Source organism: Apium graveolens, chromosome 4, assembly GCF_009905375.1.
Source record: "Apium graveolens cultivar Ventura chromosome 4, ASM990537v1, whole genome shotgun sequence".
Taxonomy (NCBI): Eukaryota; Viridiplantae; Streptophyta; class Magnoliopsida; order Apiales; family Apiaceae; genus Apium; species Apium graveolens.
Window position 1 is genome coordinate 311,045,742 of NC_133650.1, and position 68,331 is coordinate 311,114,072.

General features: G+C 35.2%; 1 long non-coding RNA gene across 7 annotated transcripts; it reads right to left on the reverse strand.

Moving 5' to 3' along the window:
* Window positions 1-33,681: 33,681 nt before the first annotated feature.
* LOC141721755 (uncharacterized) lies at window positions 33,682-36,178 on the reverse strand. 7 transcript variants are annotated; one of them, XR_012574840.1, is made up of 4 exons: window positions 35,664-36,178; window positions 35,306-35,395; window positions 34,812-35,202; window positions 33,682-33,967 (listed from the first exon to the last, which is right to left on the reverse strand). It is a non-coding gene; the product is annotated as an uncharacterized LOC141721755 (long non-coding RNA). The 7 variants fall into 7 exon arrangements; XR_012574845.1 differs by lacking the exon at window positions 34,812-35,202 and having other exon boundaries at window positions 35,668-36,178; XR_012574844.1 differs by lacking the exon at window positions 34,812-35,202.
* Between the last annotated feature and the right edge of the window lie 32,153 nt (window positions 36,179-68,331).

Below are 68,331 nucleotides of genomic sequence, written 5' to 3' on the forward strand. Positions count from 1 at the left end.
GACTGCAGCCTGAATTGATGCCCGCATTTTGAATTTAACGATACACTTTACGGATAAAAACAAATCAAAATAATTCCAAAATAATTTCAAAATTCTTGAAATATTTAAATACTAATAATGTATAAATTTCATAATTTTTTTAAAACATTTTAGAATTGCACACCATACCCACATTTTGTGATTTAACGAGCAAACGTGCAGGTGAATCTAATCTGAAAAAAATAGAAAAAATAATTTTAAAATTCTCTAAATTTTAAAAACTTAAGAAAATATGAGTTTCGTAATTTTTGAAGCATTCTGTAATTGATATTGAATTTATACTTTAATATCATCATAAAATCATTTAGGGATAAATAATTGATGAAATATAGTTTTCTGAATTTTATAAATCCCTAAAAATAATAAGTAAAATTACAAAACAACAAAAATAATTTTAGTATCAATTTTAGCATTTATGAGCATCAATATTAAATTAAAATCATTTTAGACAAATTAAATTCATACAACTCAATAATTAATTATAAAATTAATCCTTGCTTTGAACAAATTACACACAATTAATAATAAAGCAACACACGGCTGACATAACTATCACATATTTTATTTACTTAATAATTCGATGATTGTCTTTACATATTGGATCCGAGAATAGATTACTTAGCCGCTAAGTAACTGAAAAGACGATATGATTTTAATATCAAATTTGGATAATTCACAAAACAGAGCTTCCTATAACATACTTCATATCAAAATAAGGTAATAATGTCTCGCCTTTTGAGAATTTGGATTTTTATCGGACTATAAAATGATTTCCGTATCGAAAATTTCACACCGGGACTTATACAGGTCAAACCGTACCCCGGATCGAGAAAGTCAAAACATGAAAAGTGTTCAGAATTATCATATTAGGTTAGGAAGGAGTTTTTGGAAGAGTTTCGGGTTGTAAAAACGCAAAAACAATTGAAGTGGAACGATTTCTGATTTTAAAAATTAATTTTATAATTATGTAAAAATAATCATTGTTAATTCTATAAATCCTTATAAAATCATATGATCATTCAAAAATTACCAGAAAAATACCAAAATTATTCAGATTTAATTCTGGATAATTGGAAATTAGAATATCTAAATTTTATCAGAAATAAACATTCAAATATTATTATCCATCATCAAATATTTCACCAAAATTCACACAGAACTCACATAATAATTATTTGTTAATAAAAATAATTTCATAATATTTCTCAGGCGTTACATTCTTCCCCCCTTAAAAGGATTATGTCCTCAGAATCTTGCTAAAGAACAGACACTGATACATTTCGAGTATCTACTTAAAACTTCTCAGGACTCACTATTTTAATCACGTTTCAACGGTCTCCTATCGTCATCAGATTTATCAGTTGCTCATGCAACCCCTAACTCAATTTTTTATTTCACATATTTGAAGCTAAATTACTTTTCATAGTCATACACACATAAATGCCTTATGGACTCGTTCCACCTGTGACAACAAGCCCAACTCATTCAGAATCGTTCTATCTATCTCACTATTTCAAAGGACCAACTTAATTTCCACTAACCTTCTTTTCTTTACGATTCTAGTAGTTTCCTGTTCATGAAATTTCTATTTTCACTAACTGTTCTACTTTACGTTTCATATCTCCCTCTGTTCGGGTAGTCTGGCATATGATCAATTTTAATCGTATTCGAGAATCCTTAATCGGTCTCTTACATTTTCTATTCGTCTGCACCCAATATCCCGAGCTCATGACTTTTGATTCTTCGAAATGTTCTACATCTATTCAAAGGATAAAAAGAAAAATTTCGACAATTGCATCTACTCACCACTTGGTAGCATACTTCTATTTCTTTTCAATCACTATCAAGTAGATTTATCGAGCTAAAATCTTCTACTATCTACAAGGAAATATTAATTTTGGAATGGAATGAATCATAACTTTATTCAAAACCCGGTCTCTTGGTACTAATACTCATTTTATTGTCATATCAAATTAGATATCAATACGAACTTTGATGCTCACAACGTCCCAAACTGAAGTCAATATCAATCATCTGCATTAATACCGCCTTTGATATCCAACAACAAAGTAAGCATCAGCATAACCCAAAACACGGATCAATACCTATTCGTCAATTTCTAACTTTTCGAATCCTTTTAACCGCTTCTCAACATTCTTAATGGTATTCACTCTTTTCTTTTTATTTGAACATCTGTTCCTAAATGGACTTTTCCTTGTTTGGTATTTACCCACGTACTGGAGCTCATAATCAATTATAACCAGAATTCATTTCTTTGAAGCTGAGAATGCAGCTGTTATTTTCCCATTCTTCACAAGCATATCTTCAGGCGTTCAACTTGGTCTTCCTTAGTCCTTGAACTAGCGAGGATGTTATCAATAAATACACTCACACTATCTCAATACTCCTGGTAAATTGTGTTCATTTAACCTTCAACTTACAATTCCCGATAATCGTCGCGTAACCTCATATCTCTATTTTTTTTTCTTTTTTTTCCATGACCACTTTTGTGCACAGCCCAAAATACTCTTTATTTCATTATTCTTTCATCCCACATTTCTGAAGTTTTTCCTTTATTTATTATTTCATCCCTATTGAGTTAAACGATACAGGGCTTTTGACACCAGCTTGACTCTGTGCAGTAACCGACGAGAAATTCTTACCTCATTCCCTGAGGTACCCTTAGTAAATCATTCGTTCGAACTTCCGGGACTTCACTTTAATTTTAAGGAACTCCGACATGAGATTCATTGCAACGTTCTTCTCTAGCAGTTTGCCATTAATACCTTTATTTAATCATTCCTGTTTACACACATTCCTTGAATGATATTCCTATCTTCAAATATCGGCATTTCCCTTCATTCTCCAATCAGTTCTGGCATAACCGACGTTCACAACTTGCATATATTCTAGATTATTTTATAAAATTTCTTTATCATCCTTTTGATTCCACTTCTTGTCTTGATTAGTTCTTCATTTTCATTATTTATTATCTCTCTTAAACATAACAAAATTCTTTTTCTTAGTAATATTACTCTGTTTATTATTGGATAAGCCATTCCTAAAGTTCACGCTGGAATGAAGGCTTTTATTTGTACTATTTAAATTCTTACTAACAAAATTATTGAATTTTCTCGGTAGCTATTTCCTTAGCTTTGCTTGACATACCACAGATCGCGTGTTTGACTTCTCTTCATTGACCATCATCTTTTTTTTCTTGAATTCACATGCGGACTTCATCAATCTTCGTCTTTCATTGGGTGCTTGAATTTGCGAGCTTTTCGTTATTCTATCGCAACTTCCTTTCAATCATCGTTCAAAAGAAGTGTACATTCAAACCTTCCATTAATTCGTCATTCGATATGGGTATACATCCAAGTTCTTCCTGGAATGCTATTATAGATAATATAATCCCTTTGCTTTATCCTGAAACTTCAGGTCTTAAAATATTCCTCTTACTAGCATGTACCAATAACTTCCTGTTCCTCTTATTCATCAAAAAGAGCATATTCTTCTGGATCAAACCTTGCACCTGATTACATTAACATCACACTAATTGAGCTAAGCCTTCAATTTTCGTTAACGCCATTACTTTTTCCAAATTTCTTATCATTTTAATTTCAAATCTGGAAATCATGTTAGAGTTTGACTCAATCTAATTGGAATCGATTTCCATTTAACTAACCATTAGTTGGCAAAGTGGATCAATCAACTCCTTTAAATGATCACTTAAACCAAGTGCTGACTAGCTAACTGGAATCAAAGACCAATTACATAAGTCGGTTTTGTCATAACAACTCTCTCAAGAACCGAGATTGTAATTATTTGGAGTACTGACGAGAACGACAATATATTTCTTTGTTCTTAACTAGAGGGTAATTTCTGAAAATTTGGGCAGCACTTCCCCCTACACCATTGACTACCAGTCGGACTCAAGCCGACACCATCAATCAACCAATTCATGAACAATCATATCCGTCCACTTCCATCAACCAAATCATCAATTCCCACAATTCACCTTTGATCAGCATCTGACTAGCATAACATATCTCTTTTTAATTGGGATTGGGTCTGAAACCCACAATGATTAATATAACCATACATTTCTCAATTCTTTTTAGAATATTACGAATTGTCCTTAATGAATTTAAGGTTTGATTTTATGATTCTGTTAATTTATTTCTGACCATTATTAATCGGTTTATCTTTTAATAACTGCGCATGGCCTTTATTATTACCGTCACAATCTGGTAGAAACTCAATCGTTAGATCATTATTTCTTGAAAAATTTCACAATCGAGTCACCATTGCTTCATCTCCACGTATGGCTTCGTATCGAACTTTCGTCACTGACTCGGGTATGAGCATTGAATTCACAATCACTTATTTACGCAAGTTAGAGAACTTCATAATTTCTTGAAGAGCACATTCGAAGTTCGATTATATTTAAGATTTCTTTTATCTTGAATCTTTACGACAAATATCTTCCCGCGACGAAGGAATATTTCACGTAGTAATTGCATGTCTGAGTCATTATTCAGAATTTCCTTGATCTTTGATCGTCGTCCCGATACTCGTTGGCTCCGTCTGACGCACACAACGTTACTTCCTTATTCTATAATTGATCTAATTATTACGGTTCACTAATGATTCATTCCTCATCGAAATCTTCTGATTTGAAGTGTATCGCGTTAACGTACTCTACTGTACTTATGAGATCCTCATAACACGAATAACTGTCAGATTTGATGTCCTTGCCTCGACCGCATTGTCGGTGTATCCATTCTTCTTTGCTTGCAAATGTCCCCCATTTATCGGCTTGCAATCATATTCTTCTTTGACACGTAATTCTATCTATCGCATGGGACTATTCTATTTCTTTCGTAATTATTAGAGAATAGACCTGATGCAAGAAGAGAGTTATGAATATGATTTTGAATAAAAAGAAGGATAGGTAATAACAATACAACAAACATTTGGAAGAATCTGTATGTTAATAAATTGAAGGAATAAAATGAGTGAAGAATGAGACAACCATATTCGTACTCAAGATGGCCAGTCTGTCATACTATATGGCATACAGCACGTGATTAGGTGGCGTCCCACCCGACTCTTCGTCATTTCGACAAAGCGTCATACCACAACACTATTATCTCAATTAGGAATCAAGAAATTGGAGAAGAGAAACAATTCAGAAGGAATATAAGAAATTTTCTTTCATTTTTGCCTCATATAATTTATCAACAGAAGAAGCTCCTACGTATTCAAAAATCAAGAAAAACATATAATGTCATATTAGAAGAAAGAATGTTAATGCCGGTCACCTCCACGCTTCACTTACGTATGCCTTTAGGATCGTGCGGATACAGGTTCACGATTCAAGTCACATCATTGCTTTGAAATGTTTCTTGGAAATGCCTTCACATCAACTACTTCAATAATTTGATCTTAATCGCGTCCTTCCGAAATTTATAACCATCGATCACGCAATGCCTCAGTTTTGTCGATAAAATATGATTCTTCTGCCTACTGTCTAGAAGATTCTGCCATTCCCTTCAATCATCCTTCGTCCATTCGAATCACGAATTTCGTTAAATTTGTATAATTTTATAAATTGGGTAAATAATATGTCGATTCAATTATTGATTTTATTAACAACGCTTACCTTTATTTTTTCACGAAAAACTTTAAACTTTTCTTCCTGCCAATAGGTCTACTTGGCCCTTTGAATTAACAATACTGAATCTAATTATATTCTTCTTTTTAGGTCATTTTCTGTTTCTAATAACAAGAACTTAAGTAGTACCTCGACAACCAAATTGTAAAACTTATTTCATGTAAAATATTTTGAAAGTTGATTAAGGAAATCTTTTCTAAAATCTCATTTTTAAAGTTTTGAAAAATCAAATATTTGGTCGTCATTACTATATAAGTTACTTGCTATTTTCCTGATTTACCAATGAAATGTCTAATTAAAAGAATGTCCATATAAAGGTCTCTTCACTTTGGTACCTCTTCCACATTTCCTTGGATTCAGCTCGCACTGATTAGTCGCCGAAACTTCATTCACCGTCGTAAATCATTTTATTCACAACTCTATCACAACGCTGACATTTAGTACTATCTTTAACATTCTTGTCATCATCCTTGACGTTATGCTCACACCCACGCATGTGATCGGTGTTCCGTCTATAGATAAAGGCACACGTTCTTGCTAGTCTTACCTATACGTAGTGAGTTAGATATCATTCCTCGCGCAGCTCTCGATAAGTGATAAGAATCCTCTCGCAACGGTGGTGCCTTCGAATCGCGCAACATTAGCTCTTCCTCAGCTTCCTTCAACCGGTTGCCTTCGGCGGGAAGCTCATCCTACTACCTAATTCTAGGTTAAATCGTAGCTTCTCTTACACAAATTCTCACAAGAATCGATCTCATTTTTTTTTTCAAAACCACATGAAAAGTAGGGTAACATACCTCATCTCCGTCGATCTGTCGATTCCTCATTATTGTATGAGCCGATAACTCAATAAACCAATAATGTTGTGATATTCGCCTTACACTTTCTCAACGATCCTATCTTAGCAATTCCAGATCGGATCAGCTAACCCTAATTCGCACTCAACTCAACTTAACATGACTATGCCTAGGGTCTTTCCTATCCTGTATGACCTATCATTCCTATCTTGCTCTCACCTATTCTTATTTCAGTGACCAATAACCTACAGCTCTGATACCAACTGTAACACCCCAAATCCGGGGTCAGGATTTGGTGTCACTAAACAATCTTTACATAAAATAAAAAAATAAATAAAGAACCCCTTGAATCCGGATCGTTCACAGATTATGGTATGAAACAAGAATCTAACCTTCTACAACTTACAATAACTAAATTACAAATGAGAATACCTTTGAACTAATGCTCTTGTCACAATCTTCTAACACCTTCAATCTCTCGCATCGGAAATTTTTCTAACTCCTGCCGTCTATCGAAGCTATTCATTTTTATCCTTATTTGTTTATGGCATAAATAAGAATTTACAAAGCAAGAGTGAGCCAAAAATGCCCAGCAAGTATATATATTTTGAGTTTCAAACATTAATATCAAAGAAAAATTCCGGACAAAATCTTAAAACAATTTTAAACCATTCTATTTATTTTGAGTGAGTGAGCAAATAAATATTGGCTGTCACCAGCCTTTAACAAAAATCCAAAAATGACAAACAATTCCCCGATTCATCTCCTGAACCAGGGTTTTGTCCGGTTTTGAAATCATAAAACCATTCGAGAGAGAATGCCGTTAATGGCGATCAACAACAAATTAGACTAGACACTAGTTCGCATCTATATCCTGCTGATCAGTGAGAATATAATACAGATCTATATCTCAATATATAGATCTAGTCGGGTCCCCAGGCACTACGGCCCATCTCGAGGCACCAGTCATCCCGGTCCTCAGGATTACGTAAAACTCAATCCCCAAAATATCATTATCCAGCCCGTAAAGTGTTTTGATTTCAAATCATTTTGAATTCAAAACATCCCAATTCAAGGTTCGCAAATAACCCAAAAGAATGGGTATTTGCTCACGAGAGCAATCGAATTATAGGAACGATAATGAAAGGAACGTGCATAATCAGGGTAATTGCAGCGAAATGTAAAACAGTTAACTATTCTGAACTTAGAATAGGAGCGAATAAATATTTGCAGTATTGAAAAGAAACTCAAGAATTGCAGTATTTAAAAGAAAAATCCAGAATACTTGCCTCAATAAGCTTTAACCACTATTATCGGTTGACCTTGGTTTGACTTTAATCGTTCGGCTTTATTGTCAAACTTCTATCCTATTCTGGATGTGATCCCAACATTCAACTCCTTCAATTGGAACTTCGTTGATCTCGACGTCTAATCACTAGATCGTTCCTAGCCCGATGTCACGTCTCGGTTCTTCCGTCTAAACCTACAGGGTTGAAGTACCCTAATTCAGATAACCGCTTGAGCTTAACATTAAACCGCCACCCTATTCTACCCATACGATTTCATAACCGAATTCATATTTATACGTATTATCGAAGTACACATAACAATTAGGGTTCACATCTTCGAAAATCGGTTTGGTATTTAATTTCAGAAAATACATATATTTATCATTTTGAAAAATAGGGTAATCGATTATTCACAAAATATCTTGTCATGTCACGTAAATAGGTTCATAAAGTTCAATTATATCCTCGTTCGACGTTACCGACAATTACAGATTACATTCTCGTATTTTCAGAATTTATTTTTTCGAAAATCGGGCAGCGTTTCCTCTATTTATCGGCCTACCCATCGAATCATTTCGACGTCAAATCGCAACCATAACACAATCCACAATCCAATCACAATCAATTCCACAAATCCCAAACTCCGATTTGGTTAATTATCATCATTACTTGTATTTTACATTTGTATTCGTATTTTTATTTCGCAATTTATTTTATCAACTAATTTTTATTTATTTATAATTTATAATTCATAATTTATAATTTAGGACTCAGATAAAAATCATCATTGCCCACCGTCGGCTCGCCGAGGCTCATCGCCGACGACGATAAAATTTGCGGGTTTCGATTATATCGGACATCCTTCGCAATTTCATCAATTAACACAACTTATTCTCGCATAAAATATTTTATTTCCACGAATCGATTCAATTTAATATCTGCAGGAATAACAAAAATAAAACAATTAATATTAAAATCGAGTTGAGGCAACAGGTAACAGACAACAGGACATACGCGCACAACACAATCACACGCGCCACCACACCTCTCGGAAATTTCCGAGAGGCGGCAACGCCAGGAGCAGCAAAATAAGGCTGACACAATACATACACGCATGTATACATATATATCAACAATAAGCAGTCACCATAGAATCGAAGAAATCAATCGGAAAACAGGGACATGGCCGGAGGAGAAAGAATCCGGCGAACTTACCAATTCCGGCGGAACAGAGGGGAGAAGAGGGAGGAAAGGAGAGGGAGAGAAGGAGATACTGTGAGAGAGATATAGAGAGAGAGACACCGAGAGAGAGAATCGAGAGATTAGAGAGATAGAGACGAGAGAGATTGATGTTATGAACAGGAGAGAGAGAAACAAAATAAGGAAGAAAAATTATACACAGGCACATATGAATTAATCTGCCACACTTGTTTTTGATTGCCACGCGTCCTTTTTCTAACTGCAGCCTGAATTGATGCCCGCATTTTGAATTTAACGATACACTTTACGGATAAAAACAAATCAAAATAATTCCAAAATAATTTCAAAATTCTTGAAATATTTAAATACTAATAATGTATAAATTTCATAATTTTTTTGAAATATTTTCGAATTGCACACCATACCCACATTTTGTGATTTAACGAGCAAACGTGCAGGTGAATCTAATCTGAAAAAAAATATAAAAAAAATAATTTTAAAATTCTCTAAATTTTAAAAACTTAAGAAAATATGAGTTTCGTAATTTTTGAAGCATTCTGGAATTTATATTGAATTTATACTTTAATATCATCATAAAATCATTTAGGGATAAATAATTGATGAAATATAGTTTTCTGAATTTTATAAATCCCTAAAAATAATAAGTAAAATTACAAAACAACAAAAATAATTTTAGTATCAATTTTAGCATTTATGAGCATCAATATTTAATTAAAATCATTTTAAACAAATTAAATTCATACAACTCAATAATTAATTATAAAATTAATCCTTGCTTTGAACAAATTACACACAATTAATAATAAAGCAACACACGGCTGACAGAACTATCATATATTTTATTTACTTAATAATTCGATGATTGCCTTTACATATTGGATCCGAGAATAGATTACTTAGCTGCTAAGTAACTGAAAAGACGATACGATTTTAATATCAAATTTGGATAATTCTCAAAACAGAGCTTCCTATAACATACTTCATACCAAAATAAGGTAATAATGTATCGCCTTTTGAGAATTTGGATTTTTAGCGGACTATAAAATGATTTGCATATCGAAAATTTCACACCGAGACTTATACATGTCAAACCGTACCCCGGATCGAGAAAGTCAAAACATGAAAAGTGATCAGAATTATCAGATTAGGTTAGGAAGGAGTTTTCGGAAGAGTTTCGGGTTGTAAAAACGCAAAAACAATTGAAGTGGAACAATTTCTGATTCTAAAAATTAATTATATAATTATGTAAAAATAATCATTGTTAATTCTATAAATCCTTATAAAATCATATGATCATTCAAAAATTACCAGAAAAATACCAAAATTATCCAGATTTAATTCTGGATAATTGGAAATTAGAATATCTAAATTTTATCAGAAATAAACATTCAAATATTATTATCCATCATCAAATATTTCACCAAAATTCACACAAAACTCACATAATAATTATTTGTTAATAAAAATAATTACATAATATTTCTCAGGCTTTACATGATATGTCCATAGTTTTTAATATTTTTAATAATTTATTTCATGTATGTTTTCATAATCTTATTATTAAATTATTTTATTTTATTTTGTAGAAAAATAAATAAAATCATATTTCAAGCAGAAAAAAAAAGTTGAAATAGGCAAGGAGATAGAGAATACTTGAAGCAAAAGAAGATGGAGGAAAAGTTGAATACTTTTTAAGAAAGAAAAAGAAAAGAAAGAAATATATCTTGGACAAGCTTCGTAATCCAAGACCCAAATCCATCTTATTTTTCCTATATATATATGGGCTACTCTCTTGTATCTGTGACACCTTGAAAAATACCTGAAACATATAAGTTTTTGTTATTTGTTTTGTTTATCTTACAAAAATTTTGGTTAAATCTCTTTTTCAAGAATGAAGATGAAGTTAATTTGATTACTCTTGATATCGTCTCGTTCCTATTAATTGATTCTTAAGATTTTTATTGGTGCTTAATTGTTCGATTGAAAAAGTGATTTTGATATATTAATGTTCCGAATTTATTTTTCAGAACTTATATTTGCTCCATGAATTTTTGATAGGTTATTGTAAGGTAACAAGTGGCATAGTATATGTTTGTCTCATTAACCGATATATGTTATTTGTGAATAAAGGGAATTGATTTTAGAGAGAGTTGATATTAATTGTGATTGAATGATGAATTCAGATTCCTAAGTTTGTCATATTATTTATTATTTTCTAATTAGGTTAAACAAATCTAATCTCAATTTTTTTTGTCTAGTTCGCCTTATTTAAATTGTTAATATTTTGAAAATTTATAGTCTCTGTGGATCGCCATGTGATTGCTAAAACTAAAAATTTTGCACTTGCGATTATTTTACACATTAAATACATGATGATTCACATATAAGGGACACTTCGCAACATTAAAATTTAAACAAGGGAGACGTGAGCTAGTTAAATGGTCGGAGGGCGAAGATAAGACAAGCGACCTTACTATGGCTTGGGATTACATTACTTATATGAATGTAGACTAGCGACTGTACTCCACATAGGGGTCGCTTATCACTACCAAGCGAGCCTACCTCACTTCGGGATCGCGTCGTATTTATCTATAATATTTTTAAATTATAAAATAATTATTGAAGACATGCTAGCATAGTCCTAGAAGGGATCGTCTCGCCATCAACTTATATCATATCTTCTATCAACGTGAAGACCCATGGTCTGGCCTCAAGGGGTGGCATTGGAGGATCTCTATAAGTGTCTAAATTTTCACTAAATCGCACGTGCACTTTACAAGGCCACATCGCATGGCCAGACACCAAGGTTCACATGTGAGGCCCGTAGACGATCTCATTTTTTTGACATGAGATATCTTTTCCTCCTTTCATAACAACCTAGTACAGCCTTATTGGGCTTGGGTCATGGTCAACTACGAGATTTCTGACGAAGAGCCTCCGCGATCATTGAACATTGGCCTTGATGAACCGGAGGAAACCCTAAACTATATAGGTAACTTGTCCTCAATGAACTACGTGTGACTTTAACCCCAATAAAAGATTATGTACGCCTCTTATTTTTGGTTGAGAAATAGTTTGCAGTAAGAGAGAATTGCTATAATTTCTCTAGAAATCATATATTTAACAAACAAGATCAACGTAAATTTCCATCACTTTCCATCTCGTGGTTTTCATGTTTTTAGCGAAATCATTTATTTTTCTCCATGATTCCAGCAACCTTCCAAAAAAAATTTATACCAAATTCTACTCATAATATTTGGTAAATACCCAATCAAGCATTATCAAATGTTAGACTCGAATCTTTCTACCTAATTTTCTTAAATCGGTATAAATAGTTAAAAAATTATGGTACATCAAATTTTAAAATTAATTTTTGAAAACAGGAGGTGTAATACCATAATTACACATCGATAATTGTGGGCAATTTTTTCAGTATATAAGATGAAGTACTACTACTAATTACACCAACAAATCATAATATTTTTGTTAATTGTGTCAGATTTATAAACGAACCAAATGTCAAGTTATTACATTTGGACTATTAAATTTTGACTTTTTGGGATTCAAAATCAGGATGTGAACTGAATTTATAGAAAAAAACTTGGAATATAATGAAGATTATCACACATTGTATCAGGGTTAGGCTCTCGAAAGTTTCATTTGTCAAGTTGCCGGAGGTGAGAATGTCAATCCAAAAGTTCGAAGACAAGAACTGAAATCGACGAAATGATATCGACCTATATTATATCACAATGGTTAAAGAGGAACGATTAGGTGAATTGGGGTAACTCATTTATTCATAACAAGAAAATTAAACTGGACTGATTGTAACACATAAATTCCAAACCTGAGTAAAGTGCAAATATTTCTTTGGTATATAAAGTGAAGAAATACTACTTGATAGGGAGAAAAATAAACCGTGGTTGCGTAATTAATATCGCACTAATCATGGGAATTTATGATTAGTATAGTGAATTGATACTGACCAAGGTACAAATACTACTCAAGACGTTCACATCTAGCTAAATATAGTGAATTGTGAAATTATGATAAATATACTACAGGATGAGGAAAAAATAACATTCTCACACCAGCTCAAGAAGATTGCAAAGCAAAATTATACAGTGATGCTGCTAATTAGGGATATCAACACCAAAAATAAGATAGATCTTTACTCCGCAACTAACATTTGTTATGGTTTCAAAGTGGAAGCAGAAGAAGAAGAAGATGAAGCTGTTGAAAAGATGGAAATCACAGACGATGAAGCGACAGAGGTAATGTTTACATTATAGTACACTTACATTAAGAGGAGACTTTAACTTTGTACTAATACAGGTTTAATACATGCAACAACCTCATCTTGCCATCTCGACAAGATGTCAACACAGACAACAGCAATCTAAAGGAGATGACCTCATGCACTGAAGGAATTCTAAGACATTTTTAAAATACATTTTCACCATATGAATGTATTTTCAGTTAAAAATTTATGTAATTCGTGTAATGTTCGAAACTCAACTGTGGCCGTTATTTAATGACTAATTCTGCATTATTCAATGATATGTAATTTATTTTCATTTGTTAGGTCACACACACACTGTAGAGGGGGTGAATACAGTGTATAATACAATCAAATCGAACTTTAATATAATAAGTAACAGAAAACAAACTTTATTGAAACAATAAACTCTGTTACAGTATGGAACTGTTACCTCTCAGTGATAAACAAATATCACGAGAGATGCTAGGGTTACAATGAATAATCTTCTCGAATATATGATAACACTTATAGTGTAAACCCTATGTCTGTGTTTATATACTACACAGTTACAAGATAATCGCTAATTGATATGGAATATAATTCTGCTTCCTAAAATATATCAATCAGATATCTTTTCTTCCAAGTATTCCATTCTTTAGGGAATTCCTTCTTCATGCATATCTCTTCTTATGTTTATCTTGATCTTCTTTCCTTTAATCAGCTACTGTCCTTATCTGATCGTCCTTCAGCACTTAAGTTCTGATATCTATCTTCTGATGATTATCTCCTGATAACATAAGTACTGATATCCTTAAGTTCTGACTTCCAGTATAAGTACTGATCAACAGTTAAGTACTGATTTATCCTGTTCAAGTAAGATCTGAAAGCTAAACATAAAACATATTAGCCATGACATTATCAAATATATCTAACAATCTCCCCCAACTTGTAAATTAGCATAATATACAAGTTTAACAGATATTTGATGATGTCAAAAACATTAAGTACAAATGCATGAGAATTAGACTAGATAACTACAACTTACAGTCCTTAAAGCTTTACCAATATTCAACTTCTGAAAACAACTTCAGTCTGTATAAATATCAGAATTTAAGTAGGTGTAGATCTTCGACTTGGCTTCATTATTTTCTGATCTCTCTGATGTCAGGAGTTGTTCTGAGATAGTTCTTCAACAAACATTTCTCAGCATATCTGAGTTCATCAATCATTCTACTTTGACATCTTTAAGCTCTGCAGTATCTTCACCAGTTTGAAAGATTGCAGCTCTGAGATCATTGATCTTTGCTTTTCTCAACTCCTGATCTAGTCTTATGACATAAGCTTTGTCAGACTCCAGATTGAATTCAAGTCCCTTAATACCAAGATATATTCTGATCTGTGCAGTATTAGGCTTCATATCAACAATATCACCATTGTGATCTCTGTACTTTGGAACATATGTGCTGTCATACTTAATAGAATAAAGCCTTTTCTGTCTCTGAATCTGTTCTTTTAAGTAGTTTGCAGCAGTCCCTGTTATTCTGTCATCCACTTGAAGTAAGAAAAGTACATGCTCCAATTCTTCAAAATACTTCAATGGAATGGCATTTTGTCTTATATGATAAACCCTACCATCTGTCATGAAATACAACATGATGTATTCTTTCAAGTAGGTATGATAAACCATCTGTACAGATTCCAGTTGATTCAATCTCTCAGGAGTTGCTCCAATACCTGGTTCACTCAAGGAAGTTGGATCATTGGTAGTGTTGTGTACTCTTCTTTCATCAGCACTTCCCAATCCAGTTTTATCTCTTGCTTCCTTTCCAGTAACTACTCTTGCTTCAAAACCACTTGCAGTAGTCTTCAAAGATTGAGTCTGTTTTGCTTTAGTGAATCCTGGTAGGAGTGTCTTTGATCTATTTTCTGATATCAAGTTAACTTGAGCTATGTCAGAGGTTACTTGCTTCTTCTGAATATCAGAACTTACAATTTCTTGACTTTGAACAACTTGAGCCATGTTAGAGGTTGTTTTAAGAACTTTTCTTGAAGTCAGAGCAAGATTATCCTTTTCATCAGTAATTTCTTCTTCCTCAGGAGGTACATAAACCTTGATAGGTTCACCAACCTTTTCTTTACCCTTGGATCTTGGATCTATCTGTGGTTGTGATCTAGCCAATGTTGCTTCAGTATGTGTCCTTTCTTTGATCACAATGCCTTTGAGTTTTGGAAGTGACTTTTTACCAGAAGCTTCAGATTTGGATATTACTTTCTCTGATTTAAGCCTGGCTTCTTCTTCCTTTAAACTTTCCAAGTCCATTCCTGGATTTTCTTGAAGAAATAACCGTCTTGACATTTCCTCATCAAGATCTAAAAGTTCATCAGAACTTAACTTTTTACCAGCAGCAGAACTTATTCTTTTCCCAGTATCAGAACTAGTCCTGTGACTAGCTTGTCTTGATATAAACCTTCTACCTTGACTATGACCGCTACCCATTCCAGAGTATCCTTGGTCATTATTTCCATCATCCTTTCCTTGCAGTGTCTTGTTAGTTTTGTATTTGGACTTAATTACCTTCTCCCCCTTTTTGGCATCAGCAGGTAGTAAAAGAGAGATAAGTAATTCCACTGAGGACTGGATTTCAGTAAGTTGCGATTGCTGAGAAGCTTGATTTGTCAGAATTTCATCAATCTGAGCTTGTTGTTTCTCTTGAGTTTTCTCAATATAAGCAATCCTGTCAATGGTAGGTTGAAAGAATTTTTTCTTATCAATTTTCCAAACTTGTTCCTGTTTGATAAAGTTCTCCTGAATCTTGTGTAGCTCTGCATGAGTAGTTGAATGAAGACCTTGTAAATGTTTATTACTCAATGCAGTGACTCTAAGCTGGGTTTTAAAATCATCAGAATTTAACATTTCATCGGCTTTAGTCAAGTGCTCAGCAAGATGCTTTTCAGTTGGAACACATGAAACTGAGTTCTATTCCTTAGTCCACTCCTGACCTGCAGGAGTTTCACTCCAAGGTACTGGTGCTTCCCCGGTAATAAACTGCTTAACCAATTCAGACTTAGGAAGAGTCTATTGAGGAGTATGTCCAGAAAGACCTGCTGCATCAGTATCTACAACATGAGCAGTTGGAGCAGCATCACCAGTATCTCCAGCATGTACAGCATCAGAACTTACAGAATCAGTATCCTCTGATAAAACATCAGTGTGAGTAGCAATGGAGGCTTCAGCATCCTCTAATTGCTGATCTGATACTAAATTCTGATCAACAGCCATATCCTGATGCTCATCTAAAGTCTGATCATCAGTATCTAGATGCAGAGAAGGTGTTGTTGATAACTCTGGAGTTTGAACAGCATCAGTAACAGGTGTTGTGGAAGGATTATTTGTTGTTGGAGCTTCTAAGAGAATTACTGCAGGCACAACCAAGTTTTGAACATCAATATCAGCACTTGTGCTTGGATCAATAGAAGACACAGAGGGTGTGTTAGCCTTTTCAGAAACAGCTTCCTGAGATGGAGTTGATGGAGAAGAAGTGACTGGAGCAAATTCCTTGTTTTGTGAGATCAGAGATTCCTGATCCCCTTCCTTAGCTGCTTCCTCTTCATCATCTGAAACTGGCCTTTTTGCCCTCTGTTTCTTGTATCTCGTTGTTGATTTGGATTCCTTGGGAGTTTCAGGAACTGTCATTCTTCTAAGCCATTTGAGAAGCCTAGATCCCCCAATTCCAGAATCCTTCTGAGAAGTCACTTTCTCAGCTTCACCTACAACAGGTTCTGAAGAAGGAACTTGTTCCTCAGTATCAGATTCATCTCTCAGTACAGTGCTCCTCCTCTTTTGAGGTGTGTGAGGAATATTTTTTATTCTCTTTAGCTTGGAGGATGAGGGTTGAACAGTCTGTGAAGTAGAGAGATAGGATTTGAGATATGTCCTGAGGGTAGGTTGAGTAGAATGAGTGGTAGGTGCTGAGGATGATGGTTGTTGGGTGTTTGTGGTTGGTTGGACATCAGAGTAAACAGATCTATAAGTATCAGGATCAGCATTTACTAGGATCTGTTTTACAGACTGAGGAATCTGTAATGGTCTAACCACTGTTTTCTTAGTATCAGCATTTACCAGATCATTAAAGTATCATTTTGCAACTCTAAAAGGTGGGGTTGAGGAATTGACTAATTGAGGTTCATCAATACAAAAAGTATATAGAAGTTGACAGAATCTAGCAAAATAGACAATATTTCTATCTTCTGTCATCCTATCCCCAATAAAACCAATTATTCCAGTTGCAAAATCAAAATGAGTTTGATGAATAATAGCATACCCTATGTGCTGACTCAGAATTGGGATAGCATCAAAATGCGAACATTTATTCCCAAAAGCTTTGGTGATGCAGTCAAAGAAGAAACTCCATTATCTTCTGATATTAGCCCTTTTTAACTGCCCAAGCTTTGCCAAACTCTTTTCATATCCCAAATCAGCCATTAACTCCTGAAGTGCTGATTCCTCTGGAGTTGAAAAAGTACAATTTTCTGGGAGATGTAGAGCTTTGCGTATTGTACCAGGAGTGACTACATAAGATGAATCACCCACTTCAAAAATAATACTGGGAGTGCCATGTTTACCACCATCATCAAAGTGCCCAGTCCGCCAAAACGTCAGAACTTGTTGACTCGAAAAGACTTTAGGCTGTGTTAATGCGTACCCAATCTCACTGTGTGCAAGAAGATCTTGCACAAAATGCAATTCAGATGGAGCTTTAGCATGATCAAGAATTGCAGCATAGTTGTTTGGAACAAACTTAGCTCCATCAATGATTAAATCCTTAGGTGCCATGTGAAAAATTGAGATTCAAAAGTGCATGTTAGGTGTTTGATAAATGTCTGTATGAAAAACCAACGTGAGAAGAAAGAGAGTAAAAGTAAGTAGAGAGAAAAAAATATGAAGGAAATAAAAGATTAAAGAAATCCTCTCTCTGTTGTACTTATACTCTGAACAAAAATGTTACCGTGGGACACCTGTCAGACATGCAGTAATAACGGACAGTTACTAGGCTCGAGAAAACATGAATCATTACTTACCCATTTGCCTAGTTTCAAGGAAAAACCGTTCCATTTATCAGGAGAAACAGTTTTAATTCAAAATTTAAACCGTTATCACTAATTGAATTATTTTTCACTGCATCATTAATATTCTGAAAATAAATCACATGAAAATGACCAAGATAAATTAGATAAGTAAGTGCTGAAAACGAATCAGAACTTAATATAAAACAAAATTTATATGGTCATCAGAATATCAATCAGGATTTATCAACACAAGATAAAATAACTCAGAGACAAAATCTTGAAGTAAAAACAACTTTCATTAATATATCAAGACAATACATTCATGAAATGGAAATTACATCAATACTTATACAAGATTTTCCCTAAGCTTCTAAACCTAACATCAACAGCTTTAGTCCTAACTAAGAAGCCTGACAAAGCTGATGATGAAGAAAAATAGGAAGAAGACAAGATTAAATCATTTCTTCTTCTTCCTACTCTCGACAAACAGAATGGCGAGTCGGATGATTCGCTCTTGCTGGCGGAGACGATGAAGATGAAGTTCTCTTCTAACGGCCACCAGATCACGTTTGATAACCTCTGGAAATTGAATCCAGAGATTGTGAGGGATGTTGGTGATAGGGTATGGAGTTGGAATTCCATTCAAAAAGACATGCACAGTCTCATCACCATAATTGTAGAACCAGCCAAATGCAGCCATTTGTGATGCTAAATGAAAAACGAGAGTGAGTTTGTGATAAAAGTGTGATGGGAAGGCTGATGTGAAGTGGTTGCTTATATAGGGAAGAGAATGCCAGAAGACAAAAAGAAATTGAATGCTGACAGGTAGAATTAATTCTACCTCGTCTCCCTAGACTTTGAAAAAGAATAGCATTCATTGGAAAGAGGAAACATGGTTAAAACGCACACGAAACAAGTAACAGTGGACTGTTCAAGTACGAATACCATTAATCCTAATCATAGTGACTATTAATCTTCCACTTCAACATATTCTAGTTCGAACTGAGACTGTTACCAAATTTTATTCACAGATAAGCCAAGTAAAGGATTAGACTGAGAAATCAGAACTTAGACCTATACCAGAACTTAACAGTCATCAGAACACAATTTCTTAACTCGAAGAAGGAATGCCCATCTTAGTAAGTCCTCATACAAGTTCTGAGTTATACTCTTCAGAACTTAATCATCAGAATATGAAACCAGAGCTTGTCCTCAGAATTTATGCAAAGTGACACAATGACTGTTTATCTAGAATAACAGAGACCTCCACAGTAATTTTCATCATTCAGATGGAGTGATTAGTGTGTGCATTAAGCTAAATAACAGACAAAGAGTAAAGTCTGATTCACTTCAGTACATCTTAGAAATAAGGCATAATTAAAATTTTGCTAAAGAGCTGTCATTATCCTGAAACCTACTGATGAATGAGGTCATGCATGAGTCCACCTCAACTGTTTTGTACTAATTTTATGCATCTTTTGAAATTCTATTTTACAGTGGATTCTCAGTGTAAGTGAGTCACGACTGCTTATCAGAATTTATGCTATTATCAGAGTATTTCTCCAGTAATCATAGAGTGTGAAAAGTCACCAAGAAAATATTTTGCTTTTCTAATGCATATATACTTAATACCAGCAATGCATTTGGGTCGTCCCTTCCATATTTTTACTCTAGATCTCAAAGAAGTACCTGATTTTATTCTTTGATCTTTTTGCTTTTTCTTTTGATAAGTGAGGTTTATCAGCACTTAGTACATTCGGCAGTTTTACTAGTATCAGAACTTAACAGATGAGTAGCATTATTCTAATTTGTGACTTAGTAATAAGATAAACAAAGTAAACTCAACTAAGCTCAATTATTAGAATTTGCTTGTGTCATAAGATTTCCACAGAAATAATTACTTCTTACATGGAATCATTTGTTTATTGAAGACTACTAGGTCAGTATCTAGCACAGTTATCCTCATAGGATTGAATAGTTACTTGAACAGACATATCACTTATCAGAGTTTAGAAACATATATCAGACAACAATCAGTACTTAAAAACATTTATCAATTAAGCACAGAATACACAATGAGATTAATTCTGTAAATACTGATCATAAAGTCTGATGCATCAGAACAAAACTAGACAGATTTAGAAAAAGAACCTGAGACCATTCCAAGTTCATTTACCAATCTTGTAAAAGTGGCTTCACATAGTGGTTTTGTGAAGATATCTGCTAGTTGTTGATCTGTTGAAACAAAGTGCAATTCCACTGTACCTTCATCCACATGTTCCCTTATGAAGTGGTACCTGATGCTGATGTGTTTTGTCATAGAGTGTTGAACTGGATTACTAGTCATAGCAATAGCACTTTGATTATCACAGTAAATAGGGATTTTGAAATATGTTAACCCATAATCCAGTAACTGATTCTTCATCCAAAGAATCTGTGCACAACAGCTTCCTGCAGCAATATACTCTGCTTCTGCAGTTGATGTGGAAATTGACTTTTGTTTCTTGCTGTACCAAGAAACCAATCTGCCTCCAAGAAATTGGCAGCTTCCACTTGTGCTTTTCCTGTCAATTTTGCAACCTGCAAAATCTGCATCTGAGTAACCTATTAGTTTAAAATCTGATTCTCTAGGATACCATAATCCCAGAGCAGCTATTCCTTTAAGATACTTAAAGATTCTTTTTACAGCTGTTAAGTGAGGTTCTCTTGGATCTGCTTGAAATCTTGCACAAAGACAGGTAGCATACATGATATCAGGTCTACTAGCAGTTAGATAGAGTAGAGAGCCAATCATACCTCTGTAGTCAGTAATATCTACTGATTTACCGGTATCCTTATCCAGTTTTATTGCAGTGGCCATAGGAGTGGATGCACTTGAACAATCTTGCATTCCAAATTTCTTCAGCAAGTTTCTGGTGTACTTGGTTTGACAAATAAAAGTGCCTTCTTCATTCTGCTTGACTTGAAGGCCCAGAAAATAGCTAAGTTCCCCCATCATACTCATCTGATATCTTGACTGCATTAGTTTGGCAAACTTCTTGCAAAGTTTGTCATTTGTAGACCCAAAAATGATATCATCAATATAAATCTGAACCAAAAGTAAGTCATTTCCATGGTTGAGGTAGAATAGTGTTTTGTCTATTGTTCCTCTGTTGAATCCACTTTCCAGAAGAAACTGAGCTAAAGTCTCATACCATGCTCTAGGAGCTTGCTAAAGTCCATAAAGTGTTTTATCAAGCCTGTAGACATAATCTGGATGTTTGGTATCTACAAAGCCTGGAGGTTGTTCAACATATACCTCCTCCTCCAATTCTCCATTGAGAAAAGCACTTTTCACATCCATTTGAAAGACAGTAAACTTTTTGTGAGCAGCATAAGCCAAAAATATCCTTATGGCTTCTAACCTAGCAACTGGTGCAAATGTTTCATCATAATCAATTCCTTCATGTTGAGAATATCCTTTTGCAACCAGTCTTGCCTTATTCCTTGTAATTATGCCATCACTGTCAGTTTTGTTTCTGAATACCCATTTTGTACCAACAACAGATCTATTCTTTGGTCTTGGCACTAGGGTCCAGACTTTGTTTCTTTCAAATTCATTTAACTCTTCCTGCATTGCTTGCACCTAATCAGCATCTTGAAGAGCTTCTTCAACTTTCTTTGGCTCAATCTGAGAGAGAAAAGAATTGTAGAGACATTCATTTGAAGTACCCGTTCTAGTTCTGACACCTACATCAGGATTTCCAATTATCAAATCAGGTGTATGTGATTTTGTCCACTTCCTTGCAGATGGAAGGTTTTCTCTAGAACTGGATGCTCCCCCATGATCCATGCTATCTTCATTTTCTGATGCTCCCCCTGAAAATGTGCTCTCTGAGTTGGATTCTTCAGTATTTAGATTTTCAGCACTATCAGAACTTGGCTTATCAGAACTTGATGAATCAGAACTTGAAGAGCCAGATATATGTTCTGATGTTTCTTGAGTTGTGGTAGGATCTTGAGTATGATCCCCCTGCATAGGTGCATCTTCCCTTGGCGTAGCCACCACAGTTTCAATAACATCAGAGTTTATTCCATCAGAGTTTACAGTATCAGGACTTAGACTGTCAGGAGTTTCAGTATCAAAATTTGAGTCTTCATTTTCAAATCTCAGCTGATCATGGTCAATGAAATCTTCAAGACCAGTAATCTTCTTGTCATCAAAAGAGACATTGATAGATTCCATGACCACTTTTGTTCTCAAATTATAGACTCTGAAGGCTTTTGTGGAAAGTGAATATCCAACAAAGATTCCTTCATCAGCTTTTAGATCAAACTTTGATAGCTGTTCAGGATGAGTCTTGAGAACAAAACACTTGCATCCAAATACATGAAAGTATTTCAGATTTGGCTTCTTTTTCTTCACCGTCTCATATGGTGTTTTTCCATGCTTGTTAATGAGTGTTGCATTTTGAGTAAAACAAGCAGTCTGCACAGCTTCAGCCCAGAAATAGGTTGGAAGCTTTGCTTCTTCAAGCATTGTATGTGCAGCTTCAATGAGAGTTCTATTCTTCCTTTCAACAACTCCATTTTGCTGTGGAGTTCCAGGAGCAGAAAATTCCTGCTTTATTCCATGGTTTTTGCAGAACTCTTCCATTATCAAATTCTTGAACTCAGTGCCATTATCACTCCTTAAAACTTTCACAGAATCTTTGACCATTTTATCCAGATGTTTGACATGATCAATCAAGATAGATGCAGTTTCACTTTTTGTGTGCAAGAAATACACCCATGTGTATCTGGTGAACTCATCCACTATGACCAACACATACTTCTTCTTTGCAATAGACATGACATTTACTAGACCAAATAGATCAACATGTAGTAGATGATAAGGCTCAAGAATTGATGATTCAGTCTTGCTCTTGAATGAAGATTTTCTTTGTTTGGCCTTCTGACAGGAATCACAAAGACCATCAGGAGCAAATACTTACTTTGGCAGTCCTCTCACAAGATTTTTCTTGACCAGTTCATTTATATTGTTGAAATTTAAATGAGAGAGTTTCTTATGCCAATTCCAGCTTTCTTCAATTGATGCTCTACTCATCAGACAGATTGCAGAACCATCAGTACTTGTTGAAAGCTTAGCTTCATAAATGTTACCACGCCTGTATCCTTTCAGAACAACTTTGCCTTTAGATTTACTCACAATTTTACAGTGTTCTTCAAAGAAATTAACATGATAACCTCTGTCACAGATTTGACTTATACTCAGTAGGTTGTGTTTAAGTCCTGAGACTAGAGCTACTTCTTTAATTATGACATTTCCAAGATTAATATTGCCATATCCCAATGTTTTTCCAATGTTGCCATCTCCATAAGAAACACTTGGGCCAGCTTTCTCCACAAAGTCTGATAGCAGGGCCTTATTTCCAGTCATATGTCCTGAACATCCACTGTCCAGAACTAGAATATTTTTCCTGTTGCCCTGCAATCACAAAGACCACTAATTATTAGTTTTAAGGACCCAGACTTGCTTGGATCCTTTGGCCTTATTAAGTTTGTTAACATTTGCAGCGGATTTAGCATCAGAGTTTATGTTAACATTTTTCTTATCAGAACTTACACTATCAGACTTTGAATCAGAATTTACACTAGAAGGAACAATGGAAACTTTCTTCAAAGAAGGTTTTATTTGATAATAATCATAGTACAAGCTATGATATTCCTTACAAGTATAAATGGAATGCCATAAACTACCACAATGAAAACAAGGATTTTGTGGTTTGTATCTAACAGACTGACTCTTAACTCCTGATTTTGAAGGTAAGGAGTTAATATTCTTATTCTTCCTGCAAAAAGAAGCCAGATGGTTAGAACTTCCACAGTTATGACATGTTTTCCTAGAAGCATCAGGAACAGGTTTATAATTATTGCTTTTATTCACACCTTCCTTTCCATTCCTATTTTTCCTAGGTGATTTTACCTTGTTTACATTCTTAACATCTTTCAGCTTATGCTTAAGCTGCTTCTTTGTCATTAAGCCTATGTTCACTTCAGCTATCTTTTCCTGTTTTAGTTTGTCAGAAGTTAATTCCTTTGTAACTTCTGATTTCTCATTTTCAGACTTTACAGTTACAAACTTAACAGGTTTTAACTTTGGCTTTTGCTTATCAACAGGCTTAATTTCTTCAGTTCCTTTATCATTCTTATCTTCTCCATAACCTAAGCCCTCTTTCCAGTTTCCACTACTTAGCAAATTTTGAGTTGTTTTGCCAGAGTTAGTCCAAGTCCTGATAATCTCTCTTTCCTTTTCTAACTCAGTTTTTAGAGATTCATTCATTTTTAGCACTTCATCCCTAACATAAAAAGCATCATCTCTATCCTTCTGAGTTTGATGGAACATGACTAACTCTTTTTCTAAGAAATCATTTCTTTTCTTAAATGCAAGATTTTCAGAAGTTAATCTTTCACATGTTAAAGTTTGATCTCTATAACTAACAAACATGGTTTTAAGATATCTTCTCAACTCATTAATATCATCAGTGTGAAAAGCATAAGTAGTCTGAGGTACCTTTGTTTCAGCAGCTTCAGAACTGCTCTCAGCACTTTCTTTATCAGCATTTGCCATCAATGCATAGTTTTCCTCACTTTCAGAGTCTGAGGTGTCTGTCCAGCTTTTCTGCCTTGTGACAAGAGCCTTGCCTTTGTCACCCTTTACCTTCTTGCAATCAGGAGATATGTGGCCTTTCTCACCACAGTTATAGCATTTAACATTGGTGTAATCTCCTCTGTCAGACTTTCCTCCTCTGCCTTCAGATCTTCTGAAATTCTTCTTATCAGAACTTATGCCTTTCCTGGAAAACTTCTTTCCCTTCCTGAACTTCCTGTATGCAATCTTTGTGATTCCTTTCACCATAAGAGCACACAGCTTCATCATCTCCTCATCAGCATCAGTCTCAGGCAAGCTTTCAGAATCTGAGTCATCATCACTTTCAGAACTTGATGACTCAGTTTCAGACTTTATTACAAGAGCTTTACCCTTGTCTTTCCTTGAGGAAGCTGCTTTGGGGAATTCTTCTTCAGCCTTAAGAGCAACTGTCCTTGACTTTCCTCCTTTCCTCTTACTTCTTTGTTCCATCTCAAGCCCATGAGTCTTGAGCATACCATAGATTTCGTCAAGAGTTGTTTCATCAAGATTATAGTTGTCTCTTATTGTAGTTGCCTTCAAATCCTAGCATTCAGGAAGAGCTAACAGGAACTTAAGGTTTGAATCTTCAAGATCATACTCTTTATTAATCAATGACAAATCATTCAAAAGTTTAACAAATCTATCATATAAATCATTCAATGACTCATTAGTCTTTGAGTCAAAGTGTTCATACTCTTGAGTGAGTATTGTCTTCCTGTTCTTCTTAATTATCTCCGTTCCCTAACACCTTGTTTCCAGAGCATCCCATATCTCCTTAGCAGTCTTGCAGTTGATTACCCTGTTTGACATTACATTATCAATGGCACTATGCAGTAAGTGTCGTACCTTGGCATCCTTAGCAATTGATGTTATATCTTCAGCAGTATAATTACTCTTCTCCTTTGGTACGGTCTTTGCTGCTTCACCTGCAACTGCAACAGCGAGCTTGGTTGGTTTGTGAGGGCCTTACTTGATTCTATCAAGGTATTCTGGATCTATTGCTTCCAGGAACATGGTCATCCTTACTTTCCATATGGGATATTCAGATGGTCTCAGTATGGGAACTCTGATGGTCTCATACCGACTCTGAATTTGTGTCTTTGGTGGTTCCTCAGTTTTGGTAGGCTTAGTTGGAGTTTCTGTGTCCGACATGATTGTGTTTGGATCTTTAACTGTATGTGTGTTAACAGATAGGCTCTGATACCACTTGTTAGGTCACACACACACTGTAGAGGGGGTGAATATAGTGTATAATACAATCAAATCGAACTTTAATATAATAAGTAACAGAAAACAAACTTTATTGAAACAATAAACTCTGTTACAGTATGGAACTGTTACCTCTCAGTGATGAACAAATATCACGAGAGCTGCTAGGGTTACAATGAATAATCTTCTCGAATATATGATAACACTTATAGTGTAAACCCTATGTCTGTGTTTATATACTACACAGTTACAAGATAATCGCTATTTGATATGGAATATAATTCTGCTTCCTAAAATATATCAATCAGATATCTTTTCTTCCAAGTATTCCATTCTTTACGGAATTCCTTCTTCATGCATATCTCTTCTTATGTTTATCTTGATCTTCTTTCTTTTAATCAGCTACTGTCCTTATCTGATCGTCCTTCAGCACTTAAGTTCTGATATCTATCTTCTGATGATTATCTCCTGATAACATAAGTACTGATATCCTTAAGTCCTGACTTCCAGTATAAGTACTGATCAACAGTTAAGTACTGATTTATCCTGTTCAAGTAAGATCTGAAAGCTAAACATAAAACATATTAGCCATGACATTATCAAATATATCTAACATCATTTTATAACTATAAGTACCCTGCACCGCGGGCATAAATACTAGTTTGTATATAATTATATTTTCAATAATGGATAACCACAAGAATTGAACATATAATTTGAATTCTTCCATCAATTCATTTAAGTATAAGTATTCATAATCAGAGGAATGTTTATGATACATCATCATATCGAAAAATGTAATCAGTATATGATGATGTACCATAAACATCCTTAAATTATAAAAACTTGAGATATGAAATAATTTTTCATCTATGTTTACAGACCGTAAACTTGAGATATCAGCAAAAAATGAAATGTTGGATAACATTATCTCTATTTAATCTCAAAAGCATGATTTGAATGTAACGTTTGTTAATAAATATTCAGAAAATTTAATCTTACTTCGAAAATAAGAGTAAAAGTTATTTAAGAATAAATTATTAATTAAATTTATAAGAATCTATTAATATATAATAAAGTTTGACAAAGAGATTGAAATCCGATATCATCTGACGTGAGTATTCAAATTTTGCAAGAAATTGATATGCATCTACGATACAAAATATTGAGAGATCAATGATATTATGGAATTACTAATAAATTTTCAAAATTTGGAGTTATGCCTACTTTTGGCATGGATCCTAAACAGGCCTAATGGACTTACATACCAAGCCCATCAAGAATCATCTTAAGACAGGCTGGCTCTCGAACGATGCCCAAGAGGCACACAAGTTATCAATGAGAGCGTTGAGGTACTCTCTAATCGAAGGCCTTTTAAACAAAAGGTCTTTTGTGATCCCATATTTGAAGTGCTTAAGACCTCACGAGGCAGATGAGGCACTGAAGGAAGCCCATGAAGGGATTTATGGATAACACTTGGGGGGAAGGGCCCTCGCTCATAAAATAACTCGGTTAGGATTCTATTGCTCAAAAATGTTAGCCGATGCAAAGGCTTATGTGAAGAAGTATGATAGATTTCAGAGGCACGCTCTTGTAGTTCGACAGTCCCCGGAGAGGCTTACGCCATTAGCTCCCCCATCCCCTTCGCGATGTGGGGAATAGACATACTAGGTCCCTTTCTTGTAGCATCAGGACAAAGGAAGTTCATCGTTGTCGCCATTGACTACTTCACTAAGTAGATTGAGGACAAGGCACTGGCCAAGATAACCACCAAGAAAATTTCTCAATTTTTCTAGGAGAATGTGATATGTCAATTTAAAATCCCACGCATCCTCGTTACGGATAATGGGCGACAGTTTGACAATGAAGAATTCAAGGGGTACTGGAATGACAACAGCATAGAAGTCTGATTCACCTCAGTTGCCCGTCCCCAAAAAAATGGGCAAGCAGAGGTCGTTAATTGAATCATCCTTGATGGACTCAAGAAGAGGGTTGAACGCTCAAAAAACACTTGGATGGACGAATTGCTACCTATACCCTGGGAATATCGTAATACCTGCAAAGTTACAACTGAAGCTATCCCATTCATGTTAGCCTACGGAGCCATGGCAGTAGTGCCCCTTGAGATCACCCACGGATCACCGAGAGTTAAAGCATATGAACCTGAAACTAATGAAGAAGGCATGAGGCTTTCTCTCGACCTCATTAATGAGGTCTGAGATGAAGCCAAATCCTGTAATATAGAGCATCAGTGCAGAGCCTCCCTCTATTACAAAAAGAGGGTTAAAGAGAGGTTCTTCCAACAAATATACTTGGGTTTGGAGAAGATTGAGGCATTAGGAGTTGGCGAGAAATGTAAGCTAGCCCCAAATTGGGAAGGACCTTAAAAGGTCAAAAAGACACTAGGACGAGGATCCTATAAGTTGGAAACTTTAGGCGGAGATGAGGTCCCCCGAACCTAGAACGCATCAAACCTAATGGTTTATCATGTCTAGTATAAGTAACTTATAATTCTAGTACTTAGTAATACGCGTAGTAATAAGGTCGATAGAACCATTCTTATTCTATATAAGGGTTGAACCCATTTTTTAGGATGTTATCTATCTATGCAAGTTTGTTTTATCATCTTGTATATCAATTATTTATGTATGAGCATTGGATAAGTGCAAGTCATGAAATGCAAAATACCGAAACTAAAAGACTAGTAAATAAACAAGCTAGTACTGCATAAAAGATAAAGATCCTGAAGTATCAAAAGTCAGTCCCGAAGGACAATTAAGAAACAAATCTAAAATATCTTAAAGTCACACAGGGCCACGAGTAAATAAGTCCTAAATCAAAGCCACAAGAGGTGATCTAGGCCATGCAAGGCCGGAATATTATTCCTCAGAGGAGCCTTCTTCTTCATCACCCCCATTATGCGCCGTCTCGGTGACCTTTATGTCATCTTCATCTTCACTGGTCTCGCTATTAGAGCCCCTCGAGAAGGACGAGAAGGATTTTGAATCCTCTTTCCTTGAACGGGCTCACAAACCTTCCCATACAAGGGAACTTTGGACGGTGCCTTCCCATTTGGGCTTCCTAGAGTAGGGGCTTTCCCTTTAGCTTTGTCATGATAAGCAATTTTCCTCTGAATCCAGAAAGGCTTGAGCTAGAGCCAGAGTGTTGAGGAGCCACGATTGGCCCTAATTCAAGTACTTGGGCGACTATGATAGTGTCAGATGAAGCCCAAGGACTAGGGAAGTCTTCTGGCTGAAAAACGTCAGGATAAACACCATAGACCTTAGTAACGGCCGAACTCCAACCAAGTGAAATGTTCACCGGATGCATATCATCAGCATGCTGATCCATCAGCTGAAGGAAATCATTTGTCTGATGGTAGAGATTAACCATCATTACCCACTCCATCTACTTCCTCCTCGCAAGGCTGTCATACTGCTTTTGGAGCGCACATTTGTTGTCCTCAGCCACCACAGCCCTTGACTCCCACTCATTGGAATCTTTATCTCACTTATTCTTTTCTTACTCTAAGGCAATGTTTTGTGTTATCAGATTGCGCCCTTGAAGAGCTAAGGCATTGAAATGAGCATTGGCCTAAAAGAGAGTGGGCAAGCATCAAAGAGTTAGTGAAGCCGATTAAGCCAATCAGAGTAAGCTCAAGAAGAGTCCAAAAACAAAATTGAAAAGTTCAAACACGCTAAAAAATTTTAGTATACCCGATATAAGACCCCAACATATCTGCCTCCAGAAGCTTGTCAGGGGTGGTAACCTCGATCAGGTCAGGAGCTGTGATAGCACACCTAGACCAATCTAGAGCGAGTTTCAGACTCCCACATAGAGTCTTGGACACATATCCCCCAATCGGGATTAAATATATAATTTCTCTAGAAATCATATATTTAACAAACAAGATCAACTTAAATTTCCATCACTTTCCATCTCGTGGTCTTCGTGTTTTTAGCGAAATCATTTTATTTTTCTCCATGATTCCAGCAACCTTCCAAAAAAAATTTATACCAAATTCTACTCATAACATTTGGTAAATACCCAATTAAGCAGTATCAAATGTTAGACTCGAATCTTTCTACCTAATTTTCTTAAATCGGTATAAATAGTTAAAAAAATTATGGTACATCAAATTTTAAAATTAATTTTTGAAAACAGGAGGTGTAATACCATAATTACACATCGACAATTGTGGGCAATTTGTTCAGTATATAAGATGAAGTATTACTACTAATTATACCAATAAATCATAATATTTTTGTTAATTGTGTCAGATTTATAAACGAACCAAGTGTCAAGTTATTACATTTGGACTATTAAATTTTAACTTTTTGGGATTCAAAATCATAATATGTTTGTTTGATGTGCCTCAGCTCCTTCTTCTTGAGTTCACTAACGTGGCTAAAAGCATCAAGATGAACACTGGATGGGAATTCTTCGTCCAATTCTTGGAACTTATTCGACGAACTAAAAGCTGCTAAACAAGGTTTCAAAGATATAGAACAGTTAAGGAGCATATCTCATTGTGAACTCGCCTTTGCTCGATGAGCAAGCATCTCACAAATGGAACGAGAAGGGTCATTGTTCCTACCATCATTCCCGCCATTGCCATCATGAGAAGGGCCATGTATCCCTCAGATATCTTCGAGAAGAGCTTGAGTAAAGATTGAAAAACTTGAAGAATATAAAACTAGAGAGGATTTGAGAAGTTGGGAATGAGAAGTGAATGGAAATGAATTATTCCCCCTCATTTTATAAGAAAAAGGGGTACCTACTAAAGCAGGTCACCACTCAGGCTGGTTCACGTTTGTAGGTTGTTTACATGTTAAATGCCTATAGATAACTAAAACTACCTAAAGAAAATAGGAGAAATGTCTAAGCAACAAATAAATGCTCCGTCGGGGCAGAATTTAGAGGAGCAATAACTGAATTCACGGAGAAAGTCTTAAGTATGCTTAATTAAAACTAAGATCAATGATTAGACTTTAATTACGATTAACGACATTAATCTCCCTAATTAGGCAAATAAATTAGGAAACTTGGAAATGAATTTCCAAAAAAAATAATTTCAAACATTTGAAGGCTATTCAGCTGTGGTAGTCACCCTGAGCGCTATCGGAAGAGTAAGATTATAATTGAAGGATTTTCAGTCGTGGTAGTCACCTTGAACGCTCTCGGAAGAGTGGACTCGGATGTGCAATATAATATTTAAAGGCTTTTTAGCCGTGGTAGTCACCCCGAGCGCTCTCGGAAGAGTAGACTCGAAAAAGTAAAATTACATTTGAAGGCTTTTCAGCCGTGGTTATCACCCTGAGCACTCTCGGAAGAGTGGACTCGGAAGAGTAAGATTACATTTGAAGGCTTTTCAGCCGTGGTAGTCACCCCGAGCACTCTCGAAATAGTGGACTAGAAAGACTAAGATTACATTTGATGGCTTTTCAACCATGGTAGTCACCTCGAGCGCTCTCGGAAGAGTGGACTCGAAAGAGTAGGATTATGTTTGAAGGCTTTTCAGCCATGTAAGAGCATCGCAACTAAGACATAGCTTTGAGGTCGGGTACCCTTGGCCGAGGAGGCTCCAGAAAAGCCCTCCGGCCGAGTAGGAGATGACCACCCAACAAAAAGTATAAGGATTTTTTTAAAATAATCATCCAAGGAGGCCACGATCAAACCCCCCAGCCGAGCGAGGGGAAGGACATGAAGCACCTCCTAGACCGAGTAAGCTCCAAAGGGACCCCTCGGCCACCGTCTCTTAGACGGCGAATAATAAAAAAGAGGGAAAAAATTTTAGCCGAGGAGGCCATGACCACTCCCCTCCAGCCGAGTAGAGGGGGCATTGTGGCCACCCCAGGCCGACGATGATGGAAAAAAAGGGGGGGACGAGTAGGCCTCCACCATAGAGCCTCTTAGCCAACTGGAGCAGGCCGAGTAGGCTCCAAAGGAGCCCTCGGTCCTCCGTCACTGAGAAGGAGGAAAATCAGCTCCCCCGTCGCGACCAAGAATGGAAATTTTGGTCCACCAAGGCAAACACGGATGAAATTCTTTTGATAATTTTCCGCCGAAAAATTAAAATTTTCAGATTTACTAATTAACATTAATTATGGCCGATTATTGAAAATTAGATAAAAAATAGCCCCGATTAGGGCCAAATAGCCTCAATTAAGGCGAATTAATGTAATCTAGCTTATATTTAGCCTATATTAAGGATAATTAGCAACTTACGCTCAATAATTAGCCTCAATTTGGGCCGATTAGCCATATTTAAGGCCAACTAGCATACTTTAGCTCAAAATTAGGTTATGATAAGCCTAGTTAGTAGTTGTTATCTTGGAATTAGCCCCGATTAAGGTCGATTAGGGCATGTTAGTGGTTTTTATAATTAACCTTTTCGAATGTTAAAAGGTGAATAACACCCGACATATAGCCCCAATTAGAGCATTTTAACATTTAACGCTATTCAATTAGCCTCGTAAAGGGCTAAAAAGTAAAATATTACATAAGAATGAATAAGTCACTATGAATGTGTAGGTTGCTCCATACTTCATAATATGACCGAACCCAAGAAGGGACGAAACCACCCCCGAGTCATGATTAGACCATTATAACTTCCACGAAAAATCAAGAAGTTTTCCAGGAAGTTGGGGGGCAAATGATATGGATGAAAAGTAATTCTTAAAGACATAATTAATACTGAATTAGTTGTGTCCTAAAGTTGACTGGTCAAACCCGTGATGCCACGGCCCAAAGTAGGTCGTCACGGTCACGGCCCAATATGAGTTTTGATAGTTCGAGCAGACTGTGTCGGCCACGACCTAAAGTGGGTCGTGTAGCACACGACCCAAAATCAGTTACGTGATAGGCCCTCCTAGCAGGCCTGCACTACAAGAAAAACGGCTAAATTTGACCGAAATTTTTCGGTCATATTTAACTAAAATTGACTGCTGGCGGTCATATTTAGTTAAATATGACCGAAATGTGTCGGTCTTTTTTAGGCTGGTCAAATTTAGCGAAATCGGTCAAATTTAATTAAATTTGACCGACTAAATATGACCGCTCAAATTTGACTAACTAAATTTGACCGCCTAAAATTGACCGACGGTAGTCATTTATATTTTTTCACTCCTGACTTCAAAATTTTAAAAAAAATGAATTTCCCGCTCTTTATACATAAACATGACCAACTACGGTCAAATATGTCAAAATTATACATTTGACCGAGTGGCTCGCAGTCAATTTTATAAATTTGACCAATTCATTTTTGAATCACATTTATAAATATTACCCTGATTTTTGTAGGTCAAATTTATAAATACGACATTCATTGGTCAAAATTAGTAGTTAAATTATTATATTTTCAATTTCTGGTCAAATTATAAAATCGAGTGATTTAAGTCAAATTTAACAAGCAAAATGCCAAATGTAACTAGTTTTAGTCAAATATAAGATGATATAAAATATACATACATAGATTAAGAGGATACAAAATTCCATTATATTTACATGTCTCTGGTTATAGTTGGATGTCAAGGGAACCACAATCATTCTACATACGTGTCATACCAGATAATTTACAAAAATAACAACACAAATTATCTTTAAACAAGAATGTACCAACACTTAAAACATAAAAGCAGCACTGAAGCACAACTTCCAACACCTTCCAATAGCCATCAAGTTGCAAAATGTTAACAGCAAAGCAAATTTGATCGGATTGGAAAACACAATGAATGACTGCAAAAAAGACATCAAATGTTAAAAATTAGATTAGGGTGAATAGTCCAAAGAAGGCATATATAGCACATTGATGTAAACAATATGAACCAAGCATAATCTAAATAAAGCTCCAATTTTACATCATAAAGCTATCAACTCTACCGTACCCAAAGTAATAGTAGATAGGCTCAATTGGATCATACATATCTCTAATACGCCCTTTATTTGAAAACACATTTTAAGGTTTGAGAATTTATTATCGTAAATCAGAATACTATTTTACAATAACATTAGGTTTAAACTCGAGACCTCCGATATTAGGCTCTGTACTCGATTATATTATAACCAAATTTCCTTACACAAACATTGAATTAACATAATCGGCAATAAAAACTCTATATTTTATACAACAATACAACTTGTCATCACAATGCAAGTAAAATATATAAACATAAACATGAGGGTCAAATAGAGTTAATTTAAAAGGTCACACCAAAAGCATGAGGAATAAAGTAGTGAGCAAACAGGCAGTGAAAGCATAAATTCTCTGGTAGATTAAATTAATATCAGGTATAGTAAATTAATGAATTAAATATTGATTTTAATTAAGATCATGAGTGTGGATTAATTAAACTGGTGATGAGAGAGTGAACAGAGGTCTTGTGTATCGTATAATATTTCATCTTCTCCTTCTTTACCAACCCATGGTCAATATCATTTGGGATTTCCTATAATATTTACAAGGCTTATTGTGAAAATACTTAACCTGCTTCTATAAAATTTCTTCTCCTACATATCAGTTAGCAATCGAAGTATACGATTAATCATAAAAAATATAGCAAATAAACAAACCAATACTAACCTGTTAAGGTGCCTATGAACATCAAAAATAACTATTAGAATATCATAAAGACCATTTTCACTCCACGCACATTCTACCCAAACTTTTATGTCTTTGGATCGGTATCCTCCTCTTTTTAATATAAGCCCTGGGGTTTCAAAGAAACACTGTACATAAAATCAAGAAAAATTATAATAATCATACTGAGCAGTCCTATAAGAGCCTAATAAAAGTATACAATCCCTTTAATACATTCACAACTCGTTCTAAAACAAAAATCCAAATTGAACCATTACTTCCCACTAGAAACAAAAATTTCAATTGCCTGACACACTTCTTACGCATGAAACACAGCTCCAGAGACATCAAGTAAGTCGAAGAGGGATACCAGAGATAAGTACCTAACAAAATTCTAATTTGGCCAACATAACTATAATCATTAGATGTACATGTAGGTTTGGCAGTGATAATTGAAATAAAAAATTTAAGACGACACTTCAACAATAGGTACATACAATTTGAGTGTCTCATTTGGTCATCACTCCTAAAACTTCATGTGTGGTTGTATTTGTCTTTCTGGAAACACCAACAACCTTTGTCCCAGCCTATGACAAAAGGAAAATACAAGGCTTATTATAAAAATACTTAACCTGATTATCAATATCCCATATGATATTGACCATCGGTTGGTAAAGCACAATAACCTAATGATGTATCATGAAAATTACAGCATGGTGGACCACCTCCAAATTGAACAATTAAGACATATGCGGGTACATACCCCTGCAACTTCAACAGGTTATCCTAATGAAGTACCTTTGATTTCCAATAGTATCTACCAAATACGAACAAGAAACAAATTAACAGATTCACCTGCCTAGTCAACGTTTCTTGAACAAAAGATTGTTCCCAAGTAGCAAGTCTGCTCCGTACTAACGACACGACATTACAGAGACGTCACCAGTGTTATGGGATTTAGGACGCCAAAAACTATGATTCTTCTCAGTCAAATCCTTCAACAAAGGATCGATTTCTCTACTACTAGCCATTAACACACAAAGTTTCAATCGGCACAAACATAAGGGCCGTATCTGCAATTACAAAATCAAAAATATAAGCAGTAATTGCAAACCCAAACGAAAAAGGTAAAATCAGAGAGAGAGATAGAGAGAGACATAAGTGAAGGTTAATCCCTAATTGAAAAACCAAGCCCTAATTGAAAAACCAAGGCCTAATTGAAGAAACCCCAATTCAATTGAACCCTAATTATGAAAGTAAATCCCTAATTGTATAGCAGAGATTGGTAATAGTGGCCACTAAGAGATAAGACAGAGAGACCAAAGAGATTAGTGAGAGAGTGAGAAATGGTGAGAGAAAGTGAGAGAGATAATTACGGAGTGTGTACTCATAAAATGTGTATTGGACAAGGAGATGGAGCAGCGTGTTTCTACACCAAATTTTCAAATTGTATGAAATTTTGGGCGGCTGTTTTGACCCAAAAATCACCCGCTGGAGTCCAATTATTCTCCAATTTGAGTGAAATACTTTATTATTTTAGTAAATAAAATTCTAATAAATATTTTAGAAAAAAAGTTTATTACTTATCTGTATTTATATTTTTTATAATTCCTATATTTACATCTTTAATATTATTTTTAAAAAAACTTATACATCGCCTTATATAAAAGAGGTTGTTGGGCGGAATTGGACCTGAATCTTTACATTCACAAACACATCACCTTACCACTACACCCTATTACTTAAGTTTTTTATCATACACATAATATGTATGTGTTGTAAATAGCGACAATTTATTTCACTTTAAACATGATTACTAAAATATTTATAGAGTTAGTTTTGAACAATTGAATGTCAGATAAAGTTAAGAATAGTATATAAACTGATCATTCCCTCATTTATTAAATAATATTTAATTTGAAAAGTATGTCTCATACATTTTTAATATATATTTTTTTATAAAAAAAAATTATACATATAATTAATTTTTTTTATATGTTGAAACGAGATACACTTATATAAATCATATATATGTGTACTACATATTTAGATAAGTTATAATTAGTGTATTTTGATTTATTTTAAACTGAAGATATACGTTTCTATATTGGTGGTCAGTCTATCTTATCTTTGATTAATGTACTTTAAGATTATATTACATTCAAATTATAACAAATTAGGTGTGAGACTGAGTCAAGATCTTAAATCTTGTAAATATGTTCGAACATTAACTTAGCCTGTAAATATTTTTGAGTGTACTTTCTTTTAAGATTTATCCACGAAATATACACCATACCATCTGGAAAATACAACCTTACAGTCATTGAAAATTCTTTATTTTGAGATCTAACATATACATGTATATCTATATACATAGAGTTCATAATTTTTGTTGTATTTTTCATTAAATTTGTATTGTTCAAGATGTAATATGTTCATGAGTAGTAGAGCTTGGATAACATTGAAGTTAGTAAAAGTCTAAAGTAAGTAAAAGTCTACTAGCCCAAATCAAACCAACTCGGGCAACAACAGGCTGTCCACAAGATTTAATCATATTGACAACCCTAAGGATAAGTTGTATGATAATCTACATTGGTATTCTGTAATTGTACTTCTTGAGTCTGTAAAAATGTTAAGTAGATTAGACTGGAATAAACTCTGGAAAAAGATCAAATCATGATCATGCCTTAGAGATAAGTGTAGCAGCTTGAATTTGAATAATGTTGTTCTGGGAAAATTGTTTCAAGTCAAATATCGACAAGTCACGGATCAAGAGATATCGAGAAGTCCAAAATGACCTAAAGAGAAGTCCCAAGAGATATCGATAAGTCAAAATGCATGTAGAGATCTCATATATCGACAAGTCAAAAAGTCTATGTACTGAACTGGAGATATCGACAAGTCATTTTTTCATGTAGAGATCTAGAGATATTGACAAGGAAAATCTTCATGAAGAGAACTAGAGATTTCGACAAGTCAAAAGCCTATCGACAAGTCATTCTACATATAGAAAACTGGAGACCTCAACAAGTCAAAGACACATGTAGAGAACTCAATATATCGATAAGTCATTATACTTATCGATATGTGACATCTTATTATTTTAAGATGATGTGTTTATAATTGGACGATTTTCGCATATATCCTTTAAACCTAACATACTTAGCATCCTTTAAGTTTTACAAAATTATTAATGCTATACATTAACACTCTAACCTCTAAATCCAACTCTTAAATCATGTACTTCATACAAGCATTTGAACAATAAAATCTATTATTGATATTATTTTTACACGTATCTTACTTTTATTTTTATTATTTGTACTTTATGTTTTGTCATACTAAATATACAAAATATTTTGTAAATTTTAAAATCTAGTGACTATTATTTGTTTTTGTAATTTTTTTGAAGAAACATAATGTCACCTTTTAATTACTACTTCTAAAATATATTTGACTAACGACTAAAATAATTTTTAATATATTGTTTATGTAATTTCGGTACCCCAATATTTTTTAATATTTTAATACTTTATTTAATATTGATTCAAATTTATAGAAAAATAGTTAAATTTAAAATTGACCACTAGCAGTCACATTTATAAATATGGCCGCCGTCAGTCAAATTTATTTATGATAATTTCGTTTAACTTTGGCGGGAAATTTAGCGCCAAAAAGTTAAATAAGACTGCACCTAAATATGACCGAATGCGGTCAAATTTGCACCAATCAAATTTTGTTATCTTAGCGGGATTTTTCCCTCTCTTTTTTTTGGGATCTAAAAAATAAATATGACCGAGTAAATTTGACCGAATTAATTTTGACCGCTGTTAGTCAAAATTAAATCTTGACCAGTTACAAATAAATGACTGACCTTAAATTTGACCGTCTGCGGTCAAAATTAAATCTGACCAACTATAAACTAAAGTTGACCTTAAATATGACCGTTTACGGTCAAATTTAGCCGCAGTCATATTTGGCCGGTCAAATTTACCCTTGTTTTTTTGTAGTGCTGAGAATGAGGTCCATGATGACACTAACATCATATCCAACATGGAAATGGACTCATCCTAGAAAGGATCCAGAATCCACCGTCTAGGAGAGTCCTACTTACCATCTAAGTAGGAGACTTGTCCACCAAGTCTACCTACCCTAGGCTGGATAAGACTTAGATGGACAATGTGTTTGATACATTGTTGGCTATTAAAAGCCCATATTTGTATAACTACAAAAAAATAGAGTCCTCAACTTAAGCCTAGCTCATCCATTCTTCACTTTCGTCCCCGGATAAAATTCACATTCACTTGTTAGTTTTATAATTTATTTTCTCATTAGATGAAAATTGATTCATAAAATTATTATTTATTAATTATTTTAAACATAATGTACCTTAAATCTTAAAACATAAACATATGATGCATTTAAAGATATTAGGAAGTGATAAAAAAGGAACTTATTCTACTTTTAAACTAATTTTTATTATTAGGAATCTATTTTTGTATTAACAATTTATAAAATAAAAAAGAAAAATAAAAAATGATTCGTATAAGAATTCATTAATATAAATAAATGAATTTATTAGAAAACTAAATATCAATTTTCTCCATCAAAAAGAAGTCATGTAAATATATATATTTATATATAACCGAAGAAAAAGGCATGATATATTGTTCATACATTCATGACATAAATATATAAACATCTTGTTGTAGCTGTATCTCATTCGCTTCCTTTACGGGATATGTTCCATAAGTTTATTCAATAATATATTTAAACTCTAATTTTATTATTCTTTCCAATACATACACTAATTTCTTGGAAAAAAATATTACAAAATAAGAACATTAGAAATGACACGTTAAACAAAATCTATACACATTCATAATATTCACCATTAATTTAGAATGGACTGATCTTCTTTATAGAGCAAAATAGTAAAGAAGGATTTTTCATTACTCGTACCATTAAATTGACAACGATACAGCGGGATATTATTAGAGGGTTGGACAATAATTATTTTGTACGGGCTCGATAAGACTTAGATGGGCAGTGGGTTTCAAACATAGTTGGGTAATCAAAATTTATAGTTGGATAACTAATACTTAAAAAAACACTTTCCCAAGCTAACCCTAGGGTAGTCTTCATCACTTATGTCTCTAGATATAATTCACCATCACTTATTAGTTTTATTAATTTATGTTGCTTATTTGGTGAAAATTGATTCTTAAAAAATATTATTTATCATTTATTTGAACTTAATGTATCTAATATCTTAACATATAATATTGTTGTACAACTATAATATTAGGAAGTGATAAAAAAAAGTAATTACATCTTCTTTCTAAGTTACTTGTTTATTATAAAAGATACTTTTTTGTTATTACAATTATAGATAAAAGTAGAGAAAAAAACTTGATTCTTATGAAAATTCATTCATCCAAAAAGATGAATACTTATTAGAAAAACTTAAAATTAATTTTCTTTTTCGAAAAGAAGCCAAATGAATATCATACTTAACCGAACAAAGGATATGATATACTTGTTTATACATCCATAAATGTATGTACATCATGATTTATAGTTTTATCCAATAGTATACCTGAGCTCTTATTTATAATTTCTTGTAGTGCACACTCTCATTCGTTGAAAGAAAAATAATATTACGCAACTAGAACATTACAAATGAAAACAAAAACGGTAAACTAGACCTACACACAACCCCAATATTCACCATTAATTTAAAATTGACAAATCTTCTTAATGGGGCATAATAATAAAGATTTTTATTTTTTTCTAAATTTCATCCAGATATGTCTACAATTTGGCCTCACAAATCTTGTATTTTGTTACGACTATGTAAACTTTGTTAATGCCATGTAGTCTCTGCAAATTTTTCTTGAAATAAAGAAAGTTCTGCAAGAGTTCGTGATCAAAAATTATTGAATCATTATAGATATGCAAGTTGTAAGATTCTATAATTTACAACATGAAGGTTGAATAGAATAATGGAATGTGAAATTACTAGTTTTAAGAAACTTATGAAATAGGTAAAGTCCTTAAGACACACTAATTCATATAAAAATTAGAAAAAAAGTATAACAATCTATCGAAAACATATTATTGATAGAAGTAATATATCATATTATTCTATTTTGTATGTAATTCTGTGTTCAGTAATGGACAACCACAAGAACTGGGCTCTCCTTTTTCCTGGGAGCAACCCAGCCTCTCACTCAAGTTTTCACTCTCTTCCCTCAACCCTAGAAGTGATTGTACAGTAACCATGTCTTCTACACTTGGAGTTAATTCAGTTTTTTGTGTAGAGACTATTAACGGATAAGGAATATCCGTTGAGGTTGAAACTGATGGTATCAACGGATAACTACTGTTAAGCTTATCCGTTGAAGAACAACCACTTGTCAACGGATGAGGGATATCCGTTAAAGAGGGAAAGGAAGTAGAAATTGAAAGTGACATAATTGTTGAATCTGTGTGGATTGATTTTAATTTAGGTGACACGGATTTTTCAACTAAGTCTGAAAAAATTGGCTGATGATCCAACAAATCATCTAAAAGATGATGATCACTAGTATTTGAGTGGGGCTCCTCCCTGAGTTGTAAAGAGGGAGAATCAGGAATTGATGTGAATATCATGTCCACATCCAGAGATGGTGATGGAGAATTTGGTGGTTGGTGTGTGTCAATTTTGAGAGAATGGGGTTGTGACTCCACATTTGTTGGAGTCACATCAAGCTGAATTTGTGAAGGCATAGATACAGGTGGTTGTATCTGTGCAGTGTGTGCACCCTGTGTTGAAACTAGGGTTTTGACCTTATTTCTTCTTGTGAAGGCTTTTACAGGTGAGTGTGTGGCTTAAGTGTCCCTCTCTCTTTTGTTATGTGTCCCTGGTTGGGGACTATTTTCAATAGTTGCACCCTTTTGGGAGGATGCAACTAGGGATGAATTTGAATCTTTTTCAACCACCACAGTCTTTTGAGAAACTGTGGCTTGGCTAGTTTGGGTTCCACTCACCTCTCCTACCTTATTCTGGGGGTTTTCTAGATGTTCACCCCTCCCCTCACCACTAACACCCGGTTCACTCCCCTCAGGGTTTATGGTAGTTGTTACAACTGTTGTCTTTTGAGAGACAACAGAGGTGGCTTTCTTTGACTTGGATTTTGAAACTTTAGGTTTGGTGGCCTTGGTAGGAATTTGTTGGGGCATTAACACAGATTCCATGGCCACACTTGAAGGCAAATAAATGATGGGGTTGGAAGTAGTAAGAGTTGAAGAAGTAATTACCTCACTTACCTGAGGTGCATCCATGATTGGTAAGTATACCAATGGCACTTTATTGTTGAGGTCAATCCTTACAAGGTCTGCAAGGACCCTCTTCTCTTGTGCCCAACATTTGAGTTTATTACTCTCATTATTTATGACCAAACCTTCAGCAATATGGTTAGCCATTAACATAAAGAATCTAGCATAGTAGATTTTATGAGGTCTATTAGCCTTGTTACCTAACCTAGTACCCAATTCTAGCATAACATAGATGCTAAAATTATAGTACCTATCAGAAACCAGCATATAGAGCATATTAACAAGAGCTGAAGTTATTGCATCAAAATTACTAATTTTCCCAGAGAAAACCTTGATAAAGGCATCACTGAGAAAACTCCATTATTTCCTAAGGCCTTTTCTCTTAATACTGCCTAAACTAGTAGAATCAAGGGAATAGCCTATGGAATCTAACATGCTAGATACATCATTATCAGTGTGTGGTGTCATGGCATTGTTTTCAGGTAATTTAAAGCAGGACTGTATATCATCACAGTTAATACAATAATCCTTACCTTTGAGAGGTAGTAGATGGTCATATCAGTGGGGTTGAACTCAGTAGTTGTCCAAATCTCCTCAACTACCTCACAGTAAATCATTGGGGCTTCCAGCATTGCATAGCTCAGTTTGCAGTTTTTGATAAAACCCATCATCTTGTGATAATCTGAGTGGGCTTCATTCTTTTCCATCAAAGCTACGAAATTATTTTTCTCATAGACAAACCCATATTGGGACATTATCTTTACTACTGGTGCCATTGTTGTGGGTAGAAGTTGTAGAGAAAAGTTGAGAGTTTTGGGAGAGAAAGAGAGTAAAAGCTTTTGAAAATTTCAAGAAAGCGTAAAGTGAAAATAAGAATTCAAAGAGGCTTTTATACTTTCTCAAATTAAAACATAAAAAGAATGATTAAACAATATTTTTAAGTAAATTACAGCCGTTTGAGAAAAAAAACTGTATGTATTCTAAAAACTGCCTTTAATACAAATACATACAACTGTATATATATATGTATCAATGGTTAAGAAAATAGAATCAACGGCTGTGACTCACTCAAAACGACTGATGTGACAGTTCAACGGTCATCCGTTGAAGACTAACACAGTTTTATCCGTTGAAGGATAAAATTGTCATAAATGTATTTATCTTTCAACGGATAATGGACATCCGTTGATAGAACAACTTTGACTTTCAACGGATAGGGAATATCCATTGATAAAATAAGCTTTACTTAAAGCCAACTTTGTTCTTGCAACAAATTCATTTCAGGCTATAAAATAAATTACAATAAGGACATGAATTTAGGAATAATTAAGCATACCTAGCTCACTAACCAATCTTGTGAATGTTGATTCATCAAGTGGCTTGGTAAATATTTCTGCAATTTGTTTTTCACTTGGAACAAAATGAAGTTCCACTGTACCATTCATCACATGTTCCCTTATAAAGTGGTACTTGATGTCAATGTGCTTGGTTCTTGAATGCTGCACTGGATTTTCAGTAATGGAAATGGCACTTGTGTTGTCACAGAATATTGGAATTTTGTCAATATTCAGCCCATAGTCAAATAGTTGATTTCTCATCAATAATATCTGTGCACAGCAACTACCAGCAGCAATGTACTCAGCCTCAGCTGTTGATGTAGAAACAGAATTTCGCTTCTTGCTGAACCATGAAACAAGCTTATTCCCTAGAAATTGACAGGTGCCAGTTGTACTTTTCCTGTCTATTTTGCAACCTGCATAGTTTGCATCTGAGTAGCCAATTAGATCAAAACCAGACTCTCTAGGGTACCAAATTCCTAGATTTGGAGTCCCTTTGAGATATCTGAAAATTCTTTTAATAGCAACTAAGTGAGATTCTCTAGGATCAGCTTGAAATCTAGCACAAAGACATGTAGAAAACATTATATCAGGTCTACTGGCAGTTAAATATAGAAGTGAACCAACCATGCCTCTGTAGCTTATAATGTCCACAGACTTTTCAGCCTTGTTTAATTCAAGCTTAGTGGCAGTGGTCATGGGAGTTTTTGTAGATGAACATTCCATTAAGTCAAACTTCTTTAAAAGATCATAAATATATTTAGTTTGACTAATGAAAATTCCACCACTAACTTGTTTAACTTGTAAACCAAGAAAATAAGTTAGCTCTCCCATCATGCTCATTTCATATTTACTTTGCATTAACTTAGCAAACTTTTTACAAAGTTTATCATCTGTAGAACCAAATATAATATCATCTACATAAATTTGAACAAGTATTGTAGAGCCATTAACATTTCTAAAGAAAAGAGTTTTGTCAACAGTACCTCTTGTGAAGTAATTATCTAGGAGAAATTTTGACAAAGTCTCATACCAGGCTCTAGGTGCTTGCTTTAGTCCATAGAGTGCTTTCAACAGATAATACACATGGTCTGGAAAATTTGGATCTTCAATCCCTGGAGGTTGGCTCACATAGACTTCTTCCTCCAATTCTCCATTCAGAAATGCACTCTTGAAATCCATTTGATAGACTTTGAAATTGGCATGGGCTGCATAGGCTAGAAAAATTCTGATGGCTTCAAGTCTTGCAACAAGAGCTAATGTCTCATCAAAATCTATTCCCTCTTGTTGAGAGTAGCCCTTGGCAACCAATCTAGCTTTATTCCTTATGACAATGCCATTTTCATCCATCTTATTTCTGAATACCCACTTTGTGTCAATAGAACTCTTGTTCTTTGGTTTGGGTACCAGCTTCCATACTTTGTTCCTCTTAAATTGATTTAGCTCCTCTTGCATAGCTAAAATCCAATCTGGATCCAATAGAGCTTATTCCACTCTCTTAGGCTCCTCCTGTGATAGAAAACTACTGTATAGGCATTCATCTTGAGTAGCCCTTCTAGTTTGCACTTTAGATGTTGCATCACCAATGATCAGTTCAAAGGGATGATTCTTGGTCCATTTCCTTTGAGGTGGTAGATTAGCTCTAGATGAGGTGGCCTCAGTGTTGTCATGATGTGAGATAGAGTGTTGATTAGTTAAAACTCCCCATGAGTTGTTGGTCCTTTGCAAGGAACTGGGAGTTCTATCAACTTATGATGTAATTTGATTATCCGTTGATGAACTATGATCAACGGATGCTTCATTATGTACTTCAACGGATGATGCACTTTGTCTTTCAATGGATGCTGAGTTATGACCTTCAACTGATGCAGCATTTTGTGCATTATCCAAAGGCAAATTTTGAATCCTTTTTGAAGTGTCTTCTCCATCATTCTCATCTTCACTATCATCACAATATATCTCAATATTGTCAAATTTTAGTCCTTTATGATGTCCCTCATCTGTTAGTCCATCAAACTTTTTATCATCAAACACAACATGCACAGATTCCATAACAATGTTGGTTCCTAGATTGTAGACCCTATATAATTTTCCAGCAGAATAACCAACAAATATCCCTTCATCAGCCTTTGCATCAAACTTGCCTTTGTGATCAGGTTGGTTCCTTAGAATGTAGCATTTGCAACCAAAGACATGAAGGAAGTTTAAGGTTGGTTTTCTTCTCTTGAACAATTGATAGGGAGTCATGCCTTTTGCCTGATTGATTAGAGAAATATTCTGAGTGTAACATGCACAGTTAATAGCCTCAGCCCAAAAATATGTTGGGAGTTTTGACTCTTCAAGCATTGTTCTTGCAGCTTCAATTAGTGATCTATTCTTCCTTTACACCACACCATTTTGTTGTGGAGTCCTTGGAGCTGAGAACTCATGCATGATCCCATTTTCTTCACAGAACAACCTCATGGTAGAATTCCTGAACTCAGTTCCATTGTCACTCCTGATATTCCTTACTTTGAAATCTGGATGGTTGTTGACTTGCTTGATATGATTTATAATGATTTGACTAGGTTCATCCTTTGATCCAAGAAAATAGGTCCATGAAAACTTTGAGAAATCATCTACAATCACTAGGCAATATCTTTTCCTTGAATTTGAAAATACATTGACTGGTCCAAAAAGATCCATGTGTAGCAGTTGTAATGGTTCATCAATTGGTGATTCGAGCTTCTAACTGAATGATGCTCTCTTTTGCTTTCCATTCTGACAAGCATCACACAGTCCATCCCTTGAGAATTCCACTAGAGGCATTCCTTTAACTAAGTCCTTTTTGACTAGATCATTCATTGTCTTGAAATTCAAATGGGACAGCTTCTTGTGCCATAGACAACTTTTATCTTGACTTGCTTTGCTGAAAAGACAAGTAATTGATTCTGCATCTGTAGAGTTGAAGTCAGCCAAATACACATTCCCTTTTTTAACTCCAGTTAGAACCACTTTGTTGTCCTTCTTACTGCTAATAACACAGGCTTCAGAATTGAAGGAAACAGTATTCCCTCTATCATATAGTTGACTGATGCTCAATAGATTGTGTTTGAGACCATCAACTAATGCAACTTCATCAATGATGACATTTTCATTTGAAATCAAGCCATATCCCATAGTGAACCCTTTGCTGTCATCTCCAAAGGTTATGCTAGGGCCAGCTCTCTCCTTGAACTCTGTGAGCAGGGTGAAATCTCCTGTCATGTGCCTTGAACAACCACTATCCAAGTACCATAGATTCTCTATTTTTCCCTGCACACAACAAAATCAAACAAGTTGATTTTGGTACCCAAGTTTCCTTGGGTCCAGCCTTGTTAGTCTTTTTCCTAGACTTCACACTTCATGCACCTTTTGACTTTGGTAACTTTAAGTCAACCTTGGTCTCAGATGTAGTTGGTTGAAGTGTAGGGTTAGTCACAGAATCATTTAGCACATTTGGTTGAATTTGATAAGGCATAGATTGTGCAAACATATTATTCCACATATGCATGTTGTATGGCATTTGAGGCATACTAAATGCAGCAAAATAAGGATTATTAACATATGGCATGTTTGCAAAATGTGCATGTGGATTCTGTTGAGACATAACAGACATAGCATGCAGTGGTGACATAGACATGTTAGGCATGGGAGGAGTTAAAGGCATGGGAGCATTTTTAACAGATTTGCAGTTAGCAGATAGATGATTAACACTACTACAATGCACACAACTTTTTCTAGGAGCATACTTATCAGGTGTGTAGTTGTTGTGTTTGTTAATTTCTACCTTCCCATTTCTATTAGATTTTCTTTTAGTTTTCTTTTTATCCTCAACCAACTTAAGCCTATTTTTCAACTGATCTAAAGTCATGTGTCCTATATTCACCTTACTGGCATCTTTGGATGTGCTAGCTTCTTCTTTGACAAAGTTCTTGGAAGTTGAACCAAACTTCTTACTAAGATTTTTCAAATTATCCTTTTTAGAGTCATTTGCCTATTTCAACTGATCAGCCTTTAACGGATGCTCCTTTTCTTCCTTCAACGGATGACTCTCATCATCCGTTGATTCCATATCCGTTGAAAGTCCATCAATTAATTCCATTTACTTTTTGTTTTTCTTCCAAGCATTCTCACAGAGTGATTCAATTCCTTGAACCTTTACAATTTGAGCACCAACATCCCAAGATGTTTTCCATGCCTTGATTACCTCTTGCTCGCGTTCTAGTTGTTTAGAAAGAATTTCTACTTTCTTAAGAGACTCTTCTAGTTCACTCTCAACAGATAAGCATTTGATTTTAATCTTTTCAAGCTCAATTACCTTACCCTCTAACACAGCATTCCTATCACTTAAAAACAGATTATTCTCTTTAATTCTCATGTTCTCTTTAGCCAGTGATTTAAGGGAAACACGTAAATGATATAATTCATTGGACATATCATTTATAACTTCATTGCATTCATTTTTAGAAAGCTGAGAGAGGTCAGTAGTGATTACCTGGTTGCTTGATGAACTAGTTTCATTTTCATCAGAATTAGCCATCAGGGCTAAGTTGACATATTCCATATCATCATCTTCATTGGCTCCATCAGCTGCCCAGTCATTTTCCTGAGTCAGAAAAGCCATTTCCTTTTGTTTGAGCAATTCGAAATATTTCTTTTTATAATCCACTTGCTCAAATTTCTTCTTTTCAGAAGTTGGCTTTCTGCACTCACTTGCAAAGTGTCCACTTGTGCCACAGTTATAACACTTGAACTTATACTTGTCCACCATGTTCTTGTTAGGCTTAGTGGCTCTAGTTTTTTCTTGAATTTCATCTTTGCAAACCTTCTGGACAGAAAAGCCAGATGTTCATCAACATCATCAGTGTCATCTTGACTATAATTGTCTTCAACCTCAGCTGCTTGCTTATTTCCCTTTCTTGATTCTAATTTGCTTGTGCCAGTTTTGAGACTTGGCATTGTCTTTTCTTCATTCGTGGCTTCAGTTCTCTCATTTTCAGCTACAAGTGCAATTGATCAACCTTTTCTCTTTTCCTTCTCCAACAGCTCATCTTGCTCCATCTCAAGTTCATAGGTCTTCAAAATTCCATATAATCTTTCAAGTGTGAAGTCCTTATAATCTTGAGAATTCCTTAGTGAAACAGTTATAGGCTTCCATTCCTTTGGTAGAGACCTCAGAAACTTTAAGTTAGAATCCTTGACTTGGTACACTCTGCCATACAGCTTCAATCCATTCAACAGTTTCTGAAATCTATTGAAGGTATCATTCAATGATTCTCCTTCTTCAGAATGAAAATATTCATATTGTTGAATGAGAAGCTGCATTTTGTTTTCTCTAACTTGTTCAGTACCTTCATATATAAGTTGTACAGTATCCCAAATTTCCTTAGCAGTTTGGCTGTTAATGACATTATCAAACATATCTTTATCTAGGCCATTAAATAGAATGTTCATGGTCTTCTTGTCATTGTGAACCTCTTCAATATCTTCATCAGTCCATTCTGCTTTTGGCTTGGGAACAGACTGTCCAACAACAACTGTGGCAGTGGCAGATATGGCCACTTTGTGAGGGATGTGAGGACCATTCTCAATGCAGTTTATGTAGCTTTCATCTTGAGAGAGATGATGTAGTTGGATCTTCACTTTCCAGTGATGATAATTATCTCTTTGAGCAGGTGCAGACAGATGTATATTCAAGACACAAATGTAAAGAACACAAAGGCTTTAAAAACTTTTCTGGTGGATTTGTTGTTCCACTAGAGATGTGTATTTCAGAAAATCTGTGATACAAAGAATTGTTCACAGCTGCTTCCTAGTACAAACTAGATGATTTTCTCTCTATATTTTTCTAAACAACTCTAGAAAATTCACTTCTAATTACTAGCTGCAACTTGGTTTATATATCACCAAGTTTACAAGTGAAGACAAAGATAAAATACAATCATAAAATAGTTCTTTACATGTTTCTTCTTCATTTCTCTATCCAATGCAATCTAGGATAATTTGTGAATCTTTGAATACTTCCTTGTTTGCACCAGAATGGAAATGCTGCTTTTTCTTGATTCCTCCAAGAGGCTACCACATTCCAATTGTCTCTGTCAACCCATGTGCCTCTGTCAACTTATGAATTCTCATTATCAACTGCTATGGAACAGAGCATCCGTTGAAGCTTTCATCCGTTGATGGCTTTATCTGTTGATGCTTTAGTGACATCCGTTGATGCTTTAATAGTTGAAGCTTTATCCGTTGATGCACTCATCCGTTGATGGATGTTATCCGTTGATGCTTTAGAGACATCCGTTGAAGTTTGTTTCTCATTCGTTGAAGGCCTTTAATCTATCAGTTGATACTACTTCATTTATACAAGGCATGAAATATTTACAATTAGCCCTCCTATTTGCATATCCACTAGTAGTCAACATGACTTATAATTTCCCACAACTTCTAAGAATTATAACTTAAATACAGAGACTGAAATGTGCTACAATACTAAACTTATTATTAAGTAAAGCTATTCCTTCAACGGATATCAAAAGTGGTCTTATCCGTTGAGGCTACAAACAATAGATTTCTACTTAAGTGTTTTGTTTAACTTATCATCAAACTAATACATATATTCCTAACATACATCAAGTGGTTTTGAAGCAAGAGTTATTCGAGGAAAGGAAACTAGAGATAAATCAGAATTGAGTAGTTCCAAAGAAAAGAGAGTAAATAATACTACCTCTGATCCAACCTCTTTGAGTGAACCAGGAGTGGGAACAACTCCTGAAAGATTGAATCAACCGGAGTCTGTACAAATGGTCTACCACTCTGTATTGAAAGAAGATATCATGTTATATTTCATGACAGATGGGAGGGTATTCCAGATTAGAAAGGATGCCATTCGTTTGAAGTATTTTGAAGAACTACAACATGTTTTATTTCTACTTCAAGTGAAGAACAGGTCAACGGATGGTGCTGCCAGTTACTTAAAATCTGATATTCAAAGGCAGAAGAAACTTTACTTTGTAAAGTCTGACAGGCCATACTATCCTAAGTACATAGCTCACAATGGTGATATAGTTGAGATGAAGCCTAATACTGCCAAAATCACTACATTTCTTGGTGTTAAGGGACTTGAATTCAATCTAGAGTCTGATAAAGCCTATGTCATCAGACAAAAATAAATGATCTCAGGGCTACTATCTTTCAGACAGGTGAAGATACAGTTGAACTTAAAGATGCAAAAAAAGAGGATGCAGAATGAACTTGAATATGCTGAGAGAACTCTGTTAAAGAACTATCTCAGAACAATTCCTGACATTAAAGAGATCACACACTGAAGCCAAGTCAAGAACTACAGCTGATAAATTTTGAAGTATATACAGGCTAAAGCTGATATCAGACTTTAAAGATGGTAAAAGCTACAAGGACTGTAAGTTGTAGTTGTTTAGTCAAATTCTCATATGCATTTGTACTTAATGTTTTTGACATCATCAAATATTTATTGAACTTGTATATTATGCTAATTTACAAGTTGGGGGAGATTGTTAGATATATTTGTGATGTCATTTCTAATAATGATTTGTGTTTAGTTTTCAGATCTTGATTAACAGGACAAATCAGGACTTAACTAGAAATTAGTACTTATACTGAAGTCAGGACTTAAGATATCAGAACTTAAGTTATCAAAACTTAAGATATCAGAAAATATTTATCAGGAGATAATATCAGGACTTAAGAAGACTTTCAGATAAGGAAGGCGGCTGATTGAAAGGAAAGAAGATCAAGACTAAAATATGAAGATATATGCATGAAGAAGAATTCAATGAAGAATAGAAGACTTGGAGGAAAAGATAACTGGTTGATATATTTTAGGACACAGAATCATATTCGATATCAATTAGAAGATTATCTCGTAACTGTGTGTCTATATAGACACAGCATAGGGTTTACACTAGATGTGTTATCTTAATCGAGAATATTATTCATTGTAACCCTAGCAGCTCTCGTGATATTTGTTCATCACTGAGAGAGAACGGTTTCATTGTAATACTGTTTTATTAATAAGATTATTTTGTGTTTCATACTTGTGTTCTTAATTCAATTTGATTGTACTACACACTATATTCAACCCCCTTCTACAGTGTGTGTGACCTAACACAGTAAGTTCTGATTTCCAGTTAAGTTCTGATAGTAAGTTCTGAAACTAAACAAATCAGATTAGACATGACATCACAAATATATCTAACATATGTCTTTGTTTTGGTAGCCAAATCAAGTCATATGGCTGTGACCCTGATTGAGGACCCATGAATACGATTTTAGTTAAAACCTTTTATCATTATTTTTTTGGTTCTTTAGATTAATATAAAATTGTGCGGCATGGCTCAAGTGAACTAATTTACTCATATTTCTTGATTTTACTATAATCTAAACATACTTTACGATGTTTACATAATTTTGGTTAGTACGTCGTAATTAAATAAAATATATGCTTGTGAGTTTAATTATAATTATTAGGCAATTAAGTTTAACTTATTTATATAAGTGGTATAATATTTTCAAGTTATTTGATTAAAATAATATGTCGCCAAAGTGACCTCTTTTGTGTAGATTAATTAATTTAAAATATATTATTATGACAATAGAATATTTAATTTTATGTAAATTTTATCGGCCCAAAGGAAGGTAATATTTGGACAAAATCAAAATATTCTTGTGATAATAAGTGTGTAGCAATATTAAGGTTTTCATGTGAATAATAAGTCGGTCCAAAGAAAGGCATATTATTTGACAGAAATTAATTGTTAATACTTGATTATTGCGTGGAGAGTACCAATTGCAAATTAAATTTTCTGTCCAAAGACTAAAATTTAATGTTGCGCTAGGTATCTTGTGATGGTGTTGCCAATAATTAAAATTTATCACATTATTGTATATACTAGTTTTGAGCATTATGTTGTCTATTTGTTTTCTATTACAGTTATTGCTTCTGTTAATTCTGCTTCCGCTCAATTGAGCATGATTCCAATGTTGAATGGGAGAATCTATGTCACGTGGAAAGAGAATGTTGAAATCATTCTTGGGTGTATGGATCTTGACCTTACGCTAAGGAAAGAGCAACTAGTTCCCACTACGGATGATCCCAAAACGGATCAAATTGAGAAATGGGAATGCTCTAATCGCATGTGTTTCGCGATCATGAAGCGAACGATTCCAACTGGCTTTCGGGGCTCTATTGCTGAGAGAACAAGTGCCAAGAAGTTCCTTTCCGAGATTGAGCAATATTTTGCTAAGAATGAGAAAGAGGAAACGAGTAATCTTCTGTCAAAACTCGTGACCATGAAGTATAAAGGAAAGGGGAACATAAGAGAGTACATCATTGGGATGTCTAATCTTGCTGAAAAACTCAAGGAACTCAAGTTAGAACTTTCGGATGAGTTACTTGTTCACTTAGTTCTTATTTCTCTGCCTCCTCAGTTCGGACACTTTGTGGTGAGTTATAATACTCAAAAGGAAAAAATGGACTCTTAATGAGCTCATTTCACACTGTGTGCAAGAGGAAGAGAGAGTTTTGCGAGAGAAGACTGAGAGTGCTCACTTGGAATCAAGCTCTCATGATAAGAAGAGAAAGAGAGGTAAGGATATTGCAAGTGGAAAACCCAAGCATCAGTTGCAAGAGAAGCAGGATAAAGGAACAACCTGCTACTTTTGTAAGAAGGCAGGACACATGAAGAAAAAGTGTTTCAAATATGCTGATTGGCGTGTGAATAAGGGTAAGACTTTTGTCTTTGTTTGTTCTAAAGTTAATTTGGCTTATGTACCTAAGGATACTTGGTGGGTAGATTTTGGTGCTACTACTCACATAAGTGTATCGATGCAGGGTTGCTTGTGGAGCCGACCGCCAATTGATGTCGAAAAATTCATCTATGTGGGCGACGGAAATAAAGTTTCAGTTGAAGTTGTTGGAACATTTAGATTATTATTAAAAGCTAGTGTTTATTTGGATTTATTTGAGACATTTGTTGCACCGTCTTTTAGACGGAATCTTATTTCTATTTCCTGTTTTGACAAATATGGCTACACTTATTCTTTTGGAAATAATAAAGTATGTTTCTCTTTAAATTCAAATGTGGTTGCCACTGGTTCTTTGATTGATAATCTTTATATGCTTGATACTGTTGCTTTTAATAATGAAATTTTGCACTCAAGTGCAAGAGGTACAAAGCGTACATTAACTGAGAATTCTGCAATGTTGTGGCATAAATGATTAGGTCATATCTCTAAACAGAGAATTCAGAGGCTTGTCAATGATATAATTCTTGATCCCTTAGATTTAAGTGACTTTCAAGTCTGTGTTGAATGTATTAAGGGAAAACAAACAAACTCGAGAAAGTTAGGTGCCAATAGAGCTACAAGTGTCTTGGAACTGATTCATACCGACATATGTGGACCCTTCCCTACGGCCTATTGGAACGGTCAATGGTATTTTATCATGTTCATAGATGATAACTCTAGGTATGGTTACCTATATTTGATACATGAGAAGTCACAAGCTATGGACGTATTTAAAGAGTATAAAGCTAAAGTTGAACTTCAACTAAACAGTAGTATTAAAGCTGTTAGATCCGATCGTGGTGGTGAATACTACGGTAGATATGATGGATCAGGTGAGCAATGTCCAGGACCCTTTGCTAACTTCCTAAAGGAGTGTGAAATTGTCCCTCGGTACACTATGCCAGGAAAACCAAATATGAATGGTGTTGCTGAGAGGCGAAACCGTACTCTTTAAGATATGGTGAGAAGTATGATAAGTCATTCTTCCTTGCCTGAATAACTTTGGGGAGATGCACTAAAGATTGTAATTTATATCCTTAACCGGGTTCCAACTAAAGCAGTGGACGAAACTCCTTACAAACTTTGGACTAAGAAAACACTTAGTATTAAGAATTTACATGTTTGGGGTTGTCCAGCTGAGGCAAGGCCATATAGGCCAAATGAAAAGAAACTGAACTCTAGGACGGTCAGTTGCTATTTTGTTGGGTATCCGGAACGTACTCGCAGATTTAAATTTGATGATCCCGCTACTAGATCCTTCTTTGAGACTGATAATGCAAGATTTTTTGAGGATGTTGATTTTGGGAGGGAAGATATAGGTAAAAGAATTGTCTTTGAAGAAGATAGTCATGATCCTATTTATGACTCTACCGAGAGCAATGATCAGATTATGATACCTATCATTGTTCAAGGACCTCTGGTTCAAGAAAACACTGAAATTCCCCATGAGGAACCAATTGAGCAAACTCAACAACCTAATGAATCACAAGAAGTGACACTAAAGATATCCACTAGAGAGCGAAAGAGCGCAATTCTAGATGATTATGTTGTTTTTCTACAAGAACATGAAGATGGAACTGGCATTGGGGAAGATGATCCTGTAAATCTTCAACAAGCCATGCAAAGTCCTAACTCTCAAAAGTGGATTGATGACATGAATGAAGAGATGCAATCTATGAAAGAAAATGACGTTTGGGATCTTGTCGAGTTGCCTAAAGGCTCAAAACCTATTGGTTGCAAATGGCACTACTAGAAAAACGGGATCAGACATCGGTTCAGAACCGATGTTAAAAAAAATCTGAACCGATGTCTTCGCGTGTGATGTTAAATGTCATTAGCTTTTGACATCGGTTAACAGCCGATGTCTATTACAGTGCTATACATCGGTTTTAAGATTAAATGTGATGTCTTTGCAATAAATTTCAGCTTATATTACATTATTTTAAGGTGAATATGAGTATATTATGAGGTATTTATCCATTAAAACATGAAACCTACAAGCTCTAAAAGCCATTTATTAAAATTCTTTCGAACAAACCGATGTGAAATGCTAGATCAGACATCGGTTAGATAAGTTGGTCGATGTGAAATGTTTGATCAGACATCGGTTAAATTAGCCCCCCGATGTGAAATGATGGATAAGATATGGGTGTTCTTCACGAAACCGATGTTAAATCTTTTTGTTTAACATCAGTCAGTTTCTCTAACCGATGTTATTTGACTTAAAATACATTGAGTTTCTTTTTAGAACCGATGTCAAATGACTATTTCACATCGGTTTTTTTAGTTCTTATTCGTTTAATATTATTTTACCTGATGTCTTTCTTATATTTTTTACATCGTTTTATATTTACCAATGTGATGTTAATATTTTGTATATTGCATGCCATCCTAATACTGTTCACATCCAATGAACCAATTACATTTACAAACAAAAAAATACCAAACAATGCAATATAAACATAAGCTACTATTATCTGCAATAGAATTCAGTTGCAAGTTCATGAATCACATCAATAAAAAGAGTTTCTACATAAATCTCACGAAAGTATACTAACTATCAAGCATATCAATGGCTCACATAAGACTTCGTGAGCAGTTATTCTCTGTTTAGGAGACCTGTCAAACATCTTCCTTATTAGATCTTTTGCACCGTCTGAAATCGATGGCCATGGTTCAGATTTAAAATCTATATTTCCTTTCAAAATCGCTCTGAAGATTCCAGAGTCGGTTTCTGCTAAAAATTATACGAACAAAGACGAATATCATCAACTGCCACAATTACTACACACAGGTAAAAACTCTTAAGCTCAACATGTGATACTTTTAACTCCTAATACCTGCCCAGAAAGGAGGAACTCCGCATAGTAAAATATATAGAATAACGCCAGCACTCCATACGTCAACTTCAGGTCCATAATATTTATGCAACACCTCAGGCGCAACATAATAAGGACTTCCAACAACTTCTGTAAGATACTGACCTGGTTACAAGAAAAACATGCTGAGTATAGAAATAGTAAGTAATAATTACTTTATAATGTCTTACCTAGTAAAAGAAGGACTCAGATCACAGATATTAAGATGGATCATGTTATAGCATATTGTCAATTTGAATGAGATAGTCTGAAACTTAACAGGTGTCTTGTTTCTAATTATGTGAAAGATATTACATCTCAAAAAATTGGAATAGAATTTTGTCTTCTTAATTCATCGCTTAAATCAGGTTCTGATAGATCACTAAAGATGCATATGTGCAAAAGAGTCTAGTGCTTCTCTGGAAAGACCATTCATCGCCAAACCAACAATTATGGCACTCCAGGCCAACATGAATTTTGTAGAAATGTCGTCAAATGACTTCATAGCTTCATCTGGAGCACCACACTTGCTGTACATATCCATTAAAGCTACTTCAACTTCCTTCCCCATGATGTTATGTTTCTTCATGATAGAATGAACTGATTCACCTAAATTCACTGCACCTGCAAAGCCACAAACAGCTAGAAGACTACTTATTGTTATTCTATCCGGCCTGATATCTGCTAATATCATCTCTTTAAAAAACTTCAAAGACCTTGTGAAGTTCTCTGTTTTCAGCATACCCTGCAATCATACAGTTCCATGAAACCACATCTTTCTCTGGCGCTCTTCTAAACAAAACTTCGGCAGCAGCTAAATCATTCCCCGCGATGAATTCATTAAGCATCACATTCCAGGCAGTTACATCCTTTTCAGGCATTCGATCAAAGAACACACTGGCACTTTCCCAATCACCTTTCTGCATATAGCCCTCTATCATAGACGTCCATGAAAAAACCGTCTTCATGTCAATCCCATCAAACAATTTCTCAGCCGAATCCATATCTCCAGACTTAACATACATATTCAGCAACCCATTTCCCAGATTCTCCGAAACCTGCAGATATACACCGACAGATCTATATAAATACACAATGGATGTAAATAAAGTTAAAAGAGAGAGAGATGTGTTACCGATTGAAGGTTGGTTTCAAGCTCCAAAGCTTCAGGCCTATAAACAAAAGCTTCATTAAAATCAAAACGTAAAATTTTGAAATAAATTTAAAATTGACATACATAATCAAACCAAATATTTGCTCTCGGCTCGATTTTAAGCTACTAAATTAAATAATACCAACAATTTCTAGCCCGATTTGTGACGGAAAACTCCTTCCCTTTCTTCAAACCATCATCAATCGCTTTCACCATGGCCGAAATCTAACCTTTACATATCAATTTTAAATAAATCGAAGCTTCCATCAAGATATAGATAGGGAGACGGAAGAGAGTGGAGAAAGAGAGAGACAAATCTCGATTCAGTGATTTTGTATTAGGTTTAAATTAGGTTTACAAGAAAGTAGCGGTAAGAAAGGAGACAGAGAGAGATCGAAAGAGAGAGGGGGGGAGAGAGAGAGAGCTGAAGGAGATGAAGTTCGATATTTGAGAGAGAGAATCAGGGTTTTTGAGATAGAGCGGTGGTCTGAGAGAGAGACAGCAAAGAGAGAGAGAGCCGCGAGTTTGAGAGAGAGAGGGAGAGTCAAGGTTTAGGGGAGGGAGGGAGAGAGATAAAGATGAAGATAGAGACAGAGATAGAGATGTATGGGTGTGTGAGTAAAGGGAGAAGGGGGAAATAATTTTTTAACTTTTTTGTTACGGGGGAAAATTTGGGTACTCAGCGGGGGAACTGAAATATTTATTTAGTCATTTTTTAGAAATGGTTATAGATAACGGTTAGCATAAATAACCGATGTTGAAGTGAAAAACATTAATTTGTTATTATTTTAAAATTGAACATAGACAACGGCTACTATGTAAAACCGATGTTAAACAGGCTTTTAACATCGCTTTTTTCTAAACCGTTGTTAAACAGGCTTTTAACATCGGATGCATTACATGCCGATGTCTAAGCACCGATGTCGTATCTACTATTTCTAGTAGTGTGGGTATTTAAAACCAAAAGGGATTCGAGTGGTAACATCGAAAGATATAAGGCTCGTCTAGTCGGTAAAGGATTCACTCAAAAGAAAGGTATCGACTACAATGAGACTTTCTCTCCGGTTTTCACGAAAGACTCATTTAGAATTTTTATGGCACTTGTGGCTCATTATGATCTAGAGCTACATCAGATGGATGTAAAGGCGGTGTTTCTCAATGGAAACATTGGCGAGATAATTTATAGTGTGCAACCATAAAACTTTATCATTGGAGATCCAAAGACTGTGGTTTGCAAATTAAAGAAGTCCATCTATGGTCTCAGGCAGGCTTCTCGTGAACGGTATCATAAATTTCATCATGTAATCACTCTTGTTCTTTTTGTTTTATGAAATAATGCTTGGTTGCTTCTCTTTTTGTCTTAGCCAATGATTTAAATTTTTTACCATGGTTAATTTTGCATGGTCCAAAATCAACCAACAAAATAAAATCCCTTTGTCATGCTTATGTCATCAAGCTTGTGTCATCTTTTTACACTTATCTTCCCTTTGTGGTATGATGACATCATCACCCACTAATCTCTTTGATTAACCCTTAATTACTTGGCTAATGACCGCTTATCTGTTATACGGTTCGCTTAACTTTCGTTCTCGTTCGTCGTATGAGGGATCATATCCGGGATCTTATTACTCGGGTTCCCCTAAACCTTTCTCAATATTTTATATTCCTTTTTTGATCCTCTCTTATAATCCTTGAATATAAATCCTTTTAAACACGTTACCTTATACTCAATTCTTTCAGTATCTGGTGGATTTTCGGGAAAAAATCAAAGTGTCCGGATTCGAATTCTGACGACCTTTACATACACTCATTTACTTTATGGAATACCAATACGATCTCAGAATTTCCATAACAGTACTCCTATATAGTGTTGTCTGATAATTTTCCTTAATCAGCATCATCAGCAAAAAGTTACTATTCATCAGTGTTTCAAAAATTCCAAAAATTGGGCGTTATTACAGATCTCTAGATGATCTGATTTCCTGTATGTGAGCATATAGTCTTTTGTTTTCTTTAGATATCGTAAGACTTGTTTCACTGCTTTCCATTGCTCCATTCTCGGATTACTCAAATATCTTCCCAACATTCCAACAATGAATGCTATGTCAGGACGAGTACAAACTTGAGCATACATTAGGTGTAATATCCGGGATATGACGTATAATTATTTTTGTTAATAAATAAATATTATGTGATTATTATATAAATTTTGGTGAATTAATTGTGAAGTGGTACCCGTGTTTGGATATGTAAATATGATATAATTTGAGTATTTTAATTTTTATAAGTCCAAAATAAAGTATAGATAATTGTAATATTTTTTCTATCAATTTTTCTATCAATTTATGATTTTATAAATGATTTATGGATTTAATAAATTATTTTTCCGAGTATTTATAAACTATTTTGTATAATCGGGAACCAGCCGACTTTAACCGTTTTTTACGTTTTTACAACCCGAAACTCTTCCGAAAACTCCTTCCTAACCTAATTGCAATATTCCGAGCATTTTCCATATTTTGACTTTTTTGATCCGGCATACGGTTTTTTCCTGTGCGGGTCCCGGCGTAATATTTTCGATACAAAATTTGTTTCGGTAAATCGATAAAACTCGTATTTTCGATAAACGGGAGCTTTTTATTAAACTATCACAATTATCACTTCGTAGTACGTGTAACCAGGCGCTGAGACCAAGACCGCAGTACAAATTGTATTGATTTGGATAATTATCCCGAAAACCGATACCGTTTGGAGGTGTTATTGAATTCGGTTTGGAAAGCTCGAGTAACCAATCTGAAGGTCTTGAAGAGCTCTACCAGATTTTGTAATCCATACACCTGCAGAAATCAAGGTTATTTTTCTATAATTTTATTTATTTTCGAATTAATTTTAGTAAAAATATGAATTTTTGTTCGGATGATTGTTTGTATGATTTGATGATTGCATGTTGTAGAGCTTGTTTTCCTGATGATTTTGATATATTATACGTCTGATTTGGAGTTCAATAACATGTTCAAATTTGAGTTTGATTTTCGAATTTTAAAATTAGGGTTTATAACCCGTATGAATGTTCTTAATTGAATTTTGGGGGTTTCTTATTCTGGAATAGATTGATGTTGTGATATAGTGGGTTGTGTTCTCTGTGAAATTTGCAATCCAGTCGTATAAGTTTCATGAATCAACGAGGTCTGTAGAGAAGGGAGTTGTGTTTTGAATATTTCCGAAGTTCGCCGGAAACTGGCAAACTTCACGGCCAAATTCCGGCCAACTCAGGGACTGTTAGGTTGATTTGTTGGCATGGGTGTGTTCCTGGTGAAGTGTAGTTGTGATCTGGAGGTGGTGATGGCCTGAGCACCCCTGGATCGTGTTCTCCGCCGAGACATGGTGTTTTCCGGCGACCCCCTGTGAAAATTGCAGTTTGGTACCTGAACTTTGGGGGACGATACAGTTAGGTCCCTGAAGTTTTCAGACTTTGCAAATTTAGGATTCTTGTTTTAAAAATGTTTAAAAATCATATTTCCTATTTATTTTTATTAGAAAAATTCATTTTTAATTTCTGAAAATTCTAATAACTATTATTTTAATTCCGAAAATTATTTTTAATTCAAAAATAAATCTGAATTATTTAGTTAATTAATTTCAGTTAATTTTTAATTGATTAATTGGTCAATTAATTCGAAAATTAATTGATTAATTAATTATTAATTGATTTTAATTAATTATTTAATTAGATTTAATTATTTAAAATGATTTAAAAATTCCAAAAAATAGTTTCGAGCTTTAAAATATTATTCTAAATTATTTTCAAGGCTCAATAATTATTATAAAATTGTTTCGAAGCCAGAATTGGCTAACCGAACCCTGTTTATTAACCTGAAATTGATCCAACGACCCGTTTTAATTCCGAAAAATGTTTTAAAAATCATTTTAAATACCAGAAAGCCTATTTATGACCTGAAACTTCTTTATAAATGATATGTCATTGATTATGTGACGTATTATGTGTTATATGTGATTTGTTGGTTGACTGTCGGTCTCTATATTCGATGTGTACTTGTTTATTGCATAACTTTCAATCCGTTAATCGGATTTGGGTGAAACGAAGGGTAGATAGAAGTATGTGTTGAATAGAATCGTATGAGTTGATTATTGATAGATGTTTATTATATGTGAGCAGAAGAGGCAAAACGTAGGAAAGGGAAACACGTAGTTGAGGAGTAAGGCGGTTGAGATTGGAAGCGAGTACAGTGTAGTAAGCTACCATCAGGCAAGTGTTCTGAACTTTCTCGAGATATTGTAGTGATTGATAGTCCTGTTCTAAATTGCAAGTGCTTTGAAGCACTAAAACCCAAACCCTGATTCCAATTTTGATCTTGAGCCGTAAACCTGATTCTTTCTAGACCATTGATTGCTGTATACCTAAACCCGAACCACAAATATACAATATCATTTTGCAAATACATACAAACTATATACCAAACACTGAATCAAATTATCTTCACACTCAAACCATTGTATCCTACACTTTGAAAGGCAAAATCCTTGAAACATTGAAACACTGATTCCTTTGTTATCCAATTCTTTCATTACCCAACAGCTAAGCTTTGAAAATGCCATATTGATCCTCATGAACTCTGAAACCATTTCATTATGAAACATCAAATGTTGTTAATGATTCTGTTTATTGTTTATTATTGTTTATTATGTTATTATGCTAGAATTGGATTGTTTTTATAAAAATTGTGGACCAGATTCGTGGTCAGACCATATGATGGTCAAATTAGGCCAATGTGTGCCTTTGATCCAGTAGTTAGAGCAATGTTGTGTGCTTTGCTCGGGGTTAGTGTGTGACTAATCAGCAGCCTAACCTTAGTTTTTAAAATGAAAGTATAATGTCCAATTCTAAATCATAATTCATTGTTCACTTGATATCGTAACCATTTTCACCTGATGATCATTATTCTCAGTTTTGTCATTGTGACTTGCTGAGCTAGTTAGCTCATTTGTGCGATGTTGTTTATGTTCTTTTCCAGTTAAGAAGGAACAGGTTGGTAACGAGGACCCCCAGTCCAGCGCGAGAGCTAGGGGTTCAGGTTGATCGAGCTGAGCTAGTAGACTTCTTTTGGTATAATATAAAATTGTAATAATGTTTAATACTCAGTTCTGAGTTTGGATAGTTGGGATTTGAACGGTTTGTAATATAAGTGTGTGTTCGGCTTGTGTGCATACTTTAACCTGTCGCGGTCCGTGGTAGTTGGTAAGTAGGGTCACTGCATATTATTATTATCTTTATTATTGTTATAAGCAGGTTATAAATAAGGTGTGTGTGTGGACCCCAAACTTCTGACCCGGGTTTGGAGGGCGCCACAGGTTTGGTATCAGAGCTACAGGTTATAAGTCACTGACACAAGCCTAGGTTGATGGGAATGGGTAGAGGGTTAGGATTAGGAATAAGGAATAGAATGATAGAACGTCGAGAGGTTGAGTGTTATGGTATAACCGGTATTAGTATAATTCGCGTCGTGGTTTGAGATTCTTATATTGCGATATGATTTCAGATAGCAGCGATGGCCGACTCTTTTATTCCCGTATCAGCTGATCACTCAGAGCCTTCAGTTGGAGCGCCATCATCGGATCCACGTCCTGTTATTCCACCAGCATTGGCTATTCTACCTCCACCGGTGTTGCAGCTCATACCACTGCAGGCTATTCCACCCCCAGGCATGAGGCCACCAATCAGAGGACCCCCACCAGCTGATTCAGATTCCACTGGGCATTCAGTTGTGAGTGCCCCATTTCAGTCCACATTGCCCCCAGTTCCTTATTACCGGTATGAGGCTCTTCTATTTGAGCGTGATTCCTTGTTGGCTCAGATCAGAGAGTTACAGCATATCATCAGGACTACAGATGTTGATCGTGGTGTGAGGGAGCTTCGAGAGGAGATTCATATGACACGGAGGGTTCTTGAGGCTAGGCTACATGGAGCTACACTACCTGGCAGAGGCCCTGATGCACTGATGGGCTGGGCTACTGAGGTGATGGAGGACTTTGAGAGGCTGGCAGGACCAGAGTTTCCTTGGAGCTGAGTCAGAGATTCAGAGATGGAGATACTGGGTAGTGTTGTATGGTTGTATAGTATGTACAGTAGTGTGTAGTGTGTATCAGTAAGCTTTTGAGTTGTATTTACAGACTAGCTATGTTGACTAGTGAGTAGGTTGTTGTACCCTTTTGTTTTTACTTTTGAAGCGTCTTTACGCTTATACTACCCAAAACTTTTGATCTATATATATATATATATCGGTACCTTTTTCTTTCCATTACTGTCATTTCCTTTATTGCACCTGTTTTACTTTACCTTATTTATTGCACCAGTTATACCCTGTAATACCATGTACCCTGTTTTCCATAACTGTTTATATTCTGTAAAGAAGCATGCAATTTACTTAGTTACAACTGTTTTCAAAAAAAAGATATTTCTATTTTACAAAACTTTTCTTTTATGCAAAAGATATGATTCAAAAGCTAAATAAGTTGTTTGATTCTTTACAGAAAATGCCTCCCAGAAGAAATACTCGCACCAACACCCAGAATGAAGAAACCAACAACAACAATAACAACCAAGACTATACAAACCCGAATGTGAACCCAGGACCCATAGACCCAGCAATAGCCCAGATTCTTCAAATCTTGGCCCAACAAACAGTTCACCTGGCACAACAACAACAAAGACAGACCAATCCCCAGGTAACTTTCAAAACTTTTCAAGCAATAAATCCACCAGAATTCAAGGGTTCCTTATAGCCGATTGAAGCAAATGTGTGGTTAAAGGAAATAGAGAAGGCATTTGCCTTGGTAAAAGTGAAAGAGGAGCAGAAGGTTGAGTTTGCAAGTTACTATTTAAAGAATGAGGCCACCTATTAGTGGGAGATGGTGAAGACATTGGAAGGTACAAATGCTATTACTTGGGAGAGGTTTAAGGAATTATTTCTAGAAAAGTATTTTCCTCAGTTTGTCCAGGATCAGATGGAGCTGAAGTTTTTAGAGTTGAAGCAAGGAACTATGTCGGTGGCAGATTATAAAAGTAAGTTTGAAGAATTGTCAAGATATGTGTCGTCGTATGTGGATACTGACAGGAAGAAAGCTAAGAGATTCCAGCAAGGCTTGAAGCCATGGATCAGAGGGAAGGTGGCTATTTTTGAATTGGAGACCTATGCAGGAGTGGTACAGAAGGCCATGATCGCGGAGACAGAGAGTGAGATGTCACAGAACGAGAAGGAAAGTAAGAAAAGGAAAGTTGAGGGAAGTGAGGGTCAGTTACAACGAGGGAAGTTTCCAAATTTTAAGAAGGGCAAGTTTCAGCTAGGGAGAAATTTTAATTTCAGAAGACAGAATGCAGGCGACGGAGGCCAAGGCAACCGTCCAGTTAATGTGAATCAGCCAAATCAGTTGAGACTAACTTTTCCAGATTGTCAAATTTGTGGAAAGAAGCTTGGAGGAGTTTGTAATAAGTTGAATGTGGTATGTTTCAAATGCAACCAGAAAGGGCACTATTCGAGGGAGTGCCGAAATCAGCCAGTAAGAGAGCCAGCAAATAAGGATCAGTCTATCCGGAATCCAGCAGTGAAGGTTCCAGCCATTGGATTTACGTGCTTCAAATATGGAAAGCCAGGACATATGGCCAGGGATTGCAAGACACCAGCCCCAGTCAGTAATGCATTGAGTATTATGGGATCTACCCCAACAGTGAATGAGACTCCAAAGGCTAGAGTTTTTGACATGTCTGTGAAGGATGTTATCCAGGATACGGATGTCGTGGCAGGTACGCTTAATGTGAATTCTTTATGTGCCAAAGTGTTAATAGATTCGGGAGCAACTCGATCGTTTATTTCACAAGATTTTGTTAGTAAGTTAAATTGTCCAGTTGAGTATATAAATGAAATAATGACTGTGGAATTAGCAAATCAAGAACGTATATCTGTTAATCAAGTTTATGGGAATTGTGAGATTCAGATCTCTGGTAGTAAATTTTGTGTAGATTTGATACCATTTAAGTTAGGAGAATTTGACGTTATATTAGGGATGGATTGGTTATCTAAGCATAATGCCCAGATAGATTGTCGAAATAAGAAGGTAATGGTGAAAACGCCAGACGAAAGGATAGTAACGTTCAAGGGCCAGAAGCAAGTAAAGAAGTTCTTAACAATGATTCAAGCTAAAAAGTTATTACGGCAATGATGCGAGCATTTCATAGCATATGTGATCGATAGAATTCAGGAACCAGCAAAACTTGAAGATATTCCAGTAGTAAATGAATTTCCAGACGTGTTTCCCGACGAATTACCAGGACTTCCTCCAGATAGAGAAATTGAATTTACGATCGACTTAGCACCTGGAACAGAACCAGTATCCAAGGCCCTGTATAGAATGGTGCCCGTTGAGATGAAAGAGTTAGCAAAACAATTGCAAGAGCTGTTAGAGAAAGGAGTAATCAGACCCAGTGTGTCCCCGTGGGGAGCACCGATATTATTTGTCAAGACGAAAGATGGAAGAATGAGACTGTGCATTGACTATAGGGAGCTCAATAAGCTTACAATCAAGAACAAGTATCTGTTACCTAGAATCGACGATTTGTTTGACCAATTGAAGGGAGCCAAGTATTTCTCTAAAATTGATTTAAGATCGGGATATCATCAACTGAAGATCAAGTCAGAAGATATACCAAAGACAGCTTTCTGAACAAGGTACGGACATTATGAATTTTTAGTAATGTCTTTTGGATTGACCAATGCCCCAGCAGCATTTATGGACCCGGTGAACAGAATTTTCAAGGAATATTTGGACAAGTTCGTTATTGTATTTATAGACGATATTTTGATCTATTCAAAGACGGAAGAGGATCATGCGGAACATTTCAAAACAACTTTGGAGATTTTAAGGAAAAAGAAGTTATATGCTAAATTCTCGAAGTGTGAGTTTTGGCTACAGGAAGTTCAGTTCTTAGGACACATAGTTAGTAATGAAGGGATCAAAGTGAACCCGGCAAAGATCGAGGCAATTATGAATTGGGAGAGACCGAGAACACTCACCGAGGTAAGAAGTTTCTTGGGATTGGCAGGATATTATCGACGATTCGTCCAGAATTTCTCAAGAATTGCAACACCATTAACAAAGCTTACACGAAAGAATGAAAAGTTTATATGGAACGATAAGTGCGAAGAGAGTTTTTAGGAGTTGAAGCGAAGATTAATCACGGCACCTGTTTTGTCACTTCCAGGCGATCAAGGGAATTTCATAATTTATAGCGATGCTTCTCACAAAGGATTAGGATGTGTTCTAATACAGTACGACAAGGTGATTGCGTATGCGTCAAGGCAATTGAAACCACACGAACAGAAGTATCCTACTCATGATTTGGAGCTAGCAGCCATAGTGTTTGCTTTAAAGATCTGGAGACATTACCTTTATGGAGAGAAGTGTGAGATTTATACGGATCACAAAAGTTTGAAGTATATATTCACCCAGAAGGAACTTAATATGAGGCAAAGGAGATGGTTAGAATTGATCAAAGATTATGATTGCTCGATTAATTATCATCCCGGTAAAGCGAACGTTGTAGCGGATGCGTTAAATTGGAAGGAAAGGTTAAATGAGTTATCAGTACCTGAAGAGATATATAAGGAATTTCAGAGATTGGAATTGGAGATTAGAGTTTGCAAGCCTGAAGAAAATAAAGAAAGGTCAGGAAGATGTAATGGATCAAGATATAAATTGTTTGGTAGGTGAAGAGTTATGCACGCAAAAGGATGATCAAGGTATTCTGAGGTTTTCCTCTAGAATTTGGATTCCACCAGTGACGGGGCTGAAAAATGAAATTTTACAAGAGGCACATAGTTCAAGATATTCCATCCATCCAGGGAGTACCAAAATGTACAGAGATTTAAAGAAGAATTATTGGTGGCCAGACATGAAGAGGGAAATTGTGGAATGGGTTAGCAAATGTTATACCTGTCAGAGAGTTAAAGCAGAGCATCAGAGACCAAGTGGATTGTTACAGCCATTGGAGATTCCAGAGTGGAAGTGGGAACATATTGCCATGGATTTTATAGTTGGATTACCAAGGACAAGGGCTAATCATGATGCCATTTGGGTTATGGTGGATAGACTTACCAAGTCAGCTCATTTTCTGCCTATAAATGAAAGATTTTCACTCGATAAGTTAGTCTATATGTACCTGAAGGAAATCGTAGTTCGTCATGGAGTTCCTGTGTCTATCGTATCTGATCGAGATCCAAGATTTAACTCGAGATTTTGGAAGAGTTTTCAAGAATGTTTGGGAACAAGACTGAATATGAGTACGGCCTATCACCCCCAGACGGACGGCCAAAGTGAAAGAATGATCCAGACAATCGAGGACATGTTACGCGTTTGTGCTATTGATTTCAAAGAAAGTTGGAACGAGCATTTACCCCTGGTAGAGTTTGCTTATAACAACAGTTATCACGCTAGTATTGGTATGCCACCCTATGAAGCCCTTTATGGACGCAAATGCAGATCTCCAGTATATTGGGATGAAGTAGGAGAACGCAAGATACTTGGACCTGAACTGGTACAGAAGACAAAGGAAGTTGCTGAAATTATCCAGAAGAGATTGATAGCCGCACAAGATCGTCAGAGGAAATACGCAGACCAGTCAAGGAAAGACATGGAATTTGAAGAAGGAAGCTTGGTATTACTGAAAGTATCACCGTGGAAAGGACTAACAAGGTTTGGGAAGAAAGGAAAGCTAAGTCCAAGATATGTCGGACCTTTTGAGATCCTAAACCGCGTTGGCAAAGTAGCTTACGAGTTGGCATTACCACCGCACATGGAGCACATTCACAATGTTTTTCGCGTATCAATGCTTAAGAAGTACAATCCAGACTCCAGGCATATAATAGAATATGAGCCAATAGAGTTTCAGGCGGATTTGTCATATGTAGAAAGTCCGATAGAGATTCTAGAGGAGAGAGAGA